General features: G+C 41.9%; 1 protein-coding gene across 1 annotated transcript; it reads left to right on the plus strand.

Annotated features, from left to right (window-relative positions):
- The first annotated feature begins 7,934 nt into the window (after positions 1–7,934).
- CXCR4 (C-X-C motif chemokine receptor 4) lies at positions 7,935–11,791 on the plus strand. The gene is made up of 2 exons (XM_060626010.2): positions 7,935–8,068; positions 10,200–11,791. The coding sequence occupies exons 1-2, from the start codon at positions 8,054–8,056 to the stop codon at positions 11,244–11,246; spliced, it is 1,062 nt and encodes a 353-aa protein (XP_060481993.1). The 5' UTR covers positions 7,935–8,053; the 3' UTR covers positions 11,247–11,791.
- Positions 11,792–72,089: the final 60,298 nt, after the last annotated feature.

The following is a 72,089-nucleotide window of genomic DNA, read 5'->3' on the forward strand; positions in this document are numbered from 1 at the left end:
GGACCTGCTTGTGGAAAGGATTCATCCAAGTTGCTCCATGTGGTTCAAAATACTGCTGTGGAAGTCATTACCTTCTGCCCCCAAACACGCAATAAAATATCAGCACATGAGCCAGTTTCCAAGCCGTAAAGGGACAACAGGGGCAGACGTGAGCTATTGAATACTTACTCCCTCTGAGGGGCTGCCCCATCTTAGCTCTCAAAGGCGAGAAGGGCAATGGCAGGCAGCACTCAGCAAATTGGACCCAAGTAAACAAATGTATCCCAGAGGATAATCCCACAATTTGTTAATCACAGGAATAAAGGAGCAGAAAAACAAAGAAGAAAACCTGAAACACACCACCTTCGTATATTTAAATGACTCTGAAAATGGTTTCATTTCCTCTGTTTGAAAAGAAACTGCTCCAACACAAAGCCATCCCCGATTCCAGGAAATGCCGTATGTTTTTGATTGGAAAGAGTTGGAGGGCAACTGGATAATAAAGCAATGTTTTCTCCAGGTACTCCTCAGCACCTGCTAAAAAGAATCCCATTTAGGAATGAATCTTCAGACAATTTTTTAGGGATTCATTTTAACCTGGTTTCCCCTAATGTAATGCCAAGCAAAGATGGGGTTAATTTCACTCTTTATTAGCCTGCTTCCAAAGCTGCTGCCTCCTCACATTTTCTTTCCAGGAAAGTACATCCAAAAGTCTCAGGAGGCCTTAAAAAGTCTAGCACTAAATCTTTTGAGTCATTTAATCCCCAAATCTTCCTTGTTTGGAGATAATTTCCTTTATGAAAAGAAACTCTAACCTGGTCCAATTCCCCTCTCAAATTTGCTAATGGAACAAAGAGGGCTCTCATTGGGCTCATCCTTGTGGCTGCAGAAACACATGTCTCTAAAAGGGCAGGTTTTGCTTTAGCCTGGGGATGGTTTTTGCTGCAGCTGTCTTTGGCTTCCTCTCATGGCATCTCATCCAGCCAAGCTCTAGTTAAATTAGACCCAAAGGATAGAAAATAGGGGAGGCAGGTGCCTGGAGAAAAGGGGTGTGTAGTGCTCAGGTTCACTCAGCCATGGATAAGCTCCCTTTCTGAGGAATGGGCTGCTCATCCCTGGGAGTGTTAAGAGGTGGGAGCATCCCATATGGTTGCAGAAGGAGCTCCTTGGAATGGAGACCAAATGGGTTCAAAGGTCCCTTCCAACCTTGAATCTGAGTCCTCATAACTACAGAAGAGAGCTTTCAAGGCATGTATGAGAAACTTAATTACTTCTCTTTCCTTCCCCCATCACATATGTCTTCTGCCCCACAATTAGATGTAAGAATATTTCACACTTTATTTAAAGCTCCATTTCCCTTTACCTCACTTCTGTGGGTAATGGGGGAGAAATCCATTTGCCTGGTTAATCAGAGCCCTCCACTGCAAGGAAGACTTTTTAGCAGTTGAGATATGAGCCTATATTAATAACAGGCAATGTTTATTGAGCACTACAATAAGTCTCACACTGTGCTACAGAGTTTACATGCATTATCATATTTAATCCAATCAACAATCCCAAAAGTGAGATGTTATTATTACCTTGATATTACAGCTAAGAAACATAGTAGAGATATACTGCCCAGCTACCAAGGTGATGTCCCTGAATGTGGAGCTGGAAGACAGCTCTCAAGAGCACTCAAGCACCTATATGAGCCAGCTCCAAAGTCCCATGATCTGAACCACTAAAGCTATTCTATTCAGCAAGCTATCCTTCTCTCTACTATCAGTCCTCCTGTTTAAAGAGAAGAGAAAGGAATGTTCCTCTTGAAAGATGTTGTCTTACAAAGCTAAAAGAAATAACAGCCGGCTGCTCTTGCATTGAGGTAACTGAGAAGGCTGAGAGCCTGAGGCTGGGGAAAAGGTTGAGAGAATATAATAGAGCCATAATGGGGCTGAGTTAGTTGTCTTCAGGGTCCCAAATATTAACCTGAGTGCAGTTGGGAGCCAAGGGACCAACGCAGGAAATCCAAAGTGATACATTTCAATCTCTGAGTGATGGACAAATTATGGTACAGTACCATCCTAAAAGAATTCTGCAGCCAGTCTGTTTCCATTGTTGCCTTTTATGTATCTCTTCCATCCAAGTCCCCCACACCCTCAATCTTTCTTTTGATTCCTAGTATCAACACCTTAGGCCAGTGTAAACGGCAATCTCATAGAGTTTTTATTTGTTTGTTTTTAATCAAGATGTATGTATGTATGTATGTATGTATGTATGTATGTATTTATTTATTTATTTATTTATTTATTTATTTAATGTTTGTTTATTTTTGAGAGAGGAGACAGAGAGAAAGAAACAAGTTGGGGAGGGGCAGAGAGAGAGAGGGAGACAGAGGATCTGAAGCAGGCTTTGCACTGACAGCAGAGAGCGCATTGCAGGACTCCAAACTCTTGAACTGCGAGATCATGACCTGAGCCGAAATCAGACACTTAACCGACTGAGCCACCCAGGAGCCCCTTGAATCAACATCTTAAAGTCAAGAGACTTCACATGAAAATGGGAAGATATGGCCCAAATTCCTATATAGGGCAATCAAGGGTGGTGGCTACCCCTTTTGGACAGGGCATGCCTCTCCAATTCTCCACAGTCCCCACCACACCCTATGGCCTCATTTTATTTACAGTATCTGCAGGTTTTTTGGGTTTGTCACTTGTGCCTTATGCCTACAAGTAGCTCCAAAGGCTAATCGTGGCTCTGGATTTAGAAAGTTGCTCTTGCACAAGCATTGCATGGATCCCCTACACACACACACACACACACACACACACACACACACACACACACAATTCCCACCCTGTTATTCTGCTAATATAAAACTCTTGGTAGAATGATCTCAGCAAGATCGCAAAGCCCATTTGTATGCGTGATCAAATCACTGCATTTCTGGCCATACCCTGACTCTGCCATGGGATGCACAGCTCTCTTTAGAGAGCAGACTGTCCACAGGGCTCTTTAGGCACTTCCTCTTGCCATAGAGCTGCCTGAGGTCACCGCCAGTAAATTACTAGTTTAAGGAAAACAATGACAAGCCTTTTCCATGGAGAACAGAGTTTGCTCACTCAATTATTTCCTAAAGTCGTGCCCTCTTTCCCAGCTTGACACCATAATTTTCGAGGCAACAGCACTGAGTCTGTTGTTCTGCAGATCCACAAAGCCACACTGAACCTGCCACATGAGCACAGCAGACTTTGAGAGCGATGCATTCTCTGGCAGTGGAGTTAGTTAAGCAATGATCATTGCATTGTTAATTAAGTGGCTGCTTTGTTAAAATGACTTACCAGGGTGACGCTAAATTGTATTTGTTTACCAGTCGAGCTTTTCTCTTTGTACAGGAAATTTTGTTGACTCGTCTTGACTGCTACAAAGCTTTGATGGAAATGACTAATAATCTCATTTTAGTGAAATCAGACCTTTTAGAAATTCAAGATATGGCTTAGACTTAAGATAAAAATGGTATCCAGAAAATCAGTAATAATTTTCCTAAATTTGGTTTATTTCCCAAAATCATTTCTCACTTGTAGGTGTAGAGACATAAGGCTTTGAGAAAGGAGGAGGGGACTGGGTGCAGTGGGGTGGGGGACCATTTCTTCCACCTAACACCAGCTTGGAAATAGTTGACATTTGATAGCATTGTCTCTGAGATTTGTAATCCTCTGGTAGAATTATATGCCCCTTGGGAAATAGCCTCCTTTTTTTTTTTTTTATCAGTTTGGGAAACATTAACTTTGTCCCTTTGAGTATTCCCTACTGCCATCAATGAAGTTTGTGTTTTTTCTCTTTCAGAAGCTAAAGTGGCAATTTTTCTTTTAAGAGACAAGGGATGAGCCAGTGAGGGGACGGGATGAGGGTGTGTGTGTGGAGGGGGGGTACCTGGTGCATTCAGAAGACCTTTAACGCTGTTGCCTCCTACCACCCACCGTCAGGAGGAGGTCTGTTCCTAAGTTTTCTGTCTGACTGGCTTTGAACCTATCTGGGGACAGAGTACAGCCTTCTGTCATACACACACATGCAAACACACTCACACACAAATCAACCAGCTGCAGTACGAGCAACAGGAGGTGGCAGAACGCTTGCCACTGTGACACTGGATTTGTAAGCATCCCCTCCAAACCATGGCCAAAGCTAGTTATTCCCTGGGCTAAAGCCAAATTGAGAACTTGGGGATCCTGCCAAAGCCCAGACAGACCCTAAGCCTAGCTCTGTTGCCAGAGCCACACAGGAAAGTCATTAATTCATTAAATACAGCTTCAGTAAATGATTAGGGAGCCCATTATCTGTTCATCAGTGGGCTAGCTGCATAGAGGATATCTGAGCATTCACTTTAAGGAACCCAGAATATTTAAGGAAGAAGAGAAAAGACAAACACTCATTTAAAAATTGAATAACATCACAAGAGATGCCACTCAAAGCAGTACCTAAGTAGATACCAAATGACCTTTCAGAGGAGGGAGCTTTCAGAGGGTGAATAGCAGCCATCAGAGAAAGAAGACATTGTGATGTACTGAAGAGAGCCTGGGCTTTGGAGCCAGGCAGACTGAGTGCAGATCCTCACTGTGTGATCTCCGCCAAGTTCCTTGCCCTGTCTGGAAGTCAGTTTCGTTACTGGCAGAATAGAGGTGGCACATTCCTTGCAGAGTGGTCAAGGGGATTGATTATATGAGGTCAGGTGCACATCACAAACACTCAACAAATGTTTGAGTTTTTTGTTCTGTTTTCTTTTTTTTTTTTTATTTTTTTTTAACGTTCATTCACTTTTTGAGACACAGTGTGAGCAGGGCAGGGGCAGAGAGAGAGGGAGACACAGAATCTGAAGCAGGCTCCAGGCTCTGAGCTGTCAGCACAGAGCCCAATGTGGGGCTTGAACTCACAAACCATGAGAGCATGACCTGCCAGCCAGCCACTTAACCAACTGAGCCACCCAGGTGCCCTTGTTCTGTTTTCTTTTTAAGAACATCGTAGAGTAGTTGAAAAAGTAGTTTAGGTAGGTTTGGCTCAGGGGAAAATAAGAAGAGACTATTCCTTAGAGGAAATGAGGACTATTAAGGAAAAAGTCATCCTATCTAGTGAACACTTTAAGAAGCGGAAAGGTATGAGAAGGGAGGCATTCTGTTTATTTTTTTCACGTTGACTTTTTTTCTGAATATGAAAATGTTTCAGGCTGATTACAGAAAATTTGGAAAGCACAGAAAAATGCGAGGAAGAAAGTAAAAAATCAAATATAATTCCTCACCCAGGGAAAACTCCTATAAACATTTTGGTTTTCCTTCTGATCTTTTTCTAGTACACATTTTAACATAACTGAGACTACACTATATAGATAATTTTGAGTCCTACTTTTTGCACCTAATGTTTTATAAGCATTTTCCTATGTCACTAAAGATTCCTCTTCACAAACATCACTGGCAGTGGCCATATGGAATTCCACATATGGATAATTTCTCAACTGCTCCACTAACAGCGGACATTTAGGGCTGTTCAGACATTTTCCTGTTAGAAATAATGCTTCCATGAATCCCCTTGTGGCAAAATTCTATTTCCTCAGGATAAGATTCTATGGGTGGAATTAGTATTCTAAGGTTCCTGCTGACTGAACAAAGTGCTCTCCAGAAAGGATGTCCAATCCACATTCCCACCAGCCACTCGGGAGACACACCTGGTCTTATCCTAATATCCTAATATCCAAAGATTATCTTTGGAAAGAAAAAATTTTGCCTAATTTGACAGTCAGTGAATAGCATTTCATTGTTTTCTTAATTAACTGCTTCCTTTTGGCAGATATACCTAAAAGGATCTAAAGGAGTCCACAGATAAAGGAAGAGCTTTCTTTTGTCTGCAATCAACAAAAATTTATTGTGCAAATCGTTTTACTCTGGACTTATCCTCTGTCCCCTTTTTGGGTGGGTTTGGAAGATTCCACCTCTCAGGTTTCAGCCATTATGAAGAGAAGAGTTTTGAGGTACAATGCAGCTGACATTCTGGGTCAAAATGTACTGAGCCGCTCACTACTGAGCTTCGTGAAAAGCAAGTCATGGAACCTGTCTGAAATTCTGGTCCTTCAAAATGGCATCCTATGGTACATAGGATAGGATCCCAAGTTTTAGTCAATGACAAAATAAAAGTGCTTTTAAATGTTTCTTTTAATTCTACATAATGTAATACTATGATTAATTTTATCTAGTCATTATTGTGTCTTAAACTGGAAGTTTCTGAGAGTCCCACTTCCTGACCCCAACATCAGTTTTCAGTAGATGAGGACCTTCAACAACGAACATTAGGGAAAGGGTGCAGACAAAAGAGGAAAATTATGCTCTGTAGAGAAAAGGTTCCCAGACACCAGACTATCTCTGGAACACCTCCAGACTGAAATGTTTTATCTGAAGTAAAGGGGGTTGGTGTTTAGGGTCCAGTCTGGGCAAGTCCTCTTTTTAGGACCTTCCTCCGGTGCTCGGTGCCGGCTAATGCTCACACCTCCGTCCCCCGCTGTCACTGGTGCTGTCACCCTGCCAGCAGTCGCACTAGTTGTCGGCCCCGCCCCTCAATCGTTCCCCTGCCCCACCCAGGCTCCGCGCCGGCGGGAAGCAGCTCGAGGATGGAAAACAGTGTCTCGGCGCCCACTGCAAGCTCTAGCCAGTCGTGGACTCTTTTAAACGCCCCGCCCCACCCCCACTCCACCCCGCCCAGTTCTTCAACCTAATTTTTTATCCCTGAGGACGCTTGTCCTCCACACTGAGTTGTGGAAGACGCTGGACGTGGTGTCAGAAGACACAATAATGACTAGATAAAATTAATCATAACATTACATTATGTAGAATTAAAAGAAACTTGGGTGCCCCAGTAGCCACTGCGGCTGGAAAGCGAGCAGTTATCATGAACGGGTTCTATGCAAGACCAGTTTCAACCTGCGTTTTCTTAAATATACAAACTCGTAAACTTAGAGCGCAACCCCTCTCCGAGCGGGCAGAAGATCTCAGTGCAAGCCCGGCTCTGAATCCGGAGCCAACCCTGGCATTTCATTTCTGCCAGTCCGCTGTCTGTTTCCTCCGCGTGGGGGCCTTATCCTCTGGTTCACTGCTGTATTCCCAGTGTCGGGAAAAGTGCGTCGCACGCATTGGCCCTCATAAATAATCTGTTGACTAAATACATCGATGTAATGGTAACACCCACAGGGTACTGAGAAAATGAATGAGTGATTCCGTGCAAGTTTATCTTGTGATCTGTTACACACACACTTACATATTTTTTTTTAATTACTACTCACGAATTAGTTGCCCGGAAATACACATCTACTTCTCCATCACAGTCTTCCTCCTTAATTATGTCAAAGAATCCTACCCTCTTCTGAAAGTGTTTCCTGATTATGTGTACCTGATGCTAGTACTATTACTGTGCGTGTGCATGTATGGTTATGCTCTGTATAGTGGTGCTCTGAAGAATCTTTGCTTATTTTCCGAATGTGTTGCATCTGCTGAATGCGCAGGGAATGGAGTCAGATGCTGGACCCACTTCCAGCATTGCCGCCTACTGATTGGGTTATTCTGGAATGTCACTTCCCTCCTCTGGGCCTCAGTGTCTCCATTTGTAGCATTCCCGGGTCTGGAATCCCATCCACGTGAGCAAGGATGGATGCCCCACACAAGGACTCACAGGTCGCCCGTGCGCATCCTGCTTTCCCGGGTTGGGGAACGCCTCCGGGATGCTCTCCACAGCTCAAGACTCACAGGGTGACCTCCAGCTAACAGCAGCCCCTCGGGGTCTACCCAGGTTTACCCTAATTAACTTCACTGGAACTGCCCGAGTGCCAGCACCCCTCCCTCAAGCCCTCCTCTCGTACGTCTCTCCCCCACCCCGCCTTTCTCCTCCCTGCCCCGCCCGCCCACCCGCGCGGCGCATGCGCTGCCAGCCGAGCGTGTTTTTATAAAAGTCCAGCTTCGCGCAGAAACTTCAGTCTGTTGGCTGCGGCAGCAAGTAGCAAAGTGACCCAGACGACTTGGGTGCCCCGGTAACCACTGCGGCTGGAGAGCGAGTAGTTACCATGGACGGGTTTCGTGTAAGTCCAGTTTCAACCTGCTTTTTCTTAAATGTACAAACTCGTAAACTTAGAGCGCAACCTCTTTCCGAGAGGGCAGAAGCGACCAGAATGTGGGTACCCCAGAGGTGCATGGAAGGGAGGTTTCGTGAGCATGGTTCCACTGGAGGGGCAGGGGGGTGGGTTAGGATTGGAATCTTTTTCTCTGTAAGTAGAGGAGAAAATATTGGAACGACGGTTTGGTGGCTGCGTGTGTCTCCCCCTTGAGTCCTGCGGTGCGCGTTAGGCTTACATGCTGTTTGCAAACATAAGAACATTCTGTGCACAAGTGCAGAGAAGGCGTGCGCACTGCTCCCGGACTCAGACCAAGGGTCTCCCGCAGGAGCGCGGGAGTTTATTTGCAGTGAATTACATGATCTGAATTTAGAGGTGGAAGGCGGTGCGCCCGGGCCGCGTTCCCAGAGAGAGACCGTGCCCCTGTTTAATTTAAGGCAGAGGCTCCTGGTGACCAGTCTTACGGTTGGGCGCGTGTTCGCTGAACTCTGCATAGTCGGCGGAGCTGTGTCAGTACCCCCGCACAGTGAGCAGAGAGCGGGAAAGGCGAGCGCACCCAAGATGTTGCTCGCCAGAGAGGTCTGAGAATTGGCCGCAGCAGGGACCTGAAACAGCCCCCGCGCCTAGGGATTGAGGGGGAGACCTCGCGGGCAATGGAAGCTCCGCGAGTGAACCCCAGGGTTTCGGTAATTTGAGATCGTACAGAGGAAGCAGCATTAAACAGTCACTGCGGAGCAGCACCCCCGAGGTGTGCGCGGCGGGGACTAAGGGTGGAGTTAAGGGCTTGGGGAGGGCACCTGGGCTGCCGGTCGTTGCGGCGTAGACGGGCAGGTGCAAGTGGGGAGACCGTTTGGCTCTCACCGATCCCAATTGCTCTGTTTAACCGTTGGTGGTTTCCTGGAGACTTTTGAAAACCCCTTACCAGGAAGGCTTTTCGTTTCCCCCCAGCGGCGCGCAATTCAAAGGCGCTTACGGAGGAGCCGCCCATTTTCTCCCCAGCACCCTGTGGGACTGAACTTGGCGTGCTGCCGGACGGAACCCGGGGAGCTGTAGCTGCTGGCAGTGGGCGTGGGCGTGGTGGGCAGCCGCGGAGGTCCGGAGTTGGACCACCCGGCCCTCAGTGCGCCCTCCGCCTAGAGGCTTCCAGCTGCAGACCTCCGACCCCATTTACTGGGTCAGTGGCGGGGTGGGAAGCGACCGGGCAGTGAGGAAATGAAACTTGGGGCGAGGACCATGAGTGCAGACCCCGTGACCTTCCACTCCCAGGAAAATGCTGCACTCCCTAGCTTCCCAAACGCGTCAAGAGATAAACATAGGTAGGGCAGAAAGACCCAGGCCCCTGGGGAATGCCAGCTGCAGGGGTGTGTGTGGGGTATCTTTTACTAAAACCCCTGTTCAGTACCCCAAGCTCCAAAGGCCCTGCGCTTCAGGCCAGTTTCTCCTTCCCCACTACATGTTGCCTGAAGTACAGAATGGCAGAATGGTTTTGTGTTTAGATGAGCGTGGGGAAGGCAATGTTTTGTGCCTCAGGGGAAAGTCTTTGGGATTCCGCCCCCCCCCCCCCCCCCCAGTGCTCCTTCCTCCTATATCTTCCCTGTCCTGGCGAATCTTCATACCAAAAGTTAATCCCAGCTCCTCAGAACTGGAGATTTGGCCCCCACTCCCCCCGTCTGTCCACACACCCCCACCCCCTCCGTCTAGGAGTGGCCTCTTTGTGTTTTGGTTTGGTTTTTTCCCTCCCAAGGTTTTTTTCTTCCCCCTAGTGGGCGGGGTAGAAGAGTTACAAAAGATGTGACTTTGAAACCCTCTGAATCTCAGCGCCCTTTTGTTCTAAACAAAGAATTTTGTAACTGGTTCTACTAAAGAGTGATATAATGAAGGGACTTGGGGGAACATGGGGAAGAGGGCTGGAGCAGTCTGTAATAATTCTCTTGTGCCCTTCCCTCACTACTTCAGTGGGAGGAGAATGTCCTGAAGAAGCCTGGGCTGAGTTGGGTTTTGTTAATTGCTTTTTAAAAATTCCAGAGACATGTTTTTGAACTTGGAGAATGCCAACTGTACTTGAAAGTTAATATCCATTCCCTTGCTTCTTTTGCAGATATACCCTTCAGATAACTACACTGAAGATGACTTGGGCTCAGGCGACTATGACTCCATGAAGGAACCCTGCTTCCGGGAGGAAAATGCACATTTCAACCGTATCTTTCTGCCCACTGTCTACTCCATCATCTTCTTGACTGGCATAGTGGGCAATGGATTGGTCATCCTGGTCATGGGTTACCAGAAGAAACTGAGAAGCATGACAGACAAGTACAGATTGCACCTATCTGTGGCAGACCTCCTCTTTGTCCTCACACTTCCCTTCTGGGCAGTTGATGCTGTGGCAAACTGGTATTTTGGAAAGTTTCTGTGCAAGGCAGTCCATGTCATCTACACAGTCAACCTCTACAGCAGTGTCCTCATCCTAGCCTTCATCAGTCTGGACCGGTACTTGGCTATTGTCCATGCCACCAACAGTCAGAGGCCAAGGAAGCTGTTGGCTGAAAAGGTGGTCTATGTTGGTGTCTGGATACCTGCCCTCCTGTTGACTATTCCTGATTTCATCTTTGCTAATGTCAGAGAGGCAGATGGGAGATATATCTGTGACCGCTTCTATCCCAATGACTCGTGGTTGGTGGTATTCCAGTTTCAGCACATCATGGTTGGCCTTATCCTGCCAGGTATTGTCATCCTGTCCTGCTATTGCATTATCATCTCCAAGCTCTCCCACTCCAAGGGCTACCAGAAGCGCAAGGCCCTCAAGACCACAGTTATCCTCATTCTGGCTTTCTTTGCCTGCTGGCTGCCCTACTACATAGGGATCAGCATCGATTCCTTCATCCTCCTGGAAATCATCAAGCAAGGATGTGAGTTTGAGAGCACTGTGCACAAGTGGATTTCCATCACCGAGGCCCTAGCCTTTTTCCACTGTTGCCTGAACCCCATCCTCTATGCCTTCCTTGGAGCCAAATTTAAAACCTCTGCCCAGCATGCACTCACCTCTGTGAGCAGAGGGTCTAGCCTCAAGATCCTTTCCAAAGGGAAGCGGGGAGGACATTCTTCTGTTTCAACTGAGTCCGAGTCTTCCAGTTTTCACTCCAGCTAACACTGATCTAAAAGACTTGTATACATTAAAGAACTTTCTTTTTTTAAGTTACACATTTTTTCAGATATAAAAGACTGACTGATACTGTACAGTTTTTATTGACTGTTGGATTTTTTTCCTTGTGTTTCTTTAGTTTTTATGAGGTTTAATTGACTTATTTATATAAATATTTTTTTGTTTCATGTTGATGAGTGTCTAGGCAGGACCTGTGGCCAAGTTCTTAGTTGCTGTATGTCTGGTTGTAAGACTGTAGAAAAGAGAACTAAACATTCCAGAGTGTGTAGTGAATCACTTAAGCTAGAAATGATCCTCAGCTGTTTGTACATAAATAATCTCTCCATTCCAATGGAACATTTTCTTTTTCCTGTTCTTAAATTGTTTGGTTACACTATGTGATTTTGCTGTAGAAGGTGGCACTTAATAACCAAAGCCTGAAGTGATATAGAAATGCTGGTTTTTTTAGTTTTCAGAAGTGGATTGATTTCAGCACCTACAATGTACAGTCTTTGTATCAAGTTGTTAATAAAAAGTTCATGATAAACTTACTCACTGTTATGTTCTGATTTCTGTTGACATTCCTTTGGCTGACAGAAGGCAAAAATAATACATTTATGGCATGTCAGGTCCTATCCTAGTTGTAATATTTTATTTAACCCTTATCACAAATCTCTGATAGGAACTCTGGCTCAATTAATAATAATAATAATAACATTACTATTAATAGAACTATAGTTCTTTTTTTTTTAAGTTTAAAGTTTATTTATTTACTTTGAGAGAGAGTGCAGGCAGGGGAGGGGCAGAGAGAAAGGGAGACACAGAACCTTCAGGCTCTAGGCTGTCAGCAAAGAGCCCAAAGCAGGACTCAAACTCATGGACCTGTGAGATCATCTGAGCCAAAACCAAGAGTCGAATGCTCTACCGAGTGAGCCACCCAAGTGCCCCAATAGAACTACATCTTGTAGAGCAGGGAACTGAGGCACAGAAGTCCTAAGTGACTTGGTTAAAGGCATGTGACAAGTAGCACAGCTAGTATTCCAAACCAGGGAATCTGTCTTCGAAATCTTAAGATTTAACCACTTTCAACTCCTAGACATTTAGAAACATCCAGCCAGTTCCTGTTCCTATGAAAAATAATCTTTCTGAAGGATAAACATGTGCAAAGGAAAAAAAGTATGCGTTACCATGTTTTAGATTTTACAACTGACCCCTTGTATAATCTAGGTCTGTGCTGTGCCAAGGATTGCAAGCTTTTCTCCTCTGATCATCTCAACCTAGATACCATCACTCCTTTTTCACACAAAGGAACTGAGATTGCGAGACTTTCCACAACTTGCACTTTCAAGGGGACAAACCAGGGGTTGATTCCATTCATCATTCCAGCACTTGTTCTTCACTGCACCCACTATTGTCCCCCAGAACACCTGGTCGTAAGTCAACTGAACTACTGTTGAAAATAAAGCCAAAAGTGAATGTTTTCTTCATAAAATTAACCATGCCCAAAATACCCCTCTTGCAATATCTTCTATGCAAATCTCCACACTTAATCTATTGTAACACCTAGCACCTGAAGGGATTAGCCAAGCAGATAAAAGTTAAATTCGTGCTTTCAGAGCTCAGAAAAAAAGGTATACTGAAGCAAGCTCCTGATTGCCCACATTTTGCACAAGAGTTTGGAGTCTTATGTAACAACACCCATAGCTATTGACAATACCATTGTGCAAGCCCCAGGCTCTTGAGTAAATTTCAGCTCCAGTCTCTGCTTAAAGATAATTTCTAAACTATATAGCAGCCATACCTATCTCATTTTGGATCACAAACAGGGCAATCCAGGCATGCACTCAAAGATAATATCCAGGATATAATTAAGGCAATATTTGGTCTACTTTTCGTAATTGTTTCTGGCACAGAAAATCTATTTTGGAGGAAAAATTGCAATGTATTATCTTTCTGAGGCAAATCACATTTGTTGAAGGCAAATTATAGATCCTTTGAAGGGAAATAACTTAATTACTTAAAATAGAATCCAATTTGGCTGTACATTTCTGCTGCAGTATATGGATCTGGAATAATTCAGAGTGGTATTCTTATTCCACTTGAGAACACAATTAGATTTTATATAGGAAATTATCTTGAGGTTTCTTGGTTTTCCCTGGGAAGCCTAATTGGATCACCCTTCATTTAAGCATAGTTTTACATGTACTCTTTCAAAGGCTTACTCTTAAAACCATGACCATTGTAAAAGACTTCACTTGAACTTTCTCTATAAATATTTATTCTTGAGACAATAGAAGAAATCCTTGGAAGGAATTCGTTTTCTTTCTCATCTTGGCTTGAGACCTAGTCACCCCAGATTCCTCTCCTTTACCCTGGAGTCACAACAAAAGGAACCGAGCTGAAACAAAATTCCCAGTGTCACCAGTCTTAATGGATATTTCATTCTCCCTTAGAACAAAGGTGGGATAACTCTTTTTAAAAAAGAAAAAAAAGCTTTGGCTCTCACCCAGCCCTGAAAGCCCCACCTCCCCATCATTCTCTGTCCCCACCCTGCCACGTTCTGAGCTGCTCCAAAGCGTTCCCTGTGTCGTGGTTTGTTCGACAATGCTGGGAAACCCAGTCTGCTAGTCAGCCCTCACATGAAGTAGCTGATTGTTCCCTCTCCTCATCCTTTATGAATGGGGCCCTTGAAGGTCAGTAATGTAGATCCAGTTGTATAATGGAAGCTAAAATATTTAAATTGTATGCATGCTGCCACTAATGGCATAAATATGACATCTGAGCTATTAATAACAGTAAGCCTTTAACTGGGGAGGAAAGAAGATGTTTTTATCTTGCAAAGCCTTTGTTTTCCCAAAATGCCACTCGGCAATTCACCTCCCCCTACTGTGGGCTTCTCAGCCTCCTTTTGTGGTTATGCCTATGTTAAAATAATAATTCTGGAGTACTCTTTTAGGAGGATAACCTACAGGTTTTATTTTAACAATTTAACAAGCTTGACTTTCTCCAAGCTTATTGTCAGATAGTAAAGGCTCCACAACGAGAAGTGAGTTGTCATTATTTCCATGTAATACTTACTTAGGAGGGGCGAGGACCACTGAAAGGAAAAATTCACATTACTTTAGAAAATAATCTAGGCATCCCCTAACCCTTAAAAACGTGTCATTGCAGCCTGGCATTGTAGGGCCTTATACCCAGCCCACTTTGAGGAGGTCTCTACTTGGCTGTCAATGTAGCTTAGCCAGTCAGTGCTGGAGATCCAAAAGTTAGCCAGAGAAATGACCTTTCTATGAGCACAGACTACGAGAAATGTTGAAATGAATCCTTTCAAAGCAGTAGCTCTCACCTGGGGGGGGGGGGGGGGGGAGGGGATTCCCCCCCCCCCCCCCAGGAAATATTTGGTAAACTCTGGAAACATTTTGAGTTATTATACTGGGATGGGTGGGCAGGTGGGTAGGTAAATTGCTACTGGCATCTAGTGGGTAAGGGCCAGGGATGCTGCAAAACATTCTACAGTTTTTCAGCCCAAAGTGTCCAATAGTGCTCAAGACTGAGAATGCTTTTTCAAGATGAGGGCCATGGGATGATAATAATTATGAAAAAAAGGGTATATCCAAGCATTGCAATCCCATGAAATTATCAATGGGCAGAGTTCCAGAGCCTCCCTTCAGCCCTTCTACTGGGTCTCACTTCAGTGCGTTCTCATTCCCCCTTACTCCACACACACCATTCTCTTCCACCTTTACTTCTGTTGGTCTTCTTCTCTCATGCTATGCTAGGAAGTTATCCCACAAAGGGCAATAAATGGTAGAGGGTGACTGCTGCAGATTCTCCAGCTTGCACCCAATATCTGTCTCCCCAAAGACCACAGTGTTTACTCACTTAATCCTCACCACAGCCTGTGACTCCATTTGGAACACTTCCCACTTTTCTCCTTTTACTTAGAAAATAAACAAGGAGTGATGAGGTACCAGGCCATTGTTTCATTGTCTGCAAATGACTTGGATTAATTTAAATCAATCCTATTAAGTCCAACAATTAAAATCTGAAACCTTCCGAAAATCCTTCTTTCAACTGAAAATGCAAACTGTTTGCAGCTTGAGTGGAGGGTTCCACAGTGTTAAGAAGCCACAGAAGGGGGGAAGAATTTTTCAAAATCAAACAAATAGAGGTGCTCAACCAAACCATAGCCAGGTGCTGGATGTTTATCTGGTAGAGCCAGTGCATGATTAAATTGATTTACATATTACAGTTCAATTAACTAGAACCCACCTCATCAACACTCTTAATTAAAGGGAATTACTTCCTCCTATTTGACTCTGTCAGAAGGAAAGTAATGTTTATTGAGAGCTAACTGAATTCCAGGCACCCTCATCCATGTGCTCCTCAGAAAAGCCCTACCAGTTAGATATTACTCTCTCCATTTTCAGGCGAGAATACCCTCAAAGAAGTTAAGCTACAAGAAAGGAGTTATGTCCTTTCTCCTATGTATACTATCAATGTCACTGAAGCAGAACCACCACGTTCTGGGGCACATCCTCAAGTACTCAACATATTCAATCCAAATGCTGCTATCTTTTCTAGGTTGACTTCTGTGTAACAACAAAAACAGTCACCATACATCTTGAGGGCTTCCTATACGCCAAGGTACTTTGATTATTTGATCTTCACAACCGTCCTATGCAGTAGGTATTATTATTTGACTATTTACAGATGGAGAAACCAAGGCAAAATTTATCCAACATCACAAATGTATGAGTGGGAAAGCCTAAATTTGAACACAGGCAGTCTGACACCACAGTGTACCTTCTTAAGCACTACAGTAACTTTGTCATTTTCCATCATGTCAGCCAGGAGAATAACCATGAGGTCAAAAATATATTCTATGCTCTTCAATCCTCTTCAGGGTTCAATCACAGACACTTGCGTGATTGTACTTTGTAAAGCAACAAAGCAGACACTGATATTTTACAAAGATTTTCACTATTAGACACTGAAGTAAAATGGGGTTAAGTGCCTGGCAATAAATAGGAGCTCAATAAATATTTATTGAATGAACAAATGAATGAACAGCCATGAATTTCTATTCCTAAGAGCACACCACACTGTAAGCATTCTGATTAATGCTTGCATATGACTTGACCTCCTTCGCTCATTTTTTCAGGGTTTTTTTTTTTTTTACAAATTAAGCATTTTTTTAAAGTTTATGCACTTATTTTAAGAGAGAGAGGGGTGCCTGGGTGGCTCAGTTGGTTGGGCATCTGACTTCAGCTCAGGTCATGATCTCGCGGTTCGTGAGTTCGAGCCCCCTGTCAGGCTCTGTGCTGACAGCTCAGAGCCTGGACCCTGCTTCTGATTCTGTGTCTCCCTCTCTCTCTGCCCCTTCCCTGCTTGCACTCTGTCTCTCTCTGTCTCTCAAAAATGAATAAATGTTAAAAAAATTTTTTTTAAAAAAAGAGAGAGAAAACGCATGTGCATGCGCAAGCAGAGGAGGGGCAGAGAGAGAGGGAGAGAGAGAATCCCAAGCAGGCTCCATGCTGTCAAAGAACAGCCTAATACAGGGCTCGATCTCACAAACCATGAAATCATGACCTAAGCCAAAATCAAGACTTGGACACTTAGGGGGCTGAGCTACCCAGGAGCCCCTTTCAGGCATTCTTCTCCTTTTTTTAAAAAAAATTTTTTTTTAATGTTTATTTTTAAGAGACAGAGAGCATGAGCAGGGGAGGGGCAGAAAGAGAGGGAGACACAGAATGTGAAGCAGGCTCCAGACTCTGAGCTGTCAGCACAGAGGCTGATGTGGGGCTCAAACCCACGAACCGTGAGATCATGACCTGACCCAAAGTAGGATGCTTAACTGACTGAGCCACCCAGGCACCCCAGACATTCTTTAATTGAATAATTTATTGAACAACACCCTGGGCCAGGCAGGTATGAAAGCTGCTCACAGTATAGTAGACAATGTAATCCTTTCGTGTTCTAGATACACTGCTAAATTAGCTAAAGGACTTTCAGACTTTCCAAACTGCCTTACATTTTAAGATCTCAAAGTTTCCACCCACCCACCCAATTTTTCTATTACTTAATACCCTCTCACTCCCAGTCTTGCTTCCACTGATTCCCCATTTAGGGAAAAGCAGACCCCTGCCCACCTCGAAAGCTGGTTGAGAAGCTTCCAATCCTGGTGTTCCTGTTTCACCAGCTCAATGGTGGCTGTCTGTTCACGTCATGAAGATAAGAGCAGAAATTCTGCCAAACCATTGGATATGGGAAAGAGCCCTAAAGGCAGTTTCTTGGCCATCTGTCCACAGGAGACAACTTGTTAGGCGCTGGAATTGAAGAAGGAAATCAAGACCATCATTCTGGGCCACATCCTACTTCCTCTGGCAAGCCTACTCAGTCTCTATCAGTCCAAAGTGAGCTTTTCCATCCCAAATTCTTAGCACATGAAGTCTGTCGCATATAAGCTAGCACAAATAAAAGGCTTTTGAAAAGTTAAAAGCAGCTATTGTGTGTCATTGCCATTATTCTTGTTTCATTTTTAAAATACATTTTGCTTCTTAACTACTTTAATGTCTTAAGTGCAGAGACCTTTGCAGTCTAACACAGTTAATTCATAGATTTCATTTGATTTGATGAAAAAATCAGATTCCATAAGGTTGTGTCAATGTTGGCTAAAATTATATAAGGTTAGCTCAGTTGGTGAGAACCAATATTTCTAGGGGTGCCTGGGTGGCTCAGTTGGTTGGGCATCCAACCCTTGGTTTTGCCTCAGGTCATGATCTCACGGTTCATGAATTCAAGCCTTGCATCGGGCTCTGCACTGGTAGTGTGGAGCCTGCTTGAGATTTTGTCTCCTTCTCTCTCTGCCCCTCCCCCACTTGCTCTCTATCTTTCTCAAAATAAATTAAAAAATGAATTAAAAAAAAAAAAAAGAACTGATGTTTCTAAAGCCAGGATCAAGGGTGAGTCCCACTGGGGCCATCTTTAAGGTAATGATATATACATAGATGCAAGAATAATGTCTATCTTGTTTATAGCTGTAACTCCAGTGTCTAGAGCAGAAGTGGAAAGCTTTTTCCATAAAGGGCCAGGTAGTAAATATATTAGCCTCAGCAGGCCATACAGTTTCTGTCATAATTACCCAACTCTGCCATTGTAGCAGGAAAGCATCCAGAAACAATACATAAATGAATGGGCGTAGCTGTGTTCCAATAAAACTTTACTTGTGGACACTGAAATTTGAATTTCATATGCTTTTTAAGTATCATAAAATATTATTCTTCCTTTATAATTTTATAAAAATGTAAAAACCATTCTTTGTTCCCAGGCTATGAAAAACAGGTGGCAGGTCAAATTTGACCTGAGGGTTACAGTTTGCTGACCCCTGGTCTAAACAACGCTTAAAATATAGTAGAAATTCAATGAACATGAATGAATAAGTGAAACTCTGAATATAGGAAAGTTTACTTTTTAAGTTTAAGGAATGAAGAAGAAACCCAATGAACCAGTGAGGTTCAACTATTTGCAAAAATAAGACACCTACCACTTGTAAAGCTCTTTACCATTCACAAAATGCTTTCATAGGTGGGACCTCAACATGGGTCTGTGTGCTGCTTTGTGCCATATTGGTTGGCAAGATTCTGCTATCTTACTAGGTCTATTATTTAGGAAAGAAAGGTCTGTGATAGCAGAATTGCCTTTGTATCCACTTTTGTCCTCTACCACTCTCATCTCCCAGAGTGCAGGTGAAGGTGGCATCTCCTTTTAGAACTCCCTATAGTTAGAATGACGACATCCCACCAATAAAACCTAGTGGGGTGCTGACTAACCTTTCTCGTGAGCACAGGCTGTGCTCCTCCAAAAATGATAATTACCAGTCACAACTTTTGGCAGCAGCTTGCCAGTTAGTAAATAGAACAAAAGAAAAAGCCATAATCCACAGCAATGAATAGTGTTTCATAGCCACAAGCTGAGCCACAAAAGCCCAAGAAAAATCAATGGTGCAGAAAGCATTTTTGGACCTCACCCCAGCTTTTGGGGAAGTGAGGATAATTCTGTTATTCCCCTTTAGCCTTCAGGTGCCTTGTGGGAATGTCAGAACGAATCTCCAAGTGGCTGCCACTATTATGTCACTTACTAGACATGTCCCCAATTGAACTTCCTTACTTTATAGAACATTCTTTCCAAGATGAGAAGCCCAACTTCTGCCTCAGAAGACTCCAAGAAGCTGAAGCAACTTTAAAGTACTTTCTGTTTTAAAGTGGGTTATCTGTTCTATGTGCATGACAATACAAAAATGACTGGTCAGTCACCATGGTCCAGAGTGAAAGAAGACAAGCTAAACTAGCTAAAGTGGCCTGGGGGGGGGGGGGGGGGGGAATCCCTGCTGAGCCAAAATTCTATCAGTATGGACTGAAAAGTGAGAGAGAGAGAGAGAGAGATGTGTGAGAAATAATAAATAAAATGAGAAAGGACACAAAGTGCCAATTTATGAAAGAGGAAATAAAACAGATAAACAAAAATATGAGGAAATGTTCAACCTCACTGGCAACCAAATAAATAAAAATCAGAACAACACAATACTTTTCACTTATCACACTAGCAAACATTTTCAGAGTAACAGTGTCTCAAGTGTAAGGATGCTGTGAGTCAGGCATCATAAAGTGCTACTGGTCAGGTGCAAATGGACCAGACCCTCCCAAAGTCACTGCCACATGCTCCAGAAGCTGTGCTGCTCATTCCCTCTGACACAGAGAGGCCATTTCTGGACACTTAATTTTAGGAAACAATCCTAAATGTTAAAAATATTTTGTGCACAAAGTTGAGTTTTGCACTTAGAATTTTAAAAAAGGCAAGAGATTAAATAAATATCTGGCAGCAAAATGAGGATTAAGGAAGCTATGGTGAATCCACTCACTGGAATATAATGTAACTTCTTAAATCACGTTTACACAGGCCACTGGAAAATGTTTATGATGTGTGAAAGGAAAGAAGTAAAATTGTGCATGATGTCTGATTATAAATATTTTGAAAAGTCTATGCACATTAAAAAAAGATAAATTAAAATGTCATTAGCAGTAGTTAAGTCATAGTCTTTTTGGTTGATTTTTAAATCTTGGTTTCTCTGTATTTTCCAAACTTACTGTAATGAATAATGAAAAGACAATCAGTTTGTTTTAAAAGGTATAGGGCAGGGAAGAAGGAAGTGTACAAGCTCCTTCCTAGGCTATAAACACTCCAAGATAGGAACCCAGTCTGTTCCTTTTTTTTTTTTTTTTTTTTCAATCAGCTCAGGGCCCAAGTAGGTGCTACATAAATGATTGTTGACCTGAAGTGAACTTGGCATTTGTAGTGTCAAGCTAATTAAAGGAGAAGGCCGGTATACTGAGGTGGCTCTAAGCCACCAGGGTAGCTAGCCTACTTAAGCAAATCAAAATCTAAGCCTGAGTAAATGCTCAAGGTTACAAAATCAAAATGCTAAGGACAAGCAATCACAAATAGCCAACAGGCTTTAAGGTATAGTCAATCAAATAACTTCCTTTCTTTACTTCTGCATCTTTTCTATGTAAGTCTTTCTCCCAGCTCCTATCAAGGAGCGCCCCTAACCACTTCTGGTTTGATGCTACCGTATTCTGATCAATTTTTGCTCAAAGAAACTCTTAAAACTTTTTACTATGCCTCAGTTTATCTTTTAACAGTTTTACATTTTTTAACAAATCAGACATGTACATTACCCTCAGGTATTTTTTTTAATTTTTTTTAACGTTTATTTATTTTTGAGATAGAGAGAGACAGAGCATGAATGGGGGAGGGACAGAGAGAGAGGGAGACACAGAATCGGAAGCAGGCTCCAGGCTCTGAGACATCAGCCCAGAGCCCGACGCGGGGCTCGAACTCACGGACCGCGAGATGGTGACCTGAGCTGAAGTCGGACACTTAACCGACTGAGCCACCCAGGCGCCCCTACCCTCAAGGTATTTAGATTCTAGTAGTAGAATTCACTAGTAGTAGAAATCTTAATATTATATTCCTGATAGAGACTTGGATATAATCCAGTGTTCCTGAACTGACAGTCATGATCTCATGGAAGGGTTCTAGAGAATTCCACAAGTAGAGGAGAATGGTAGTCACAGGCCAGACTGGGTTTATGAGTGAAGCAGTCTCAAATCAATACACAGTCATGGCACCATCTTTACAAGGCTGGCCAGTTAAGGACCTCATAGAGGTGATATGCATCTGGGGTTTCTCAAAAGACTTCTCCCAGAGAGGTCAGGTCTTTCATAACCCACAGGAAAGTAAACATACCAGAAAACCTTAAAGGAAATCTCTAAAAGGGTTAGGCATTCATACATGACGGCAGTACCGTGGGGCCTGAAATGGGAACAATGTATAAGTGGTCAACCCTAAATACTCCATTTTTGTATTGTATTAGAAAGGAAATGTCATGTTAGGGAAGAACTTCCTTCATTCTAATAAGTCCCCAAAATATAGCAGCACACAACAATGGTGGTTTACAGCATGTAACATAATGCAAGTTTCAGAGGTAAGAAATGCCAGCAGAAAAAGACCAATGTTCACTTTTGCGGAGGGCATACCCCAGGTCCGTTATTTTATTACTTTGATAGGCTCAGGAATCAGGTGGATAACAGGGACTGGAAAGGAAAAATTAACATTTTTCCTGTGGTTAAAATCAATGTTTTAATAAGTAATAATCTCATAATTTGTATTATTCTGGGAAACAAACTGTCCTACCATGAATATAAACTCTCTTCAAAAAATATGTGTTTTAGTGAGAAAAATACTATCTGATTAGATTTAGATTTTAAGTCCACACAGTAAAGAAATTTCCATTGGTAGTTTCAATTATATGGTCATTTATGAATTGTAATTTGTTTCTTTTTTATGATGTGTGATTTACTTAGTCAAGCATACAAGTCCACCCAGGAATTACTCAAGAAGGTTAGCCTCATACTTTATTGTCTGATTTTTAGATATACCTATATAACTCTTTGGCTGTAAATCAGACATTTGCCTTGTTTCATATAATTTTTATTTTTCGTATTATTTTATTGTATTTTATTTCTATTTCTATCTGCACCCAACACAAAGTAAAACATCTTTTTTTTTTTTTTACTTTTTTTTTTAATGTTTATTTACTTTTGAGACAGAGAGAGACAGAGGATGAACGGGGGAGGGTCAGAGAGAGAGAGGGAGACACAGAATCCAAAACAGGCTCCAGGCTCTGAGCTGCCAGCACAGAGCCCGACATGGGGCTCGAACTCACGCACCGCAAGATCATGACCTGAGCTGAAGTCGGACGCTTAACTGACTGAGCCACCCAGGAGCCCCACAAAGTAAAACATCTTAAAAAAATTTTTTGACATTTATTTTTGAGAGACAGAGAGAGACAGAGCACAAGTTGGGGAGGGGCAGAGATAGAAGGAGACACAGAATCCGAAGCAGGCTCCAAGCTCTGAGCTGTCAGCACAGAGCCCGATTCGGGGCTCGAACTCACCAACCGTGAGATCATGACCTGAGCCGAAGTCGGACGCTTAACTGACTGAGCTTCCCAGGTGGCCCACAAAGTAAAACATCTTAAACCAGAGTTCCTTATTGGCATGTTCTTATGGACCTCTGTTATGGGCTAAATTGTATCCCTCAAAATTCATATGTTGAAGTGCTAACTCTCAGTTAGCTAACCTCAGAATGTGGCTGTATTTGGAAATGGGGTCTTTACAGAGGTAACTGAGTTAGGGGCGGCTGGGTGGCTCAGTCAGCAGAGCATCTGACTTCGGCTCATGAATCTCACAATTCATGAGTTCGAGGCCCACATTGGGCTGTCTGCAGTCAGCACAGAGCCTGCTTGGGATTCTCTGTCTCCCTCTCTCTGCCCCCCCCACCCCCCCACTGGCACTTTCTCTCTCTCTCTCAAAAATAAATAAACATTAAAGAAAAAAAGAGGTAACTGAGTTAAAATCAGGTCTTTGTGGGCCCTAATCCATGACTGGCGTCTTTATGAAGAAATTAAGACACAGATCCTCACAGAGGGAAGGCCATGTAAAAACACAGAAAGAAGATGGCCATTTACAGCTAACAAGAGAAACCTCAGAAGAAACTAATCCTGCTGACACCTTGATTTCAGACTTCTAGCCTCCAGAACTGTAAGAAAATTAATCTGTTGCTTTAGCCACCCAGTCTGTGGCTCTTTGTTAGGGCAGCTCTACCCAACTAATACAACCTGTATCTAAAATGCTATTACAGTATGTCTTATTCTTGTCTCTTCCATTTAATATAAACAAAAAGTGGTTCTTAAGATATACATTCAATCATTCAACAAATATTCATAGAGCATTTGCTACATGTCAAGTGTTGGGATATGACAGAAACAAACAAATCTCAGGTCTCGTGGAGTTTACAGACTAGAAACAAGAATTATCTTTCTTCTGGAATTACTCTTCATTTCAGAAGTAGGCCTTATACATTGAGCTACTAAAAATCTTCAGAGAGAATGGCTAGGAAAAGAAATTTTTAAAATGAAGATAAATGAAATCCTAACATTTCCATCGTATATCATTAAATTACTAGAAGCCCCCTATGTTGGATGGATGTTTTGGGAAGCAGATGCTGAGAGTGTTAGGAACGCAACAGGTCTATTGGAGGGGATAGCTCAGGAAACATCAAAGGGAAAGGAAGGAGATGGGGGAGAGAAAGCCTTCAGACTGTGATCTTAGAGAGGAAGCAGTATTGGGAAGAGAGAGCCTCCAACCACAATGCAGACTCAGCAAACCAGTTTGCCAACCCATTTGGCCAACCCAACTGGGAGTTCCAGGGGAAAGGGCACCAGTAGAGAAGCAAAAAAGGGCAGAAATGGCCAGGTCCTGGCATTCCAAACAAGCTCAATCATTTCCTGGGGGCTGCCTGGGAAGAGCCAGCATAGTGGCCTCTGCTAGGGAGCTTGGTTGTGGCCTGAAGGCACTCACAGCTAGAGACTGTCAACTCATCAGGCTCCAGGCAAGTTCTTTCTTCAAGGGAGTTCTGAGCAGCACCTCCATGGCTACTGCAGCTCTCAAAAGGCAAAGCAGTATCCTGGTTTTCTAGGGAGGTTTTTTTTTTTTTTGAAGTCAAGCAATTTCTTTACTCTTAAAACATAAGAATATCTCTCAGCAAGTGCTTTAATAACCCAAATCAAGGTCTTTAAGGAAATGTATTTTTAATACTCAATATAACTTGCCAAATACTTATATAGTGGGAAGACCTAAATTTTAAATTTTTGTTAAAGTGTGATATAATCCTATAGCCAAAAGCAATATTTGCCACCCCCCTCCCCCAAAAAGTTGTGCTTTAGAATTCAACATTAGAGTCTGGAATCTAAAAAAGTCAAATATTTGAATTATGGCTTTTATTCATTCATTCATTCATTCATTCATTCCATTATTACATGCCAGGTGCTATGCTAGGTGCTAAGCATAGCAAGGCATACATAGCCCCTGCTCTATGGACCTAGAGTAGGAGAAGTAAACAAATATCCAAAGGCAAAAAGTGCATATTTATGAACTGAGCTTAGTGCTCTGAAAGAAACAAAGGAATCTGATCTAAACTGACTTAGACTTAGGTCAGGGAAAAAATCCCTAAGACATGTTGACTTTGCTGGCATCTTAACGATGAATGTGTGTTTGGAGAGAGTTTAAGGTACAGGAAAGGACAGCATGAAGGACAAATACAAGGGCCCCGGGGCAGGAAGAAGTCAGCAAAACTAAGTGTGGCTAGATTTCCAAGGCCAGGGGGAGAGGTGGTGCCACATGAGGCTAGGAAGTCAAGGCAGAGGTCAGACCCACCTGAATAAGCACATGTCATAAGGCACATCAAGGACTTTGATCTTTGCTCTAAGAGCAATGAAAAGTGTTTTAAAGCAGGAATAGATAACACATTCAGCTTTGTGTTTTGAAATAACTGACAGCAATGTGGAAAAAAAATTAAAATAAGACTGAATTGATTTGGGAAGACCACTTAGCCAGAGAGTATATACACGGTCCAGGTGAGAGATGATGGTCCTAGTCACAGGTTACCATTTCTTTAACCTCTACAATGTGCATCCCAAAACAGGCCCCTTGGGAAGGCACTATTCCACAGCATGGAATAGGAGACACTACCTTGTCCATCATCGAAATGAAAGTCATGGGCACTACAAATAGACACAGGTTTACTTGCCAAAATTTTAGTTTTCCGGTGTCACTTCAAACCTAATATGTCCAAAAAATTTAAAAAAAAAAAAAAAAAGGTCCTCTATAAACTAGATCTCTGTCCAAACCACCTTTCCCCATTTGCATACCATCTTATCTCCTTATTATTTACTTGTGAAATCTGGATGTCACTTCCCTCCCTTTTGTCCCTGTGTCCAGTCTGTTGTTCACTGATGTGGTCAGGACAGAATTATACTCAGATCTCCTGGCTCCTTCTACTATGTCCTGTGTCCCTGCTCCAGGAACAGGGCCAATTCCACATCTCTGTCCAAAAGAACTATAGTTTATAGGAACAAAGACAGTTGAACTTTGTTTTCTCATTGCATTTCACAAATGTGGTGAATAGGTTTAAACCTCTTCTCTTTCATGTAAATTTCCTGTACTGCTCTGGTTGGCTTCTCCCCACATTCTTAAATCCAACAGTCCACACTATGCAATTTACTTCTGAATCACTGTCTTGTTCTTTAATTGGCTGCAATTTCCCGATCAGTGAAATGAGAGATTTAAAAGAGATTTATAACAAAATCAATCTTCAAACAAAATCTTCTGTGGAGAAACATCTAAAACATAAAGCTGTAATTGTTCTGATTATATAAGGGGTGGTTGGCCTGGAAAACCTTACTTATGCCCCTCTGCCTGACTTTCTAGCTACCCTTTAGGTACCTTATTTGAAGGATATAAGAAGCTTAACTTGAAAATCACTAGATTTGAGGCCTCTAAGGTCTCTTCCATGCCTAAAATTCTATGGTCTATCATTTCTTAATCATGACCAATTGTCATTAGGTCTTATACTTTCCACTTGATTCTCAATGCAACATAGGTCAGGCCTTTTTTTTTTACCTCCTACCTGGAATATTGCAAACTGGTTTCCTTAAACCTCCAGAACACTAGGTTGAATAGTGCCCTGCCCCCCTCAAAAAAAACCTCATGTCTAACTGGATCCTCAGAGTGTGATCTTATTTGAAAACAGGGTCTTTGTGGACATAATTAGTTAAGGTGAAGCCATATTGGAATTAGGTAAGCCATAAATCTAATATGACTGCTGTCCTTATAAGAAGAGAAACACAGAGGGGCGCTTGGGTGGCTCAGTCGGTTAAGTGTGTGACTCTTGATTTCCGCTCAAGTCATGATATCACGGCTTGTGAGTCTGAGTTCCACGTTGGGCTCTGCGCTGACAGTGTGGAGTCTGCTTGGAGTTCTCTCTCTCTCTCTCTCTCTCTCTCTCTCTTGCTTTATCACAAAATAAGTAAATAAATATTAAAAGGAGGAGGAGGAGGAGGAAGAGAAGAAGCAGAAGCAGCAGCAGCAGAAAAAGAAGAAGAAGGAGGAGGAGGAGGAGGAAGAAAGAGACACAGAGAAGACATGCAGGGAGGGTGCCAGGGGGCAACAGAGGCAGGATTCAAGTGATGCTGCCACAAACCACAGAACGCCAAGGATTTCTGGCAACTACTAGAAGCTGGAAGAGGCAAGGAAGGATCCACCCCTAGAGACTTGGTTCTGCTGACACCTTGGCTTCAGGCTATATGGGGCCAAACCCAAAACAAGGTGATCAGTTTGGAAGTAAGGTAGTAGCTATGAATGAATTTGGGTTGTGGATGGATCTGAGATATAATTTTTTAGGTAAAATCAGTAGGATTTACTGATAAATTGGATTTGAAGAAAAATGAGGCATCAATAGGTTTCTGGCTCAGGAAATTAGGTACATGAAGATAGCACTTGTTGAGATGGGGAAGATTGGGTAGATTGGTTAGGGGTACAATGTAAGTTGCTATACAAAATGGTTCCTGAGCATAGTGGCTGAAAGAATATGGAATAATTTCTCTCTCACATAATAAGCCATAGGTAGAGAGTCCATGATTGGTAGCATAGCTTAGCTATCCTAAATGCAATGTTTCTGTTTCTGGATCTAAGTTAGCTGTTCTGCCTTCAGCTTTCCCAACTGCCTGCCAGCCCACCAGGAAAGCACAGTTTTGGAGCCACCAACTGGAAGTGGCACACCCCACTTCTGTTGACATCTCATTGGTGAGAGCCAGCGACATGACCACACCTAACTGAAATGGAGAACATAAAATAGAGCCTTTGGCTGGACAGCTGTATGTTAAGCTAAAATTGGGAAGTTATTTTACTAAAGGAAAAAGAGTCAAAAGGATGGTGGTAGACACCAGCAGCCTCAGCCACAATGGGGAGTGATCAATATGGAAGCAGGAGTGATGAATATGTAAGGGGGGGGGGGTCCTGTGGGGTATCTAAGTGGAGATGTCAAGTATGCAGCTGGAAATATGAGTCTGAGGAACCCAAGGGGTAAGATGAGATCAGAGATATGTATTGGGGAGTTAGTTACCTCCATGCAGATGGCATTTAAAGTTATGAAGCTAGATTAACTCAAGTACAGTAGATAGAGAAGAGAGCCAAGGACTGGACCCCGAGGGCCTCCAATACTTAGAGGTTGGATAGAGGAAGATGAGCTTGCAAAGGAGACTGAGGAGACCAGTGAGATCGAAGGAAAGTAAAAAAATGTGTGGTCTATGGAAGCTAAGAATAGAGAGCATTTCCAGAAGGATGACCCATTATATAACTTAATCAGAAGCCTGGTAAGATGAGGGCAATGATAATGTATCTCTAATACCTTTCCTACCTCCTACTTTCCTTCAGTCTTTAGAATATGCTTTTAGTCTATCTATCCAAATGTATTTCTCTCTACTTCCCATTCTAAAATTATGTCCATATTCTCAGAGTCTCCAAACATGTCCATTGTTTCTCACATTTGATCATACTCTTCCTTCAACATGGATTGATATTTCTCCCCATTATCTAGTTACCCAAGTTAGCCTCATTCTCCAAGACTCCTCACTCATGAAGCCATCTTTAGAGGCCACAGTTGAACAATAAACTGTTTTCTCATTGCATTTCATGTGATATTTTTTTCTTTCTAACTCCTAAGGGTAGAGACCATAGTACATTTATTCCATATCCCCAACAAGCTAATAGAGTGAGCCAAGCTAATGGGTACTCAGTATTTATTGACTAAGGTACAAATATAGTACTCTCTGGGTACAGTAATTGGGAATAGATTCTTGGCATGCTAGATGTGGGAGGACCTTTGGTATTATCTGATCCAACTCTCCAACTCACACATGAAAAATCTAAAGTCAAAGAAACATGAAAATGTTTTCTCTGTATTTAAAGAAGAATACAAGTTAATATTTAATCACCTTCCTCATCGATGAGCACCACTGAAACACCAGGCCCCACTAATTGCACTTTTCACTAACATCCCTTTGCTTCAGTTCCTTCTATAATTCCCTATCCAGCATCTATTAAGCACCTGGTAAGTGTCAGCCTCTGTGATTATGAACAAGATGAAGTCTTGCCCTTGGGGACTCTGTAGATATAGAAGCTGGAGTCTGCATTGATTTCTCTCTTCTTGATGTCCAGCTATGCTCCAGTTTTCCAAGGAACAGTGAAGCATAGGCATAGACATAGAGTAAAGCCCCATCTTGACTGTTTCAGTTAACAAAAACAAGTTCACTTGCATGAGCTGAATTTTACTTACCTCACTACAATCCCTCCACTCATATGCTACAAACTGTGCTGTGTAAACTATATTGGGTAAATAAATATATTTAATATTTGGAGGTATCAAGCTCTTCTCTAATTCAAAAAGCCCTCCATGAATCTTAGTGAGATATGTCAATCATCCATATGATGACTTACACAATAAATGTTTGTTGTGAACCAGAGAAGTTCTTAACCAGCTTTTAACCTCTCAGTATTTGTTTTCAGCACTGTGGAAAGGCCACTGAAGGGTAGGATGAGAGAAAATTTATTGAACACCGAAAAGGTGCCAAGAAAAGTTCAAGGAATCTCCTTTCAGGGAGATCCTTATGAACACTTTATGAAGCTATTCGAACCCTGGGTAGTGCTGGTTTATGCTGACCTGGCTGTGCAGTTCACAGAAAGTAGACAGGAGGCACTTTTACCCAGACCCCAAAGGCCAAGGGTAGGCCAGCTCAAACCCTGTAAAAGGAACTGAGTTATAAAAACTCCTCGTGTTCCGTGACGTAGGACTCTGCATGACTAATTCCCCATGGGGTGGCTCCAGCAGGTAACAGCCACAGCAGAGAGTCTGCCAAGGAAAGGGCATCCTGAGATTCACCACCTCACTACCTCATCATTAGTGGAGTGGAAAGGAGACTATCCGGCTTGGAAGCACTTGGGATGTGCATCTTGGTTGCAGGCTCAAGGTTACACATTAGTCTTTGTATTACACATCAGCCCTGCCCAACAAACACAAATCCACTGGCAAAAAAAGCCTCCCAATGGGCCAAAGACGCACATGTTGAAAGAGCCATGGTGTGTACCTGGAAAGGATACAACCTCACTGCTTCTCATCTCAACACTGCCTTCAGATTTTTGTGTGGTAGAATGTTGTTTGCATGTTTGTTTTCCCAACATTTTTAAAAATTCATGTTTTAGAATTTAAATTAGGCATTTAAACCCTTACTTTCAAAATGAATGTAAATTCTGGCCAAGATGCTTATTCTGCTATAGTTGGGGGTAGCATGTGATCTTTAGCCCTTAAAGGAAGCCTTCTAACTGCTCCAGTGAAATAATAATAATAATTTTAATAATAATGGCTATTATGATTAAAACTATTATTATCTAAAAATGGCTGCCTACTTTTTCTTTGTTCTTTCCCCATCCTTCTCCTTCATTTCCTTTCCTCCACTGACTCCATACAAGTGGCTAGAGTGCACATGCTAATGAGTTGCCCAGACACTTAAGGATCTTAATCCCAAATCATAAAGACCCTAAGAAGGACCTCAGCTGCCATCCATAAATTTTTATTTAAAAGCAAGATAAAAATGGAATTAATTCAGCACAGAGCCAGCACAGTGAGGGGGGAAAAAAATTAAGTGTCAATTCAAAATACTTATGTGTGTCCCTACCCTTTCTCAGCTCATAACTTCTGCACATGCTTAATAGGTCATGTCATAGCTAATGCATCTTCCTTCTAAGAACAGCTTCATAAACCCCCCCTTAAATCCAGTTATCACAGATGATTGGGGAATCGAAACACGGAGGCAACTCCCTACTTTCTCTAATTGGAATGGCTAATTCAGCCATAACAGCAGTTCCATCCAGATGCCCAGATTGGTTTGGAGTATGGAAATCTGTAGTGAGAGGATTTACTCATGATGCTGAACAAAGAAAGCCATCATTATCTGTGGTCAGAAAAAAGTATTCTAATTAGTGTTAATATCCTCCTGCTGAGCTTCCTGTCATCCACATTTTGATCCCCGTCCTTGGGCTTTTCATGATCTGATATCTTGGCTACTTGCAAGCAAGGGTCAGGGCACCGAGAGGGGAAAATGGGAAGCATCGGCTGGGTGTGCTGTCCAGAGCAAAAGAATTAGCTTAAAAATGCCACCTACGTTGACTTTCTGGATTAAGATCTTTATAAAAATTTGCTCAGCAAGTGTAAGTCTAATGCAACCAATTTATAAACCCATAATAACAAGTAGTTATTGAATAAAAGCATGAGAAGGATTTGTGGAACTTTGTCTTCAAACATTTGAATTGCCATTAAGATTCATCTGCAATTGAATCTGAAATACTTGGATACCCATTAAGGTCTGAGATTTCTCAACAATAAATTTAGACTCCAAGGGAGATTAGGCACAAGTCAGTGCCTAATAAATCCCTTTTGACGATGTCAATGACAGGCAGAGGTGCAGGTGGGCCTTCCTCTGGATTCCTTTCTTTTCACTCACCCCCTGAAGTCAACGCCCTGATGGGCTGATTTGAAATCCAAATAAATGGCTCCAAAAACAGACTAAGGAAAAAAGAATGATGTGAAAGCACCACGTGGAAAAGAGGAGTGAAAGGAAAGATCCTAACAAATCATACGTTTGGAACTGGAAAGGGAACTGGCATACACTGTCTTTGAAAAATTGAGAAATTTAACCGACCCAGTTGAACCCCTCCATAAGATGTTTTATGAGTACTGGGCACTCAGCCAGTCACATATTTCATACCACATTTGACATGTGTGGCTCATGGTCTGAGCCAGGCTTGAAGAGAAGCAATGTTGGCAGTTATCTGGGAGGGGTAATCAGAGTAGCAAAAGGAAGTTTCTTCCCCACCTCCCTTTCCCTACTCCTAAAGTAAAAATAACTATAATCTGTGACAATGCCCAAGTGTCTGAGATGTCTAATGATGGGGTTTAATACACAATACCCCAAAATATGGTAGGTGGCCATATCAAATATTTTAAGCTGAAGGTGTTTGCAAAAACAGCGGAAGCAGGAAGGTCACTCTGACTCCACTTCCCCTTCTCCCCTGAAGCAGGTCTTAAAACCCTCATATGAGGGGTGCCTAGGTGGCTCAGTGGGTTAAGCCTCCAACTTCAGCTCAGGTCATGATCTCATACATAGTTCACGAGTTCAAGCCCCATGTCTCTCTGCTGTCAGTGCAGAGCCCGCTTCGGATACTCTGTCTCCCTCTCTCTCTGCCCCTCCAACACTCTCTCTGTTTTTCTCTCTCCCTCGAAAAAATAAATAAACATAAAAAAACAAAAAACCCTCATGTGAGAGCTGCCTTTCCTATCCCCAGGGACACTGGTCTTGCTAAGTTTCCCCAGTTTATTTCTCTTACTTCACACTCTAACCTATAATGTTCTGATTACTGTCCACTCTTCATCAAATCTAACATAAAAATACTCAGGTTTAAATGCTTCTTTGGGTCTTAATTTCTTTATGAAGGCTCCTACATCATGTAAAATTTCTACTAAATAAATCTGTATGCTTTTCTCCTATTAATCGGTCTTTGTCCGTTTAATTGTCATGTAGCCAAGAACCCTAAGAGGATCAAGGAAAACTTTTCCTCCCCTATGCTGCACTACAAAGTAATCTATTCCTTGACTCTTCAGGAACCCTAGACTCTTTTCAACCCTAGAATCGGAAGATGACAGATTTAAACAGCACAAAGCCTTTCTGGGAAAATCAAGGTCCATCTCTTTGTTCTAAATGACGTTTAGATGCTGGAGCTCCTAACTGTAAAGGCAAAAGGAAATCTACCATGTGTTTGGCCACTTTGTAGTAAGACTCCAAACTGAGTCCAAATGTACTCATTTATTGTGCTATCCTTTTTTCAAAATGAAGCTATATAATAGAATACTAATTATACATTTTGCTAACAACAGTTGATAAGAAATAAGAGAAAGACTTCATTTGGTTGCATGTTAAGAGTGCATTGTAATTTTATTATTAACAAGTGAATAAATATAATTCAGATTTTAAAATGCAGATCTTGTCTGCATTGTCTTCTGTGTCATTTCTCTGTCCACTTAGACCTAAGGCAGAAAACAAATATGAGTAAATAAAGGATATCTTTACTGCCTCTAGGAAGGTAAATGCGAAGAGGCCAAGATAAATATCTGAGGTAGGAGCAGGGGAAAGAAGAGATAGGAAATCTTAGAAACAAAGTTTTGCTGCTGTTGTTGTTTCTGTCGTTGATGCTACTACTGATGGTGTGGTGGCAGTGCTTTTTTAAATGGTTTTCCTTTTTTAATTGCTAAGGATGTATTTTTTTAATGTTTGTTTTTATTTTTGAGAGAGAGACAGACAGACAGAGCGTGAGTGGAAGAGGGGCAGAGAGAGGGAGACACAGAATCTGAAGTAGGATCCAGGCTCCGAGCTGTCAGCACAGAGCCTGATGGAGGGCTCAACCCCACAGACCATGAGATCATGACCTGAGCTGAAGTTGGACACTTAACTGACTGAGCCCCCCTGGCGCCCCACTAAGGATGTATTTTTAATACCATGAATGATGTTTCCACTCTCAGACTCTGAGCATAGCCAAAGAACTGATCCTTAGAATCACAAAAACTGCCACTATTCTCTTCTAAATATCATCTTTTTCCTACTTCCCTCTCAGCTTCTCTGGCTGGGGCCCCTATAAATTAGGCTGATCAAAGACAGATTAACAAGAGACAAGCTAACACATTCATTTAATGTAAGTTTTACGTAACACTTGAGCCTTTATAAGAGAAATGAAGACCTGAAGAAACAGTTCCACTTGAGCATTTTTTAATACTAGTTTTGATGAAAAGTGGAAAGTCATGGAGGTGTGACTTTCAAAACACCTTTCAAAAGGGTATAAAGTAAGTGCAGTAAACTGGGGAAAACTTAGCAAGACCTGTTTGTTCAGCTTCCTCTTGGTGTACCTTTGTCTTTGGAGATAGGGATGTTCTGAACTCTCACTCCCAATAAATTACAGCCATGTTATATTTATTTTTGAAAAAACCCTAGTAAGAACACTTAACATGAGATCTACTCTCTTAACACATTTTTAATGTACAACATGATATTGCTACATACAGGCATAGTTTTATACAACAGATCTCTAAAACTTATTCTTTTGCTTAACTGAAACTATAACCTGTTGAATAGCAACTTTCTACTGGTGGCATTTTCAATGGAGAAAATCCAAGCCAATCATCTAAACACAAATAATTAAAAATTACTGGGGAAGGGAAATAGGGGCCTAAAAACTGAGGTATAAGAAAGGAAATATAGCAATATCTCCTCAAAAGCACAGTTCTTTACTTTCACCTGCCAGGCGTCAATAAGCACTTCAATAAGTGCTTTACAAAGAAAAAAAATTAAGGATGATGGGGTTCACAACACACTGCATCTTGGTATACTGAATATTCTAAGCTGAAGGATAGTGAGAAAAAAGTAGAAGAAAGAAGGTTGCTCCCCCCTCCCTTTTTTCCCCTGAAACAAGTCATAAAACCCTCATGGAGGAGGTGCCTTCCCTATGCCCAGAAAAAAGCAGCATCCTTACCTCTGAAAACAAAGGGATGCAGAGAAGAATCAGAACAGGCCTTGCTAAGCTTCTCCAAGCTTACTACATTTACCTCATGCTTTTTGCCCCATCCTTTCTACATGACTGTCCACCCTTCATCAAACCTAGCATGAAAATACTCAGGTTGAACCATTCCTCCAGATCTTCATTTCTTTATGAAAGCTATTGTGAATATAAAACTTATATTAAATAAATTTGCTTCTCTCCTGTTAATCTGTCTTTGTCAGTTTAATTTTCAGACCCAGTCAGGGACACTAACAGGGTCAAGGAAAACATACAGAGTGAAGGATACCTTAGCCAGTACATGTGATATCCACTTCCCAAGCTCGTTGCTCATCTAGGCTCACTATAAGTGATATTAATGGAAATCTATTCACTCTTCATTCAATAAATATTTATTGATAACCCATTAGGTGCCCCACCCTTTCATTCAGTAAATATTTGGACAGCCCACAATGTGTCAAGAACTGCTCCAGACCATAGGAACTGAAAGATGAGTAAGATAGACATGATATCCTCCTGTCTGCATGGAACTTACATACTTTAAAAGAAGATAGTAAATAAATAAGCAGACCAATAAGGGCACAAGATAACTCTGCTTGTGGTAAGTGTTAGGAAAAAAGGAAAACAATACTATAAAAGATTGTATCTGGGCAAGCTAAGACTGGTTGGCATTTAATCAATAATCCATTTATCTCTCAGCAAATATATACTGGATACCTAATTAGTTTTTATACGATAATAAACCACCTTACACTTCGTGGCTTGAAACAATCACCATTTCCTTAGTTCATATTTCCTGGTGACCTTTTGGGTTGGACCCAGTTGGAAAATTCTTCCGGTCTCAGTTAGACTCACTCATGCATCCATGGTCAGCTACTGATCATCAAGGTCACTATATTTGTAGGGGTTGTCTAGTTGTTAGCTGGGGTGATGAGCGAATGAATGGGCTTATATGTCCTTTGTTCAGCAGGCCAGCCCTACCTTGTTCACACGGAGGCTCTGCAGGGTTCAAGGAGAGAAGAAGAAGTGTGCAAGGGCTTTTAAAGTCTAGGCTCAGAACTGAGATCATGAGCTTCTTTCATACTGTGTAGCCAAATCAAGTCCCAAGGCCAGGAACTGCAAAGTCCTATTGCAAAAGGCAAGAATAGAGGGAGAGGAAAAATTACTTGCTTTTTCTGCATTCTGATACAAATGCTAGGGATAAGCCTGGCAACTGAGAATATGGCAGTGAACAAAACAAGAATGATTCCTGTCTTCTTGGAGCTTACAGTCTATTTATCCATGATCTGTGCTACTCAGGGAAATGCCTGCCTACAGCTCCAAGAGAATGGATAGAGAATGGTTGTTTACCTGTGGGACCTGAAAGTTGATTTCATTAATTGGCACTTGGCACCTGAGGCAGGGGATTCTGCCTGCTCAACATGGGACCTATTAACATGCCTTACTGTGAATAGAACTAATTACTAAAATTGGATTCTAACCAAGCCACCCTCAGTCATTTCTCTACAGAGTGCCAATCCTGTTGAGCAAAGGACACTCACAGCTCTGTTGAAATCTTATTTTCTTTTAAGACAAAGTCATTTGCTCATTTGTTCATTGCCTCACACTCCCTATTGCATCTGGTGCCCCTGGACCGGAATTATTTGTCCAGAAGGTGACCTTCACCGCCACACTCTTCTCCTGAGAAGCGGCTTCCAACAAACATGCGGCAAGCTGGAGGGCCAGGAGGCCCGGCCAAGGCCTGTTGGTCGTCCACCTTCCAGATGTCAGAGCCCAGAGACAGAAGGTGATTGTCTCCAAATGGCCTCATCCTTTGGCACTGCAGGGAAGCAACCATGTGGTAGACATGACAGGCCTCACTCTGCCAAGGCCATGCCAAGCTCGCCACAGGGCCGAAATTCAGAAGAGAATTTCTGTCAAATTCTGGCAGAAAGACTAAGCAAAGCTCTTCATGTACTTTGCCTCAATTTGTCTTCCTGGGAAATATGGCTGCTACCACTTTATTCTTATCTAGGTTTTTCAGAATACATGCCCTTATGTGTCTGTTCACATTAGTGCTGTCAGTCAACAAACTTTATGAAGCACTGTATTAGGTTACAAGCGTAATAAGGACCCAGTGCCTGTCCTCAAAGTACTTGTTGGTCTGTAGAAGTGTACAATGAAACTTCTTAAGGTCCGGGGCAGAAATTATAAAATGGTTTTATTTAGTGTCCAGACTTATAAAGAGCAGACTTATAAAAAACATGGGTGTTGCTAAGTATGATGCTAATACTTTCTGTAACTTAAAAGGAAAGACCTTTTTTGCACTGTAGGTATTAATGTTTCCACTGCCATCTTTTTATGCCAAAATTCTTCAGCAAGTGGGTTAAAAGTTTTGGAAGAGCCCAACCATACAGAATTACTTCTTCAGAATCAGGAGAGGAAGGGAAGGTTTTATGCTAAGAAATGGAATTCTCATGGCTGAGTGAGATTTTATCCATCCCCTGTGAGAGACAGGAGAGACAAAGGCAGGCTGTCCATCTTGGCACCTTAACCTCCACTGCACTTGGTCCCCACTTCCATGCCTTGTTTGGGCCATTCTCTCCACTTCCCCTCTGCATATCCAGACTGTAGCTCTATTATAAAGCTCAGGACAAAAAAAAAAAAAACCTTTCCCATGGAACCTTACTGACAGAACCCCATGAAGTCTAACCTGATCATCTTGCCTGGTAGTGACAGCTCTCTGAAAGTTCCAGAGTATTCATCTAAAATTGGGGGCAGGGGTGCCTGGGTGGCTCAGTCAGTTGGGCATCCAATTCTTGGTTTCAGCTCAGGTCATGATCTCATGGTTCATAGGTTCTAGCCCCACATCGGGCTGTGTGCTCACAGCATGGAGCCTGCTTGGGATTCTCTGCCCCTCCCTCCCTCTCTCTCTCAAAATAAATAAATAAACTTAAAAACAAAATAAAATAAAATTTTGGGCAGCATTTTCCATTTGTTTTCCCTGCAGTGCATAACACAATGCCAGAAGCATAATAGAGTCTCAATAAATATTTGTTGAAAATGAAAGGGAGGGAAGAGGAGAGGGGAAATAAAAAGGAGAAAGATCAGAGGAAGAGAGGGAAACTGAGAGAGAATGAACCAATTATTCTGTGCAAGGATCCCTAGGAAAGAGCCAGACCACCCCAAAAGAAGAGCAGAAAAAGCAGACTCACTGACTATCTTAGGGAACTACCAAATCCCATCTCTGGTGGCTTTGCCTTCCTGAGTAAGCAGATTTGAGATCTGGCCATGCCAGGAGGAGCTTCAGCCTTTCCCTTTTGTTCTGAAACATGTGGTGACCCAGGGACTGGGGCCAATGGGAGATGCCACTGACACAAAAGAATCCAGCTTCAACAGCTGCAAACTGAACATCAATGCTACTAGCTCTACATGTCCTCCAGTCTAATTCCAGGCAGTACCCAGGCTTGTGAATTTCAAAATAATAGGGATGGGGGTCCTTAACTGCAGCACAATTTCCTCTGGGTCATAAAACATGATGATTTAAGAAGGTCACCCCCAGAGCTAAAGCCAGGAAAGAGAAGGAGAGGACATTACAATGCGGAAGCACAGACTCTCCTACACAGACCCATTTTAGACCCCTATTAGCTTTTTTGCACTTTTTTTTTTTTTTTTGGAGTGATAACATACCACAAAATAGCTGCTAGGCTCAGAGGAAGGGAGAAGTGGCAACCTCACTCAAGACACAAGAGAATTGTCATCCAACTGGCCTCGGGCCTTACTGAACTGTTAATCATTAAATCAAGGCTTCTACTTCCTGCTGTCTTTAGGTTAAATCCATAAGCCCCTGATAGCTTTTCTCAGGTGCCAAAAGCATTCCTATTCTCTGTCTCCATATGATCTGAAAAAATCACAACCTACTTTAGTAGAGAGGGTTGGTAGTGTTATTTGCATTTTACGATGGGGAACTGAGAGGCTGACTGTTTGAATGACTGGCCCAAAGTCAGGAACAAGTAAGTAGGACCAGAACCATGACCCAGAACTTTCAGGACACTGTTCCTGAAGCACTGTGTCTCCTTCACCACTCTCTCCAAACACCCTCTCCTGCTTCCCCCTGTTCCCATAGCACACTGTGATAATCTTCCAGGCAAATGTTCAATTTTCAGTCTGTCTCATAGGCCAGACTCTGCCTTCTCCGTGTTTTATCCCCAGCTCATGAAACAGTGCCTGACTCATAAAAGGCACTCAGTAAATATGTGTTGAGCTAAACTGTACTGAACCTGAGACTTCCAACTCCAAATTCCCAACACTGGAATCCATTCCTCCTGCCTAAAAATGTAATTCACTGACTGTAAGAAGAACTACATGCTCATTGCCTAAGAAAATAATAACAAATATTAAAAGAAGACTAATCTCATGTCCAGAGATAACTGCAAGTTACGTTTTGATTTTCTCCAGGTTTTCTTTTCATAAACACAGGTATTTTATAGATCAAAATTATAAATAATTTAACAAGAATTATAAAGTTTTTCCTCATTATTATATTTTTTGGGGAAATCTTCATTTCTAACAGTTCTTGGAATTTTCATTCTAATATTCTAATATTTTAATATTCAAACACACAAGTATTTGATTTTATTTAGCCTTTCTTACTGTTGATTAATTAAATTGTTTCTGACTTTTTAATTATTATTAATAAATCTAAGATAAACATAATTGTGAATTACTCTCTGTTCAAATTTATGACTGTTTCTTTAGGATATATTCTAGAAGTGAAATTATTTTTAAAGTCTTTTATAAATTATTGTTAAATTGCTTTTCTGAAAGAGTATAATCTAAGGTTCCTTAAAGTGACATCAGGCAATTAGAAATAGAATGCTGAGAGAAAGTAGGAATTCTCTACCAAAGCCAAATTGCTTTATGGATGGAGAAACCAAGGTCCATGAATGGTTTGTCCAAAGGCATACTGATGTTGGGTTAGCATCTTTCAGAGGAAATCAGCAAAAAGATTAAGAGAAATTGACATTCTTAAGGTACACGTAGCGTTATAAAATATAAGGAAATTGGTTTAAAACATGAGCCATGTCCAGCTGGCTAGAAGCAAAAAGCTCCTTCAACAAAGTTTTCTACTCCTAGCTGTACATCCCACTAATGTACATCCCACTAATGTCCTTCCTCTGCCTCTGATTGACTCTCAAGGGAGTCTGTTATAGTCCTAGTATCCCCATTCTGACTCCTGGCCAAATTGTTAGTCAAGTAACTTTTCAGGTCAAGAAGGCTTAATTGAGCACCTACTATGTGCCAAACTTTGTAGTAGGTACTGAGTGGTAAGAGAAATAGAGGAACTGCCCCTCAAGGAGCTTATATGCCAATGTCAAAAAACAGACCATAAAACATAAATAAATGAGGAAATTATATTCTAATAAATGCCATGAATAAAATAAAAATAAAATTTGATTCTCACCACACCCTAAACTCTTATTAACCCCATTTTATAGATGTAGGAACTGAGACCCTGTGAAATTCATGTAATTCACTTAAAGTTGCGGAATGAGGAAAAAATGAGGAAATTATATTCTAATAAATGCCATGAATAAAATAAAATAAGACAAGGTATATTAGTGTGTGAAGAGGACAGCTGCCGGATCCTTGAGTGGTCAAGGATGACTTTTCTGAGGTGATACTTGAATTAAGATCCAAATGATGGGACAGCTGTGTGGCTCAGTGGGTTGAGCATTCAACTCTGGATTTTGGTTCAGGTCATGATCTCACGGTTCATGGGAACATCAGGCTCTGCACAGACAGGGTGGAGCCTGCCTGGGATTCTCTCTCTCTCTCTCTCTCTCTCTCTCTCTCTGTCTCTCTCTGACTCTCTTCTGCTCATTCTCTCTCACAAAAATAAATAAATGAACTAAAAAAAAAAAGACCCAAACGATGACAAGCATCAGCCATTGGAAGATCTGGAGGAAAGCAGTTTAATCCTATGGCTCCAAGCCAAGAGCAAATAACCTAGCCAAAAGACAGAGAGAAAACCAACACAGATAGAACAGAGGGAGAGGAAGGCAGAAACTATCTCATGCAGGACCTTGAAGGCCACAGTAGGGACTCTGGATTTTATTCTGGTTGCAAATGAAAGCTATTGTAGGGCTTTAAGCCCAGGAGATGAGTGCTGTGCTTTCTGCTTTTGGTTGTTGAGATCACCCATGGAGAGAGTGTAGATATGTAAGACAGGAGGTCTGAGGACCAAGCTCCAGGGACCCTGTAATGACAGGTCTTGCTGGGGAGGATAAGGGAGTAAAGAAGACTGCCAGGTGTCCCATTCAGGTAGGAGGAGAACCAAGACAGTATGGTCTTCCAGAAGCTCAGAGAAGGCAGTGTATGAAGACGGAGAGTGTAACCAGCAGCATCCCACACTGAGAGGACAGACTAGGTGAGGACATTGACCTCTGGTTGGGCAAATGTGGATTATTAATGACCCTGGAAAGACAATGTTCAGTGAAGTGGTTGATATGCAGTAGACTGTGGAGAGAAAGGGAGGGGGGAAAGGGGAGATAACAGTAGACCTGACTCTTCAAGGAGTTTTGCAGAGAACAGCAAGAAATGGTGTGGTAAGTAGCGTGGAGCATGGGTCAAAGGAGGTTTTGTAGCACTGCCGTCCAACAGAACTTTCTGCAATGATGGGAATGTTCTGTATCTGTTATTGGGCACTTGAGAAGTGGCTGACAGAACTGAAATACTGAATTTTAAATTTTATTTAACTAATTTAAATTTAAATAGCTACATGTTACAATGGCTACTGTTTGGGAAAACACAATTTGTAGTTGCTCTTTTAAGGAGTGATATTAAAACACGTGTATGCTAATAGGAATCATTACAAACATTAACTCAAATGGGTATCTGAGTAACTCTGCATTTTGGGTATCCTTTCTGCCACCACCCCATGTCCTTAAATCTGTTGGTGTTTGACTCATAGCTTGTCTTTTACAATAAGAAAAAAAATCTATCTCTTACGGTCAATCCTGTGAACCATTACAGTTCCAGTTGAGTTAATTAAATTTCTATGTGCCTCAGTCTCTCCATCTGGGACTGAAGTTTCAAATGAAAAACTCAGTTCCCATTTTCTAAGGAAAAAGGGAGATGAAGTCTTTGGTGGGTCTCATTAAAATGGCAGTAGGATAAGCAATTAAGAGCACAGGCTCTGGATATAGCAAGCCATAGAGTTTTAGCCCCCAGTTCTACTATGTATTAGCTGTGCAACTTTAAGTGAATTACATGAATTTCACAGGGTCTCAGTTCCTACATCTATAAAATGGGGTTAATAAGAGTTTAGGGTGTGGTGAGAATCAAATGAGATCATGTGGGCACAATACATACCTGGCATGTGGTAGGCATTCAATAAATGTTACCTATCACCATTAATAGCAGGCATTATAGAGGCTAGCCCTGCAAGTACCATTTTGTCCCAGTCTAGTGCTAGCTTGAGGAAGGTAATGCCTCCATGCATTTGTTTATCATCTCAAAAATAGGTACAAGGCTTATATGACACCAGAATAGCTCAATTTCCTAAACCAGGGATTCAGGATAAGGAAACTTTCAGCATGTAGCTCCTTCCTGGAAGTGGGTGCAAGGACAGGAGGTTTGGGGGACTTTCCCAATAAACATTACTTATTACATGACTTGTTATTTTTCCCAGACACTTATCTACGAGTGCTGCCCACTTAACCCAAGAGACTTGCCGATAATTCCCAACCCAGCTGCCAGGCCAGCAGTCATCTGTTCAGAACTTCAAATGAATGCCCTCAGACCCGCCTACTTTCTCCACATAATGCTGCAAGATAAGTCTCCCCTGGCTCCTGATAAATGCTTTGAAGAACATCTTGCCTGTTAACAAACAGCTTTTGATTGTGTCTGGGTTTGATCTTTATTTTGTCCTTTTTCATCAGACCCCTCTAAATGGGTTCTTTCACACTCCTCAGATTAGCCTAAAGGAAACCCCATGAAACAATGGGTCCAATTCTCCCTGGGTGCAAGGAGTGGGCTGTCAAAAGACCACATAAGGCCTCCTTCAGGGCTGTGAGCAGAAAAAGGGGCTGGTGATGCTGCCAGAACTAGCAAAAAGTGAATTCAGTTAGCTTCAAAAGCAGTGAGATAGGGTGGGAAGCAGAAACACGGCACATGGCTGTCTCACCCAGGAGGACAATCTCCACTCACTTCCAGAGAAAGCTTATTTACCTCAGACACGGGCAGCTTCCTCCTAAGAAAGCCCAAGGTCATCACTAGTGTCCAGAACACCAGCACTGACCACCCCCCCCCCCCCCCGGCAGAACAGGAAAAATGCCAGTGTGATTTGGAGGGCTAGAGAATATGCTGCCCACAAAACCTGGTGTGTTTCTGAAATTATTGTTGTCACATTTTTTTTCCTTTGGGGAAACTGGCATTCCCTGACCTAGAGGGACTGAACTGTGGCCACCTCTCCCACATTAGCAGCTAGTGCACAGCCCAGGCTGGCCCACTGGAATCCCATCCTCTGGACGTTGATTGCCCCAGTGAAGAACACATGACTCAAGAAAAACCCATCAGAGTTTTGTTGAGACAAAGAGAAGGAAGGAAGGAAGGAAGGAAGGAAGGAAGGAAGGAAAGAAAGAAAGAAAGAAAGAAAGAAAGAAAGAAAAGAAGGAAGGAGGGAGGGAGGGAGGGAGGGAGGGAGGGAGGGAGGGAATTGGGAATGAAGAAAGACACAGCCCTCAAAACTTAATTGGAGGCCCTAAATGCTGCTATGCCTGAATGCCTTAACTTTTATCTATCCCTTTGGACTTGACAGCTATGTTAGCCAATAAATGATCTTTTTTTGCTTATGTCAATTTGAATTCATGTTGACACTTGCAACTGAGAGGACAAAAAGCTAACATAACAACATGCAGGTCTCCCTAAAAATTTGTAGACAGAGATAGTCATTATGAAAGCAGTGTTTTAGGAATATTTGCTTGACAATGATTTTTAAGATAGAGTAAAGGAGCAGGTTGGGAGCTTGTAACCATAATCTAGGCATCAGGATTTTTTATTCCAAGCAGTGGAAGTCAATTCTAAGTGATTAAATAGAAAGGAAGTTTTTGTAATAGATACAGGAGACCCAGATCTAGAATTGGCCAAGCCATTCTAATATGTAGATTATCTCAACCACAAAGATGTTTTCTTATTCTTGAAAGTGGCCAAATCACTATTATTTCAATGAGTATTTTAGAAAACATTTGAACAAAACACTTTCTATGGACATATAAGTCATACTGAATATTTATAATAAATAAGCTACAAGGGCCTTATTATTTTACTACATACCATAAACATCATATACATAAGGCAAAATGGAATTGTTAAGAGGACTGGAGAATCACCATTGAAGCTGAACTTTGGAAATAATGCCACCTCATTGCAGAACTGGTCTGATGTGATAACCACAAGCTGCTACCACCAAGCATCAGGCATATCAGTTTGTACAGCCATTTTTGTGCACCTTCTGAGCAATGTTTGGGCTTGGAACTCTGATTCAGACCAATCTCCACTGCTGCCAGCCCTGCTGTAACTTCTAAACCAGGAGCTCATAATGGCCTTGGCTTGCACCACTATTTCTGGCATGGTATCTTTCCCTCACTAGTTGCTGAGTCAAAGCCTGATCCCAATATGACTGATTGGTGAACTCTTATGGACTCAGTTGTATTCTACTCCCCAAATTCAGATGTTGAAGTTTAACCCCTACTGTGACGTATTTGGAGATAAGGCCTTTAAAGAGGCAACTGAGGTTAAATGAGGTCATAAGGTCCAAAATGACTGGTGTCCTCATAAGAAGAGAGAGACATACCAGTGATATGTGCACACAGAGAAAAACCCTGTGAGAACACAGTGAGAAGGCGGCTGTCTGCAAACCAAGGAGAAGGGCTTCAGGAAAAACCAAACCTGTCAGCACCTTGATTGTGGAATCCCAGCCTCCAGAACTGTGAGAAAATAAATTTCTGTGAGTTAAGACCCCAAGTTCATTGCATTTAGTTAAGACGGCCCTAGCAAATGAATATAGTGCACTGATTCATATGCCTTTCACTACATGCAAGAGAGACTATGAGGTAGATAGTAAGTGGCACTAAAGTTAAACTCAAGAGACCTCACAAATGAAGATGAGAGACGATTCGGTGACTAATGAGAAGCAAGGATGAAGGCAGAGAGTGAGTCAAAGAGATCTCTCAGATTTAGAACTCAGTAGCTAGAAAATTGATAGTGACCTACACAGATAGAGAAGTTATACAAAGAATTGACTCTGGGAGGAATTCACCCCTGCATGTTTTGCAAATTTAGAGGTATCCAAGTGGAAATTGGAAGTGGGAGTAGGAAGCAGGAAATGCAACTTTAGTGTGTGGAGGTAAAAGCTGAAGCTGTTAGAGAGAGGAGGGGGGAGATCTATAATCTTCAGAGAAGCTCAGCTGGAGATGGAGGGAGGGGAAGTGTCAGCTACATCAGTTAGGATGGTCTAAGTTATGCTCCAGTAACAAACAACCCTAAAATCGTAAAGGCAATTAAGATTTATTTCATGTCCACTGAGTTGGCTGGTGGCTTCACTCACCATAATCCCTTAAGGACCCAGACTGACAGAGGTTCCATCTGGACAAGTGCTTCATTGATCACCAACTATGTCAGGGAGAAGACAGTGTGGCAAATCAGGTACAGATTCTGAAAGCTTCCTCACGGAAGCCACTTCCATTTCCCTTCTATTGGCCAAAATAAAACATATGTCCACATTCAATCCCAAAGGGATTGAGAAAGTATAATACAATCATGTACCCCCAAGGGAACAGAAATGAAAATATTTGGTGAGCATTGATGACAACTACAGGAGATAAGAGGAAGAACAGGAACCAGTAGAAGAGACAGGGACAGATCATTTGGACTCCAAATTTTAGAGACAGAACCTGAAACAGGGCAATGTAGGATCAAAAAGGCCAAAGCAAAATATAAACGGGACTACTCACTGCTTTGCTTGCTAGAAAAGTAGTATTGTACATGCGTGTGTGTGTGTGTGTATGTGTGTGTTATGTGATTTTGTTTTGGTTTGGTTTTTACTGTACAGGATCTGGCTTCCCTTCCTATTTAGGGGAAGTTTCTCTTTTGTTAGTAATCTTAGGAAAAGAGAGAGGCTGAAGCCAGATCTTCCCTCTTGCTACCCTCAGGAATCAAGGTACAGACAAGTGGCCTGGGAAGGCTCATGACCTTTAAATCTTGACTAAGAAGGGGTGGCTAAAATCTTCTAATGGTAGTGGAATCCTGGCAGAGTCCAGCAGCCCCAGAGGTGATAATGGCCAAACCATTCCCGCTGAAACACCAGCTTCTCAGCCCTCGGGGGCTGCTTTATTTGCTGCCCACTCCCAAGTCCACATTTCTGGCCTTTTGATGGTTGTATAAGCCCTGATATACTCCCACTAAATTGATTAAGATATGGTCTCAGATTCTTGGATCTGGGAGCATCCTCATTCTAGTCCAACCCACGGGGAGACCTGTAGATGCAGTCAGAATTTAGGCAGCTTTTCTCACTGTTAGCCACAGCCCTGATGATGGTTTCATTGCCATTAGGACTTAAGACAATAGAATATAATGATTGTCAAAATCATTGTTTCTAAAACAGCAAGATATACAATGATAGCAGTAGAGGTGAAGGGAAAGTGACTTAGAATCACTTGGGAAAGATTTTTGTCTATTCTTACATTGCTTTGGATTGGGAATGTAAATATACATAATGGACCTCTGTCATTTGTTCAACGTCTGAGTCCCCTTCCTCTGCTGGGGAAATTCCCCATTGTGTGTCTTGATGGCAAGTAGGGCCTGTCTCCCACCACAAAGCTGAAAATGCCAGGTGCTCACTATCTTAACCATATTAGCCATGGTGCATGAACTCAGCTCAGTCCACTGGATATTCCTACCCAGGACTGTGGATCTGAAACAAGTGGCAGAGAGTGGGTTTAGAATTCAGCAGCATCAGGCCTAGAGGCATTGTGGCTTTATTTCACTTGGCATAATGTCCTCAAGTTTCATCCATATTGTAGCATGTGACAGGATTCCCTTCCTTTTAAAGGCAGAATAATATTCAGAAAAGTATTCTGTCCACATTTTATTTATACATACATCTCTTAATGAACATTTGGATTACTCCCACCTCTTAGTTATTATGAATAATGCTGCTCTGAACATGGGTGTGCAAATATCTCCCCAAGACCTTGCCTTCAGTTTGCTTGGATAAATATCCAGAAGTGGGTTGGTGGTTCATATAGTAGTTCTATTTTTTATTTTTTGAGAAAACTCCATCTTTCTTCCATAGTGGTCACACCATTTTATCTATTATGGTTTAAATTCCTCAAAGTGGTTTTATATTTATAGGTTTGTCCTTACAACCCTCTATGAAGTAGGTAGAATGTGAATTACTATCCTCATCTTGTAGATGGAAAACATCTTTAATGTTTCCTTTTAATGAGAGCTGTTACTGATGAGCATGTATTGAAGTGGGGAAAAGATATGGAACCGCTGTTGGAGGTAACACAGACTCCCCATGACTCTGCCTTATTGATGCCTATGTTTATCCATTTTTCATCCAAATTCTCCTCTGGAAAAAAAAAAAGTAGCTGCCTGAGGATTGAAATAAACCTAATGATTTTCAATGAGGGCATTTGGAAGTGTGGGAATGATTTTTTTATTTTGTTGTCACAATGGCTACCTCCTGTTGCCTGGCATTTAGTGAGCAGGGCTGGGGACACTGAAAGTTTTGCAGCATGAGACATCCCACATAAAGAAGAATGGTCCATTCCAAAATGCCTCTTGTACCTACTTTGAGAAACACAAGCTCAGGACAAGATCAGTGGTGATGTCAAGGGAGAGGCTTAGGGGTTTCAGCTTCAAAAGTTCTCCAAGCCACTACAAATAACTGTAGGTCTAAGTGACAATGGTGTGCTTGCTACACAAATGCAGTTTGAAGCCAAATCCCCGGGCCACCCCTATTCTAACCAATATCCACCTCTAAGCCCCCTTATAAAGAAATTCTAGAGATACCACTGAGCATGCTCAGAACTCAATACCCAGAAGTTCTAGAACGTTGTTTTGACTGCCAAGCTGTGATTTCACCTTAAACATCAACAAACATAAGATTTTTAAAGGAGCAGTTAAAAATAAGAACCACTTCACTTAAACCTATTTCCTGTTAGAACAGAAACATAAGATTCCCAGTTTCAAGTCCTCTCTTAGACTAGAGAGTTCCCATCTTCTGCCAGGCTTCTCCTTGGCAAGGCACTTTTTTTTTTTTTTTTTTTTTAATTTTTTTTTTTTTTCAATGTTTTTTATTTATTTTTGGGACAGAGAGAGACATAGCATGAATGGGGGAGGGGCAGAGAGAGAGGGAGACACAGAATCAGAAACAGGCTCCAGGCTCCGAGCCATCAGCCCAGAGCCTGACGTGGGGCTCGAACTCATGGACCGTGAGATCGTGACCTGGCTGAAGTCGGACGCTTAACCGACTGCGCCACCCAGGCGCCCCTTGGCAAGGCACTTTTGAAAGAAAAGACCTCTTCCCTGAAGATGTGTGTTTTACAAATAATGCTAATTTTGAAGAGATAATAGAGCCCTTTTCTAAAATGTTTGCTGGTGAGCCTGGTGCTGGTATTTGCCCCATACTTCCTTCCCTCGATACTCACTCTGCATACACCAAAAGTGATTCTTTACTGTGCCTCTAACCTGAATATTGGTGGCACTTAGCATCCTGGAGCCTCTAATCTTGAACAGATCTAACTCAAAAGAGGAAAGAAAGGAAAGAGGAGTAAGGTGCTTTCATGCTCATTAGCATTTCCAATTTCCTCTTTCACCCTCCTCCTCCTCCCTCAAATCTGGCACAATGAACTAATTCTTTGTGATTGATCATGGCCTGTAGATAACAGGCTGTACTTTCTTGCTCTCATATTCCCTTGTCTATCACACAAAGCAATCTGGAGTGCTACCTACAAGAAAAGTGGGCATAAATCTGAAAAACTTAAATATCCATGTAGCAAGTGTCTGTGAGGTTTTTTTTTTTCTTCCTTTTAAAAAAAAAGGGGGGGGGGATCTGACTACTTTCAGCCTTACCCTTTTAGAATGCAGTCAGAAAAAAATGTGAGTCACTTGGAAATGAGCACTCAGCCCGTTCCTATCACTCTGCAAACATTTTCATTTGCACGTACACGGATGATCAATTTCTAAGCACATCTTTGTTTTTCCTAAATAGCTACATTATTTGTCTGATGTTGAAAATGGCATCTGTACTGTATGTAATTTCCATACTCACTTGGCACCATCAACTGCCTTTGATGACACTCAGGACTATTTCTTTTTTGTCTCCTCCTTCCATCCAGCTGCAAGACCCAGATGTCAGGTTCAGGAATGCATTTTCTCTGGCAGAGATAGCTGCCTTCTCTCAGCAGTCCCTAAGTTGGTGGCTATTGTGGAACTGCCAGCAAAATAGCACAAGATCATACTAAAGACAGGATTCAGATGTTTTTCTGAAAAAGGAAAACAGAGTCCAAAACCAGGGGGAAAAACACATTTTTTACGCCTCTAATTATGAGCCAGGCAAGTGGCAAGCCGTGCCTGAGCAAATTGCGGTTCTCCCCATTTATCTGCTGCTCATCCATTTTCCCCTCTTGACAGTTTTTTATCTCCCCGGTCTGCATCTGAAATCAGCAGCTGGGTACGATGAAGGGTTTGACTAAGTTAATCAAACCTGGGGTAGTGACAGGGTCAGGCCCTATGTAAAATATGTGAATAAGAAAAAGGAAAAACAGAAAGGAAGGGAGGAAAGAAGGGAGGGCAGAAGGTAAGGTGAAACAAGGACAGAGGACAGAGGACCACCCAGAACTACCATGCCCAAGGAGGGAATTTGTAACAGCATTTATGTCACCTGGGTATTGGGACACCACAATTAGCTTTCTTTTTTTAAGCAACCTTTGTAAATATGAATGGAAATCAAGCTACAACCTGCCCTCTATTATCCCAGCCTGGCTTACACTGAGTCTAGCTTCAAAGACATCTTGAATGAGACAGAAACTCAAAGAATCATAGCCCAAAGCACCACATACCAGTGGGGGCTGTGTGAGACCAGGAAGTAAAGAGACTCTTAAACCATAAGGGAGCCTTGTGGTGTTTAATTATTTTTTTTTCCTTTCTGAGCAGCTGCTCTGGGCTGAGCAGTTGTGTTCAGGGCAGAGTGTGGAGGCTTCCCACGGTCAAGTTAGTCTACTGAGTGCCCACCAGCTGCCCCTTGCTCGCTGCCTTGGACACTCCCAATAGTTCAAAGTAGTCTGCTGGAACTTTGTCAGTGAGAGTCTGTCTCCCAGGCCCAAATTCAGGTTGTTCAGTGCTTTTTAGAAGTATAAAGCAGGGTGGCATATTAATGGAATTTGGCTTCCTGGAATTCACCCATCTACAGTCTGCACCATGCTCTGTCCAGCTCTGCCATTTCACTGCATGGCCCATGTGGATCTGGATTATGTCTCTGTTTAAGGAGGTCCACTCAACTGCAGGCCGGTTCTTCTGCCTCCCTCCACAGGCTAGCTCCCTGGATTGTGCCAGCTCCTGGAGCTCAAAGCAGTCTAAGTTCAGTGCAGATGTGAGCCTTTCTCCATCCTCCATTTCTGAATCTGGAGGATTCAGTGCTAGGGAATATCAGCCAACTGGCATAAACGAACCCTGTGGATTCCCCTGGGAATACAGACCTAGCCACAGCTTCTCTGCCCATCTCACCCTCACTGATACAATTCTAAGGTTATTTTGATTCAACATGGACCCAAAGAGAAAGCCAGGTATAAGGATTTTGAAGGTTGGTCATACACTCCAGAGCACAGAAAATGGAGCACATCTATATTAACTTTGCAGAGAAAAGTGAATATGGTAAATTTGTTGAAAGAAGTTACCTTCATAACACAGGGGATAAATAAGTGCATGAACTCTGCACTAAGTTATTTTTAAAATATCACAAATTTTGAGAACGACTGGATTTTTCAGGGAATTTCCAGAGAAAGTATGACTTTACCCAAATTTGTGTTAATACTGCAACTCTGGATCATGGCTGTCATGCCAGATCAAACACCACTGTCAAGGCCACACAAGGGCAGGATGACAAAGTTCTTTCCAATTAGTGTGCTTCCCTAGCCTTCTCTTCACCTGTCTCCTCCCCAGCATCTGGCCCTCAGCTACACTTCCCCTGCTCATGGCTTCAGACAGACTGGCCTTCCCTCTGTCTCATTATTGACGTCTGCTGAGATAACTTCAGAAATCTCAAATACGTCCCTCTGCTCTGTGAGCACAAGTTCTTCAGTAACTTGGAGGCTTCAGATGTCTCCCCACCAGGTGAAATGCACCTCAGCCTTATACTACAGCTTTTCATGTAAACTGTGTCTTGTATCCCTGGGTACCCACATATTCCAGAAGACTTTTCCAAGCTGATTCTTCTTATTCATGTGCTGTCTCCCAGTATGACCAGTTATGTCCCCACTATGCATTTTAACACAATCTTTTGCTTCCGCTCTGGTATTGCAGAGAGGCTAAAGAGTCTTACAGAGCATTGTTTCTTGCTCTGGTGTCCACCCCCAGCCAGTTCCAGTGTAACACAGCTGGTGCCTGAGTTGTACCAGGCATCTGTGTAACAGGCAGCCCGGAGGCCTCAGACAGGACTGTCCTGCCTCAGCACATACATCAGTGCTGACTGGTGAGTCTCTCTGGCTTGGGATGTCTGGTTGACAGTACTTGAGGGGCTTCTTTAACTTGAGATTTAAGAGGCAATGAAATAAATGAGATGAGAAGGAAGAACATGAATGACCTACTGGATAACTTCTTTATGTACATGTAATGAGTTGGAGAAAATTCCATTTATGGTCTTCTTATCAGGAAGACTGTGGATACAGGAGAAATATTTTATTTGCTCCTTTGAGTTGGGGGTGAGACCCCTAAGAGGCCTTCTCCGGCAGCAACAGATCTTGTCTGAGCTGTCCTCCAAAGAGGACCTTGCTTTGTAGATTGAATGGGCATACAAACTGGAGACTGAACTGAGCTGTCAGATGGGAAAGGTGGAAGAGATGGAGAAAGAGAAAGGAATTGGAGCAAATAAACTTCTCTGGTGACCACCTTTGCTGTTGTTTGCTATGTAGTGTGCAATAGAAATTACCTTCTGTTTTCTCTATGAAAATCTTCCATAGACTCTTTTTAAAAATCACAAAACATGAATATGATCAATTTCTTTTTAGTGTAGAAATGTCAAAGGCACAAGGTCTGCCAACCAATGCTACAGTGCCAACCCCAGGTAAGAGGGCAGCACCATATGCCCCAAGCATGAATATGTCACGAAGGGAATCGATCCAGTTTATCTGCTTCTTGCTTTTTATGCTAATCTTCCTGATGACTACAAGGCTCTAGGAGTCTCTTTCTGTTTTTTGATTTCTAGTGATTTTAATGTAAGAACTTCCTCCTTTTGCCAGCAAATTTTCTCTGCTATAGCTGCTGTTGCTGCTGCAGCTGGCAACTTCTCATAGTCAGCACATTTGTGTGTCCTACATAATCCCATTGTTGGCTTAATTTGGGGGTGCCTACTCTGGGCTGTTGTGTCCAGTTTTGACCATTTGCCCCTGCAGATGGCTGTCAGATTTCCTGGTTCTCCAAGTAACCTCCCACCCTCAGACACGGTCACAAGGTCCTGACCTCACAGATAACACCTTGCTGCCCACCTTGCTACATGCCACATGTCACCCACTCATTCACTTTAAAAATGTTTATTGAGCACCTTCTTTGTGCCTGGCACTGTTTTAGTTCCTGCTTCTATGGGGCTTACAATCTAATGAAAGAAAAACACCATCAACAAATAAACAGATAAATAGTATGTGCTAAACAGTCTCTATTTACTACTCCAGGTCAACTCTTTGCCCTTTTCCACTTTGCACCAAGAAGCTGACCTCTATCTATTGCATCACTTGAACTTCCTTGACCTCTGGCTCCTGGTCGGGTTTGGCCAATGTGGGGTACCAGCAAGGGCTGGGAGGTCAAAACAAGAAAAAAAGGTATTTATTCTCCTGGCCCTCTCTCTACCAGGTGGTCACTTGTTCCTCTACCAAAGGCCAATTCCAATAGAAGGCCTCTCTTCCATGGCAACAGCTGTCTCTGAGTTACAGTATCAGCTTCCTTCCCTTGTCCTTCAGGGTCACCAAGCTTTCCTTAAAACAGCTTCCCACTATGGCCAAAGCTTGGATGCTAAACCTTCCCTGGTTGGTTCTCTTAACTCTACCCACATCCTTGGAAACAGTTCTTTCATTAAATTACCCCCAATAAATGTGTCATCTGTTTCCTACAAGGATCCTTCTCCATACAAATGTCAAATGATAAGAGTTATAAAATGTATATATAAATAAAGCAGGTTAAGGGATAGAGAGTGAGAGGGAACAAGTGGAGGAGGGCTAATTAGTACAAAGTGGATGGTAGTCAGGGAAGCCATGCCTGAAAAGATGATGTTTAAGCAGAGACACGAAGTAGGGAGTAAGGCATATGCATGTCCGGGGAAGAGCACTCCTGGCAGAGCGAATAGCAAATGCAAGTCCTGAGGAAGGGTTTTCATAGAGAGTTTAAAGGGCTAGAAGAGGTCCAGGGTGTCTGGAGTGCAGTGAAGATGAAGGCAGAGATAAGAAATGAGATCACAAGAGGTGGGAGAAGGCCAAATCTGTTAGGGCATTTCTTATGGACTGAATGTTTGTGGGTGTGTTTTTTTTATTATTATTATTTTATTTTTGTTTTTGTTTTTTTTTGTTTTTGGTTTGGGCACATTTATTTGGGATCTTCATATATATATATACACACACACACACACACACACACACATATATATGTATATATATATATATACACACACATATATAGTTTGGGGTCTTTTCCATGACAGCAGGAAAGGGAGGAAACGACACTTTATTTTATCATTCTGCCTTTTCCATTTTCATGCTGAGCAGGGAACCCGCACTGAACAGGATGCCAGGGGCCGGCGGCAGCCCCTCAGGTGTAACCCACCAGGCGCAGGGTGCAGGGGAAGGTCTTGTGCATGTTCATGCACTTCTCCGTGTCGATGCAGAACGTGTTGGCCTTGATGGCCAGCTCACGCTCCAACTGGCACTTGGTCATTACCAGCAGCTGCAGCATGTCCTGTTTCTCCCACAGCCTCAGCCTCAGGGTCTGCAAGGTGCCGTCGATGGTGAATACCTCGTTCATGAGCTTGAACTGTGGGATGTCCCTGCACAGCTCCATGTTGGGGCGCCAGGTCCGGCACTCCAGCCTCATCTGTGCCACGTTCAGTGGGCCCTCCTTGGCCATGATGGACCTTTCCAGAAGCATGATGGTATTCTCTGCCTGGAAGATCTCCTGCAGCGTCTTAGTCAGCTGCATCTGGAGCTTATTCTTCAAGTCTGTCACCTCGGAGATGCAGGCGCTAAAGGCCAGGTTGGTGTTAGTAAACTGCTTCCACATCTGGTCTGACAAGGTCTTAAAGAGGTTCTCAGCCTCCTCCCACAGCCGGATGGAGTTGGCCCACATGTTCTGTGAGTGCCTGATGTTGTCGTTGCTGATGGTGGTTACAGGAGGTGAGACCTTTGGTAGGTGAGTAGGTGATGAGGGTGGAGGCCTCCTAAGTGGGAGTAGTGCTCTTATAAAAGAGATCCCAAGAATCTCCCCCGCCCTTTCCTCCATGTGAGCAGCCAGCAGTCTGAAATGCAGGAGAGGGCCCTCACCAGAACCTGACCCTGCTGGCACTCTGATCTCAGATTTCCAAGCTCCAGAACCATGAAAGATAAATTTCTGTTGTTTGCAAGCCACCTAGTCTATGGTACTTTCTTACAGCTACCCAAACAGACTAAGACAGCCTTATAGACCATGGTAAGGACTTTAGAATTTATTCTGAAAAAAAAAAAAAAAATGGGAAGCCACTGGAGAGTTTGAGCAGAAAAATAACATGATCTGACTTTTGTTTTAAGAGGGTCACTCTAATTGCTATGTGGAGAATACATTGCAGAGGGGCAAAAATGAAAGCAGGGAAAACCATTAATGGGCATTTCTAATTGTCTAGGCAAGAAATTATAGCAGCTTTGACTAAAATATGAAGGCAGTAAGATGTCAGAAGTTTGTTTTTGGAAATGTGAATTTGAGATGCGTGTCCTATATGCAAGTATAGATAACAAGTAGGCAATGGGTTTTTAGCTCTTGAGTTTGGAGGAGAGGTCAGGACTAGAATTATACATTAAGGAATTATCAGTCTATATGCAGTATTTAAAGTCATGGACCTGGGTGACATCATCCTGTGAGTGAGTGTTGGTGCAGATGAAGAGGTCCAAGGGCTAATAATAATAAGCACAGAGGCCCACCATCCTTTAGAGTTCAGAGAATCCAGGAAAAGCAACTGAATGATGTAGGGGGGGATTCAGAGAGTGATCCCATTGGCTAAGTGAAGAAAGTGTTTCCAAAAAAGTAGTAATCAACTGTGTTGACATCAGATAGGGCTGAGAACTGATCACTGAATTTAGCAATGTAGCACTCATAGGTGACTCTGAGGAGAGTGGTTTTGCTAGGGCAGTGTAAATGAAACCTGGTTTAAATAGGTCCAAGAGAAGGAATAGGAGGAAAGCAAATGGAGTCAAGGTGAAATATAACTCTTTTTCTTTTTAATTTACATCCAAGTTAATTAGCATATAGTGCAATAATAATTTCAGGAGTAGAATCCAGGGATTTGTCCCCTATGTATAACACCCAATGCTCATCCCAACAAGTATCTTCCCTAACTCTTTTGAATATTTTGCTATAATAAGAAGCAGAAAACTGAGGAAGGGATATGGGGTCAAGGAAGGCTTTATTTTATTTTGACTTGTAAGCTGCTGGGAATGATCCAGTAGAGGGAAAAAATAATAATGTGGGAAAGAGAAAGAGGCCAATCAAGCAGCAGACCTTAAATAGGAGCAAAGTCAGTTCATTCTGAGTTACAAGAGGGAAGACAGGGAAGATGGACACAGAGATGGGCAAGGAGTTATGGTGGTGGAGGTTTGTGGAAGTTCTCCTCTGAATGCTTCTATTTTCTCAGTAAGAAATAAGAAGCAAAGTCATCAACTGAGAGTAAGGAAGAGGGACGAAGTGTTGATAGTTTAGGAGAGAGAAGGTGTAAAATAGACATCTAAGAGAACAAAAAGTGTGTCAACCAGAAATGTATTACTGGGGAGCACTAAATGTCCCCTTGAGGTGTGTGGTCACACTGACCAGTGAACTCTGACTATATACCCTTCTGGTCTGAGCAATCCTCATATAAGGCTCTCTGTCCTGTCTTCAGTATGCCCCAACCCTTGGGAAGCACCCATCCCTCTGCTTTCCTCTCTTGGCATATTGAGAGGTCATTTTCCTAGCACCATGGCTTAGGAAAGGATGTGTTTCAGGCAGGGTGCCACTGGGAAGGTTGTCCCCCTAAAAGAACTGTTGTTTACTGTCTCTCTATTCTTCATTTTTACTCCCCTAGGCACCATGATTGGTGCTTCAGGGATACAAAGACTAGTAGGGATCCTGCCTGCACTCAATGAATGTATAATCTGGTTGGGAGGCACAGATTTGTACACCAGCACCTATGTACAATAGCTAAACCCACCTGACTATGAGAACTCCCACAGTGGAAACTGCAGGTTACTAGATAGGGGTACCAGAGGGGATCAGAAATTTGATAGATCGGAAAGGGTTGGACATCAGGAGAAGCATCTACTGGAGCAATAGGACTTAAACACAGATATTAGGCATGCAAATAATTTTCCTGAGCTTTCCACCATGTGCACTGGAATACACCAACGAGCTCAATTTCCCTTAGCACTGAAGCTCTGCTCCAACCCTTTGAACTGACACACCCTGTCAAAATATGTGGAAATTGGGTACCCTAGGTCCAGACCTCCTATGGAGAATCTGAAGGGAAGAGAGAAGTACTCACATGTTGGTTGCTACCACCTCCCTCCCTCCCAGGCAACTAGGAGCCTTTGCCCATACTTCTCAGTTCATTTCCTTTTCAAGATGGTTTTACCCTCTATGTTTGTTTTAATCAGAACTTATCCATATTTGAGGGTGCAGGGACATCAATGAAGAAATAGAGTCTCACCCTCCCAGGATGGCCTCCTTCTAGTTCCTGGGAGACTGGGATGTGCACATCATCTCTATTCTGGATGGCTATGTTTGGGACAGGAATTAGCTTATTTTGCCTATTTAAATTAATAAGCTGAAAGAGTTCTGATTTCTTTCATGGCCATCGTGTGGTTGAATGGTAGATCTATGCCTTTGCCTGATGCAGAGGCTCATGGGAAACACTATGGATTCTTGCTGAACTCTGATGGAAAGACACGTGCCACAAACCATTCAAATTTTAGATTGTACCTGTCACTCACAATACCTTTCTGTTGCCTCAGAGTGATAAGAAACTCACCTAACATCTGTCCTTTCAAAGATCCTAAACAAGGCTTGTTCATTTTGTAACCTTAAAGAGGTGGCAGAAACTGCATTATAGCAAGCAATGAAAATATTGGTACAAAGTGCCCTGGGGTGAGCATTAGAGATTACTGAAAATAACTTTAGGAATATCATAGGGAATAAAATAGCTAAGAAAAGTATTTAACATTGGTGTAGTTTGAGCTTAAAGGGCCAACTGCAGGAATATTTAAAATTGGCAACCTTGAAAACAAAGAGCAACAGAAAAGACAAAAATAAACTTAAACAAATTTAGACTATAGACTAATTTATAGACTATAGACAAATTTAGACTATAGGGACTTATTTCCTGACTAACATCAAGAACTGATTGTCCTCTGCCACAAGCAGCACCCACTGGACAAATAGCACCCACTTTGCTTAGCACCACCTTTTCTAATTGGTGTCCTCAGGCTGACATCTATTTTTTTTTTATTTTTTTTCAACATTTATTCATTTTTGAGAGACAGAGTATGAGTGGAGAAGGGGCAGAGAGAGGGAGACACAGAATCTGAAGCAGGCTCCAGGCTCCAAGCTGTCAGCACAGAGCCCGACGCAGGGCTCAAACTCATGAACTGCGAGATCATGACCTGAGCCGAGGTCAGATGCTCAACGGACTGAGCCACCCAGGCGCCCCTCAGGCTGACATCTATTAATGACTGGAGCTGCTTACAAGTTTTTAGTAAAGAACAAGGAAGAATTTTGCTTTGACAACCCAAGGAGAGACTTTCACACTAGGTCAGGCTATGTCAGAGTGGAAGGAAGAGGGGGGTTTCTTAGAGAAGGAGAAATCTCTGGTTGAGAGAAGGCAGACACCACCAGCCTTGAAGCTCAGGGCTTGGCCACAAATGCTGCTTGCTCAGGCAGAGCTAGGAGGCAGAATTGGAACAGAAGAGCTCTTTGGATGAGATGGGAGTTCAGCCAGTGGGGCTTCTGCAGGAGGCTCTGGCCTGGAAGTAGACCAAGGACACAGTCTGAATGGAGAAAATCATTTCAGAGCTAGAGAGAAGGGCTTACTGCTCCAGAGTGTTTGTCATGCATACATTCACTTAGCAACTCAACTTTGTGGTGTTATTTAACATTTATAGTCAGTTATTTAATATTTATAGTCAGTATCTCCCCACCTATATGATCATATTCTTGAGAGCAAGTTTTTTATTAAGCACTTAATCACCAGGGCAACCTATGAGATAAGTGCTATTACTGGCTCTACTTTGCATAGGAGGAAAGTGAGGTGGAGAGAGAGATGAGTAAGCAACTAATCCAGATGACACAGTTAGAGAGTGGATCCATACATTTTTATTGAATAAAAGAGTAAATCAATGAGAAGCAATGTGTACATTTTCTAAATATCCTTTCAACTTTCTTTCTCAAGCACGTTTAAGATGCCATTTCGAATTCATATTGGAAGTATGGAAGCAAACTATTTGAAGGACGCAACTCAAAGGGAGTGCATTAAGATAGCAAAACAGTCAAAGGGTAATCTTTAATTAGTTTATTTGACTGTAAAATGCAAACCAGTGAAGCCTGTTGTCTAAAGCAGGAGGTAAGAGACAATGCAGAGTCAAGGACAACAATTTCAGCAGTTATTTCTCTCTCTGGAAATCACAATTGTTTTTGTATCTGCCAACCAACTGGAACTCCTCAAATGATTTATTGAAAGCCCGCAAAGTCCTGGCAGAGCATACAAGAGCCTGCAGAAGACATGGGCTGTCTTTTTCAGGGCCTTACATTTGAAAAAGGGTTTACCATGAGAATTCAAGGGAAAACTGACCTGGCAAGGGTGAAAGGACAAGCAGTAGAGCATGCTTTCACACACCCTACCAGTTTCACCAGGGAGCACAGTCCCTTGCCACTCTGTACAACAAGGAGGAAACAGGGACACCAAAAAGTCTTTATGCACTGAAAGGTTACTATTGCTTTTAACAATATTTATAATTAAGGGTGCATCAGTGTTGACATAGTCACTCAGTCAACAAGCATTTGGGAGAACCCAATATGCACTGGGCTCAATGCTAGTTATAAGCTTGCCATCATAGAGAGTTGTCCCTAGGGTCCATGCAACTCAAGAGACCTCTTTCCTCTTCAGAAACCAACAAGCTCAAGTTGCATGTTAACTCAAGTAAGCATCAGTTAGAGGGCCGGCAGAGTTAACAAGTCATCTGACCAGTTCTTATCCAATCAGCAGGTTGCCTTCTTGCTTACCTTCTATCACTAAGGCAACAGGGGTAAGCCTGGAACTATCTGCCAAAGCCCTTCCCACCCCGCCCCCCCACCAGCCCCTCTGGCCCTTGGGTGACATATCCCTCATATCACCCCTTGACTGCCTTGCTTCCCCCACAACTCTACCCACAGCTGTCCATGGTGTTGACGCTCACACTGATCAAGGCTGCCTTTGAAGTTTCATTTTTAGTAGGTTTCTTATGTCTGCTGCATCACTGGGGAGTGGGTGCAGACATCTTACCTTAAGAATGAAGACCTGTAAAAAAGTTGCTATGAAGTGGGCTGGCTGCGGTGAAAGGAAAAATGGGGTTAGTATTTACCGAAACTGGTCAGGCTGAAGTGGAAATCCCCACAGAGAAAGATGCAAAACACTCTACTGTTTCTAGTAGGGATGGAGAGATTTGTGGAACCAAAGTGGGAGTGGGGGAGGGAATGGGGCACAAAGTCAGTCATATGGCAAGAGAAGATGGGCGGGGGGCTCTTTCTTTATAGATGAAAGATGAAAATTCTTCAAACATGAATGGTAGAGAAAATAATCTAAATAGTGCCCAGATTAAACAAATGTTAACATTATGCCTTTTTGCTTCAACTGCTTTGTTTTAAGAAATAAGATGTTATTTCTAATAACATCTAATTGAAACACAGATCTAATTGAAGCCTCCTTTGTAATCCTTCTGATCGTATCTTCCCTCCCTCCCCAAAATGCAGATAATTTTCAAAGAGAATGAGAGCTACTGAGTCATCATATTGGGATTGTTTTTTTACATCATTTCATTGATATTTGCTTCACACTAAATATAAGAAAGCTTGGTTGAACAACTACCAGTTTGTTAAAAATGTGTGTAAAACAAAGTAAATTCTATTTCTTATATACCTCACTGTGCTCAAATAAATCAGACCTGGTTCACATGACATTTCTTAAAGAAAGCCACTTATTGTGTAGCCTGAAAGAAATGGAGACTTAGCATATCTTCTCCTAAATATCCCCCATTAAGTCCTGGGAAAGAGTCTGTCCCTCTGGGCCCCATTTCTGAAATTCACCTCTTCCAACATACATCTTTCACATGTAGCCTGTATCATTTCTGTGGCTAGCTAGCACATCTTCCTAAGAACATTTCTCCATGTGTGTAATATAAATCAACAGGGAATTGTCTCAGCACTTTATATATATTAACTCAGTTAATCTTCACAACAACTCAATGAGTTAGATACAGGTATTATCCCCATCTCACAGATGAGAAAACTTATATGCAAAATGTACTGGTCTCTGTATACTTCTGTGAAGGAATAATGTGGCTGTCATGAACTCTTGAGTGCAGAGGGTAAATCAGAGCTACTCAGCAGCAGCCAGACACACACCACAAACAGATACAGTGAGAGTGGGAAAGATGGTGCCCCTTCAGCCACAGAGTAGCCCGTGTCCAATTTTATGTTATTGCACTATGTAATTCCCAGGTCTTTAATAGCCTAAGGCTTCAATCCATCGAGTCATTTGTGCCAATGCCTATGTATTGTAGCTACTCCCTTGACTTTTTTCAAATACAGAATTTTCATTTCTTCATAAAAAACTCACTAGAAGATGAATGTCTCATTGGACCCAAGTCGTCCATTTTTCACATAGGAATATGTTAGCCATCCATCTTCTTGAGCCTAAGGAAGGTCTGGGACTCCAGAGAGGGTAAATCAGAGGGACTCCGCAGCAGCAAGACAGACACCACAGACAAACAGATGCAGTGGGAGTGGGAAAGATGGTGCCCCTTCAGCTACAGAGGCTTTCTACCCTCTTTCTTTCACTATACCTCTGACCATTCTTCCTTTTCCCCCTTCCTGGCCAAATACAACATCTTCAAGGCCCAGAGTAATCCTGTATCTCCAGTGAAGCCCTCCTAGACAACTGCAGCCCACACTGTTTCCTCATCATGTTGGCCTTTAATATGGTGTAATTGCTTTCTCTCTCTCTCTACCTATCTATCTATCTATCTATCTATCTATCTACCTATCTATCTCTGACTGCCCAATGAACTTCCAAATGGCATAAATAGTACCGTATACTTATGTATATTTAATGGCAACCACTATAAAACTCATTGGGGTGCTATTTCCTGTTTTAAGGACACAGGGAGAGTGTGGAGGAGACTGGATGGAGACAGGGAGGTTATCATCATAGGGATTCTACCCAGTCCCTAGGAGATAGAGGGTATTGCTTGGACATTGTACAACTACACAGACATCTTCCAAGGGGCACCTGAGTGGCTCAGTTAGTTAAGCATCCGGCTTTGGCTCAGGTCATGATCTCACAGTTTGTGGGTTCGAGCCCCACATCGCATGAGACTGTATGTTCAGAGCCTGGAGCCTGCTTCAGATTCTGTGTCTCCCTGTCTCTCTGCCCTTCTCCTGCTCACACTCTGTCTCTCTCTCTCTCTGTCTCTCTCTCAAAAATAAATAAACATTTAAAAAATTTTTTTAAAAAAGAAGGAAATCCTCCAGCCATAGAAGGGGCAATATTCTCTCCTTCTACTGCAAGCAAAAAATAATATGGACATCTAAGGGATCTTCAAATGTCTTACCTTGGTTTCTAGGAGGCACAACCGGATTATTAGACTGTATCTTATAAGAGGAATTAAATACAACATAAATGTAGCAGAGGGAGGAGGTTAAGAACATGGACTCTACAACCAGATTGCTTTGGATCAAATCCTAGCTCTACTATTTACTAACTTGAGTGAGCTACTTCACCTCTCTATGTCCCTGTTTCTTAATCTGGAAAACCAGTGTAATAATAATAGTACCTATCCCATAAGGCTTTATGAGTTTTATATGTGCTGATAGTCATAAAGCACTTAGAACAGTGCCTTGTACAAAACGGCATTATACACATTTGCTGCCACTTTTCATGTCTCTACTCTCTTCTAACATTTTATTTTCTACTAAAATAAAGCTTCCATTCAGACTGTTTATCTTATTATAGCTTTACATACCATGGATTGGGCCCAACAGATCTCCTCACTATATATAAAAATTTTTTGCAAAAGCAATCAGAAGAAATGCCTTTCAGCCTGGCATAATGGAAGGAGTGTGGCAGACCCAAGTTCAAGCACCAGTGCTACTCCGTGGCATTTCTGAATCTTAATATATTTATGTGTATAGTAAATTTAATAATACTTTCCTCATATTGTTATAAAAATTAGAAATAATGTTGGATATAATAATCAGCTGGCAAACAGTAGGCACAAAATTAATGATAGCAACTTTCATCATTGTCAGTATCATGAATTGGATTTCCCTCATGTTTCATAGAGTAATTTTGCATACTGTTAAAACTTGTTTTTAAAAGATAGTTATATTCTTGAGGCTTATAAATTTTGTACAAAAGTTCACAGCTTCTATTATGAAAGCTAACACATATGAAAGCTCTGTAATTCTAATACTTCCTACCAGTTAAAAGAGATGCTAGAGAAAACTAAAAAATAAATTTCAACCACTTTTTTGAGGCATTATTGACATATAAAAAGTTGTATATACTTAATGTATACAACTTGATGAGTTGAGGGATAAGTATACACATGTGAAACCATTACCACAATCTATGCCATAAACATAATCATTACCTCCCAACATTTCCTCCTATCTCCTCCAGAAATAATATTTGCAAACTGTATATTTTTTTAAGTTTATTTATTTATTTTGAGAGAGACAGAGAGGTTATGAGTTGGGGAGGGGAAGAAAGAGTGGGAGAGACAGAATCCCAAGCAGGCTCTGCACTGTCAGCACAGAGTCTGATGGGGGGCTTGAACTTACAAACTGTGTGATCATGACCTGAGCCAAAATCAAGAGTCATACGCTTAACCAACTGAGCCACCTAGGCACCTCACAACCTGTTTATATTTTTAACAAATCCCTAGGTTTCATTACACTATGCATTGAAACGTGTATTTAAAGGTACTTTCAAAAAAGAAAGGCTTGGGGTGCTAGGTGGCTCAGTTGGTTAAGCATCCAACTTTAGCTCAGGTCATGATCTCACAGTTTGTGCATTGGTCTCTGTGCTGACAGCTCGGAGCCTGGAGCCTGCTTCAGATTCTGTGTCTCCCTCTCTCTCTCTGTCCCTCCCGTGCTTGAGCTCTGTCTCCCTCTGTCTCTGAAAAATAAATAAATGTTAAAAATTTTTTTTAAAAAAAGAAAGGCTTGGCTTCAGTAGTACTGAAAAAAATGGATATCATACTATAGGCAGTGGCAGGCATCACTATTTTAAAAGGGAAACCAAGTGCCAAAAGAACGTTGTGAGAGCTCGTTCCAGATGTAAGCTGCCTATAGAAAATGTTGTGGTGAAAAAGTAATTACTCAAACTCCTTTTGAAATTGCAAGGGATTTGTCCCTTTGAAATCATTTTCAGAGTTTAAGAAGAACGTTTTAGAAGAAAAGTAATGACTAGCCTTACCCTTATTCAGAAGGCTGAGTAGAACCGTGGCACATTAGAGCTATGGGAAATTATCCCAAAGGTACTTTCAGGGTACTTGCTCCACTCTCCAGATTAGGAACTCAAGCCCAGAGAGGTGATAAAAGTAGCTCAGGATCAGTTGTTCATCACCTTTCCCACGACCAGTCATCTCCCTGGGCCAGATTTTTTACATTCGCACTAACCTCACAAACTATGCATTTCTTGACTGTAAACTTAGACAAATGTGAGAACTGATATACATGCACCTAAAGGGAGAGAATTTACACCTCTCTGTGTATGTGAGGTTAGTAAGAAAAAAATAAAAGGGTGGCATGATTGAGGAATATTCTCTTAATATAATTTTGTTTTATCAATGACTTTAACTATTTCATCCACTTAAAAAATTGTTATCTAAAAATTATCTAGTCAAAACCACATTTTTTGATGAGGCCTAAAAGGCTTTGACCACTCTCACCAGAAGGCACACACTGAGTATTTGCCTTAGGTCAGGTGGGTTACAGGAAGAACACCCAGAGCAGCGTTTTTAGTCAAACTGATCTACATGGTTATAATGTATGTTTATGGAAAGCCCCATTATTCACAGCGACTCAAATAGAGCAAAACCTTCACAGATGCTGGGGTACAAATTCTGTCCTCAAGCAGACCTACACCATCCGCCTTGACGCAATTGGGTGCTCTGCCTCCCCGAGGAAACTAACCAAAACCCCACATGGGCAGTTCAAAAATGGCTTTGAACAGGTGCTTCCACAGTTGCTTTTCAATTCCATTTTCCTGGACTTTGTAAAGGGCTATCAGATACAACAATTAGAGACAGAATGCAAATACAAAACCAAATTGTTTTCCCCACCATCCTGGTGTGACTTCACTGGCTATTCCATCCTATACAAGGAAGCCACCCTTCTCCTTGGATTATTTGGGGAGGGGAGTTGTTGAAGTTAAAATCCTTTCATAGGATGGAGAAAGTGACTTGCTAAAATTCTTGTTATATTCCTGCTCACAGAGCATCCTGAGTCTTCTGGGAATAGGCAAGGGAAATGGAGATCATCTCTCCCAGGCATTCCAGCTTCCTCGGTGTATTTTCCTCATGATTATTTTCTAAGTATGTAATGTGAGTTATTCTGAAATCTTAATTCCCTACTCTTTTTCGTCCTATTAATTAACTTTATTGTTATTTCAGTGCTCATTAGCACCTCTACTAGACAACATAAGAAAGGAAATGAAACTCATCTGTAATGAGACAATACCAAGAAAACATTTGCTTCAGTCAGTACTGGAAGAAAAAGAAACATAGAATGAAGTGAGTTTAGAGATAATCACTTTGTAGTGAGTAAAATGTCTCTAGATGTGACATGGGCTACAAGGAAGAAAGAAACCTGACTTTGTTTAAGAGTTAAAGATATATGATTATATAATAAGACTATGGATAAACAGTTCAAAGGTTGTTGCAGTGGCTCAGCAGTGTGGCCAAGGGCCTAGCCTCTTTCTGTCTCTAGGCACCCCCATCTTCAGACTATTGGCTTTTCATCCTCATGCCTGTTTACAAATGGAAGAAAGATGGCTGTCACAATTCCAGTTATCTCTTCCCCACACAACCGCTTTCAAGGAAGGAAGCGGAAGGCAAAGAAGAGGTATTCTTCCCATGTCTCTGACACTTTATCTAGGAAAATAACTCTTCTCACAAACCCTCCAGCAGACTACCCCTTTGGTTACATGAGCCGGGCCTAGCTTCCAGGGAGGCTGCCCAAAGTCCTGTTTCATTTTTCAGGCTCTAGTCTATCCTGAGAAGTAGGCAGAAAAGGAGGGTTGAAGTTACTAGAGAGCTAGCCAACGAATAGCACCTGCCACAAGCAAGAACTGTCTTAGTTGTCAAATAAGACAACTGAGGCCAAGAGAACTTAGGAAGCTTACATTTAACATTTGTTGGGCACCCAGTATATACTGGACCCACATACTAGCTGGTGAAAAAGCCAAAGCTAAAAGCTGGGTCAGCTTGACCTGCAACACTATGCATGTGTATCAGATTGCCCTGTAGTCTGGTCAGTAACAGAAGAGAGCATGGTGCACACTGGGGAGAGAAGCAAACAAGCTTTCTGTTAGAAATTACAAAAAAAAAAAAAAAAAATACTATTATTTGATTCTTCTTAAATAATATAGACAAAAACACTTTTCTACTAGATATTAGCATTGGTAAATAAGATGCATCAGGGAAGAAATTTTGAAACTGGCTACTGGTAATATGTGGGGATCTATGATCCCTGAATATTAATCACCGCTGTCAAAAGTGATGCATCCTTGAGATTTGAGGTGGGGGGTGTGGGTTGGATATAAATTTCTTCTGTATAGGGTAGCCATAAGGAATTGAGAATCTACCATCTAAAAGACTAAAAAATAAAAATATAAAAACACTCCACTATTTTAAACCTTTTTTTTATCATCCCTGATTTCATGAATGAAGAAGCTGAAGCTAAACAAGTTTCAATGACTTGTATTAAGTCTCAAGGAGACTCAGTGTCATAGTGCAGATCAGTGATCAATAAAATTTTTGTATGATATTAGGCAGCAGAGCTTAAGGCATACATCTAAGTAGAGTATATAATTTATTTTTCTGAAGCGTGTCAGCTCTGTCTAATATCCCAGACAGCTCAAGCAAAGGCAGGGACATTAACTTGAATCACCTTTGGAATTCATCCCAAAGTTGAGACTATTTTCCAAATGACCTAGATAACAGTAGCTATGGTCCTATCCACTATGGTCCTACAGATAACTTTGCATGGAGACTTCTAATGACAACTGTAAATAGTTTAATTGGTAGCTGACATATGGAAATGAGAATTTCAAAATTATATTCTGGTCTGAATATAAACAACTCCAAATTACCAACACAAGCTTTGCCCTAAATAAATGGTCACAATAAGCCTAACCATCAAGGGCACTGACACAGGTCCCATGGACAATGAGTGTCCTTACATATTCCAAGGGAGGGGTGGGGATAGTGTCATCAGGCTGCAGGGTTGGGAACTAAAGAGGACCAAGTCCAGGCCAGACCAGACTGGCACAGTGACATATGTATGGGTGGGTCTCTACCTCTGCTCAGACCTCCGGCAGTTCCCAAGATATCTTGGGACTACAAGCAACTATAGTAGCAAAGGCATTGAAGAATGGCCTTCTATTCTATGGAAAGACAGGGCTTGAAAGGAAGGGGGATTTCACTGTTTTCACCCTGTTCCCTAAGACATTGTTCTGGTTTTAACTAACTTCACTCCTTTGGAGAAAGACGGAGACCTCTTTGTTATATGCAGGGGAAACCCACATTAGATTTAGCATGAAGGCCCATTTTTAGTAATTATGTCACCGTGTAATTCTGTGCATATGAACAAGCCTCAGAAAAATATGAATTTGTAAATATGTTCTTAACCTATTGTACACAAAATCTTTTGTTCCCTAATTCAGATTATGTGTTCTAAAGAGATACGGAATGCTAGAGACAGAGGAGCTCTAGAGATGATCTACTTAGACCCTTTAGACTCTTAGTTCCTTTGACAGAACAGAAAAAGACATCCTGAAAGTTCTAATAAAGGAACCAAGCCAGAAATGCAATCCAGAGCTCCTACAAACTTCTTTGATTCTCTTATGGAAGAAATAAAGCTCTGCTTTCTCTTCTGTGGTTATATTTCCAGTTACCTATCATGGGAGACATCTCCCTTCCTGGAATCCAGAATAGATCCTACTGTGAAGAAACAGTTTTAAATTTTGTGTTAATGTTTATTTATTTTTGAGACAGAGACAGACAGACAGAGTTTGAGCAGGGGAGGAGCAGAGAGAGACAGACAGACAGACAGAATCCAAAGCAGGTTTCAGGCTCTGAACTGTCAGCACAGAGCCCAACACAGGGCTCAAACCTACAAACCGTGAGATCATGACCTGAGCTGAAGTCAAACGTTTAACTGACTGTGCCACTCAGGCATCCCATAAAGACCAGTTTTAAAATAGCAATTGGTAAAGGTGAAATCATACTATACTTTAGGTATGTTATGGTATTTTGTGGGCTTACTAGGAAACGTAATTATTACTATTTCTATGGAAAAAATTTATTTAGCGTTCTAAATAGTCTACTTGCTCATGCAATTTTGGAATAAAGACAGCTTATAAATAGCCTAAGATTGTGAAGCCTATAGTCCAGTTCTTGGAAAGTCTTGCATCATCTCTATGGATTTATGGGCAGATTTTTCTCCCTGATAAAAAAAAATTATCATAAAGGTTCAAGGAGAAAAGACTTTTTCACCCACTTCTCTCCCTGTCTGCTGAAGACACTGTCTTGTGATGCTTAGAACTGCAGCAACCACAGACACAAGGCAATGCAGAGGGGTAAATGCTCCTGGATCTTTCACAACATCATCAAGCCACTAAAGCAATACTGAAGCTAGAATTCATGTCACATAAATAATAAATGCCCTTTGGTTAAGACACTACCAGTTGAGTTTTCTGTTCCTTGGAGCTGAAAGCATTTCTAACACACACTCACTCAGGTTAGCACAAGAAAGGGGTTTATTACAAGGATTCACATGGCTAATGGGGACATCTAATCTCATAACACTTTAGTAACAGGGTCAGACCTCACAGAGCATGAACTGAACAGTAGTTCTAAATCAAAGGCAAGCATCTTCACTTGACATTTTAGAGATCTTCACTCAGGTGCTTGACTCTGTATCTTTTCTCTGCCTCATATCTTCTGTTTGCATACAAATACAGCTCACTTAGGGCATCTCAAGTCTCTCTTAATTTAATGATCTTTTAGCTACAGCTCCCCCTAGAAATTCTCAATATATCTCTGCTGAAATCCTTCAGGGAGAAAATACAACTGACCAAGCACAATTTTTCTGCCAGGCCACACCACAAGTCACTGGCCAGTTTACAGATTATCTTTGGCACAAGTATCCTACCTTGGTCCAATCAACTATGATCTGAGCAACAAGGTTACATGATATAAAACTGAGCCATAGAGAGCTTCCCCTTCAACAAGACTTCATGGGACAGTGGGTTGGTCAGGCACAGGGACACATAGGGTCTAGCACAGCAGCACTTGGGAGCAGAAAGGTGGAGATACCAATGCCCTGTGCTCTTATCCTTTATCTCTGTCCCTCTCCAGCCAAATTAGTCTGGTTCTAAGACTTTTTATCTGTTTGTTATTCCTGTCTCATACAAATAAAAGACAAGTTGTCACCAAGTAAACATTGGTTGCTGCTACTGGAAAAGAAAAAAGGAAAAAGCAAAGGAAGGAAGGAAGGAAGGAAGGAAGGAAGGAAGGAAGGAAGGGAAAGAGAGAAAGAGAGAGAGAGGGAGGAGGAGGGAAGAAGGGAGGGAGGAAGGAGAGTGGGAGGGAAGAAGAATGGATGGAGGGAGAGAGGAAGGAAGGAAGAAAGAACAGGGCAAGGGCAAGAGGCTATTGTCTTTGACAGGCACAGACAGGTGTTGATGAGGCACAGACAGGTGTTGATGACAAAGACTTGGCACATTAGCAAGAGAGGGAGACAGAAAGCAAAGCCATGGAGGAGTGAGGTCCAAACCACCTCCCAACTTAGCCCAGAACCAATAGGAAACAGAGGCGGTTTCATGCAAGACAGAGGTTTTAATGGGTGACATAAACTAGACTAATCCAACAGGCTCCTGTGGTACAATCCTGCCCCAGTAGAAAGCATTCCATGGACTCAGCCATACTATGGGTCCTACCATTCTTCCCACAGGCATATCATCTCCTTTCCCTGATATCAACATTTATAATACATTTTTACTGCACATTTCATCAAACAGGCCTAAATTAATTCTATTCCAAAAAGGGAAAAAATACCCAACTTACCCCTGGGAATAAGACAGGCAAGGGGGTGGGGGGGGAACACCAGCCCAATGTAGCTAAAAGCACAAAGTGAAACTACGAAAATGGGATTTTACTCCATGACTACCAGAGGTTTCTTGCAAGCATTTGCTTTGCAGAAAACCTTGGCTTTCATTCCTGTCTTGATTTTTTTAAGCTGGTCTTTGAACACTACTCAGTAGGTAGTTGGCCCTTTTGATGTTTGGCACTGGTATAAAAAGGATGAGTTATTTAATTTTCTGCAAAGGCAACCAAGCCTGTTCGGTATGTAAAGAGGCAAGCCGTTCAGGCATATGTGACTGTGCAGGAGTGAAAGCTTTTCTTCTTTGAAGGTTCAGAGTTAACATGTCAACTGATTCCAAGGAATTGTGCATCAGACCCTGAAATGTAGAAACTAAGCTAGGCAGCTTGGAGTGCTGGGTTAAAGCAATTATCAGGAAAATTAAGAGGAACTGAAGGACTGACTGCTCATCATGGAAAGACACTTTTTTTCTTTTTTGTCTCCAATTATCTAAGTTGGCTGTCTTCTTACCAAATAGAATGTTGGCAATCCAAAGGAAAATCAAAAAGGAGCTTAAGTTGGCTATGCACACAAAAGCAAGACAAATTAGAAATCTTGGCTTGATTATACAGACAGGTTAGAATACAGGGGGAAACCAGTGGGAAAGTTTCGTTTAGCCTGAATGGTCCAGATTGGTCACTTGTATGGAACTGAGTTGATGTGTTGTGATAGAAGTTTCTAATTTGTGTATAAACAAGGCCCAAGGGGGAGTGAACAACACTCAACAAATTTATCAAATGCCTATATGAGCAAGGCTGCATGCAAAGTGCCAGGAACACAGAAACAAAAAACATAAACATCTAACCAAACTATTCCATGAAATGAACCTAAAAATTATAAACTGAAAATAAATTAAAATAGATGTCCATAGAGTTTCTGGGTTTGGAAGATGATTAAGCACTTTGAGTTTCATGAACTTTGTAAAGCCCTAGCCTACTTGAATCCAATCCAACCTCCTTAGCACAGAACTGAAGACCTTCTACAATTTGGCCTCAAATATTTTTCTGTTCTTATGCCCTACCAAACCTCTCCAGCCTCATACCATATACTTTAGGGTCAACTCAACAGTTTTTCAAATGTACTGTAACTCCATGGTTTCAGTCAAGCTATCCCCTCAGCCTGGAATATCTTCCCTTCTTGTCCCCATTCTCCCTGCCACCACTCCTTCTACTGTACCACATATAACTGCTGAAGCCCATTTTTTTTACCCTGATTAAACGCTAAAACCCCCATAAAAAACAGCATTGATTCCTCTTGGTCCAATTGCCGTGCATTCTTCTGGGCTCCTATTACATTTTGTTTATGCCTCTTATTTGCTGGACACTGTTTATACCTGGCATTATATTCATAAATCTATCTACAGCTCCTACTAGATGGTTGTTTTTCTGAAGGAAATCATGACCTTCTTCATTTCCATAGTCCTGCTAGATTTACATGGAGTAGGTATTCAACACATGTTCATTAATGCACAGGACTGAGTTGAAGGATAAACAAGATACATGAACATGTTCTCCTTAAATAAGCATAGCCAACATGGAAAGTCTAAATAGTCTATAAAAATTTATTTATTCTTTTTTTAGTATCTTTTGTTGCTCTCTATATCAGCACATTGCTTTTTCCATGGGCTTCCCCTACAGACTTCTGTAATTCTTGATATTTCTCCTTTTTTAAATTTATTTTTGTTCTGAGTTATTCTTCCTCTGTGTCTCTATCTCTACCAGGAAGTCAGGCCACTTCAGGACCTATATACTCTGGTGGGCCAGTATACACTAACAGAATTTTCTTATCAGAACATGCCCCTGCCCAGACATGTCAAGGAAATGTATATTTTGAAAGAGAATTCACAAGACCATCAGAGTAGATTTCTTTATTGCAGAGCATTTATGCCAGCTATACGAGAGGCATGTGAACAGACAAACCCCAAATAAGGAGCTTTCCATTTGAAACCAAAACTAATTAGATCCCTGCATTAATTTTGGCTAATTTCCCCAAAGAGTAAAAAGAGGAAAGTAAGGTCTAGGGAGAGGACTGTTTTATGTCAAAAACTACAAAAATTCAAGATAGAAGAAAGAGCAAGAAAAAAGGGCAACAGGGAAGGTGTCCCTTACATAAATCAAGTTGCTTCTAGCTTCATGGACTTTAGAGGCTTCAAGGAGAAAGATGGTCAACATTATTAATGACAGCTCAGAGACAGGATCATTCACTTAACCAATTGTTTGGTCAATATTTGTTGAGTAATCTACTATGTGGCAGGACTGTTCACAGGACAGAGCAGGACAGTCATGGTCTCTGCCTTCGAGGAGCTTCCAGTCTAGTGAGGAGGCCAGATCTTAGATAAACAATTGCACAATTAATAGTGAGAAGTGTTACTATGAAAAAGTATATAGTGCTAGGAGATTGTATCATGGCCACACATAACCTAATCAGTGGGGTCAAGGAAGGCTTCTCTATGGAAATGACATTTAAAGGCCCAGAAAGACAAGTGGATATTTGCCATGTAAAAAAGTAAAGAGACTTCATTTCAGGCAGAGAGATGTGAACATAGACACAATCAGGTCTGGAAGTCAAAATAGGACAGTAGACTTGA

This window comes from Panthera onca, chromosome C1, assembly GCF_046562875.1.
Source record: "Panthera onca isolate mPanOnc1 chromosome C1, mPanOnc1 haplotype 2, whole genome shotgun sequence".
NCBI classification, from domain to species: Eukaryota; Metazoa; Chordata; class Mammalia; order Carnivora; family Felidae; genus Panthera; species Panthera onca.